The sequence below is a fragment of the Somniosus microcephalus genome, unplaced genomic scaffold, assembly GCF_052327205.1.
Source record: "Somniosus microcephalus isolate GS21.2 unplaced genomic scaffold, FLI_Smic_1.0 unresolved_chr1, whole genome shotgun sequence".
Classification (NCBI taxonomy): Eukaryota; Metazoa; Chordata; class Chondrichthyes; order Squaliformes; family Somniosidae; genus Somniosus; species Somniosus microcephalus.
This window is the reverse complement of record NW_028225179.1, coordinates 157,498,703-157,570,557: the sequence shown is the minus strand read 5'-3', so window position 1 is coordinate 157,570,557 and position 71,855 is coordinate 157,498,703. Positions and strand designations below refer to the sequence as shown.

The following is a 71,855-nucleotide window of genomic DNA, read 5'->3' as shown; positions in this document are numbered from 1 at the left end:
ATGCTGTAATTCTACGCTAACTCTGTAGTAGGGAGATGTGCAAAGCCCATTTCAAAAGCAGCTCTGTACAAATGTGAGGTGATGCATAGTACTGTATTTCTGTCCCGATTTCAGAAGGAACACGTGTCTTATTTTGAGCACTTTGCCAAGCAAGTTAAACCTGTATGTGAGCCTTTTTCTGCTCATGATTTTGTCTGGTATTAAATACTTACTCCAGTGTGGTGAGCTAAACCATGCCACTGAATCAATGCTCTACCACTTGCGCAGTCTTTTCCTCTTGCCCGAGCTCATTAAATCTCATTTAATTTGTATTGGGAAATTAGTTCTGTTCTGTCCGTGTATAATAAGACACAGACTGCAGGAGAACGGTACAACAGGTGTTTACTAAATGTGGCTCACACTGGAACTGCTCTGTACCGATTACTACTCAGTGCTATATACAGGTGTGGTCACTGCCGGTACTGCAGTATACATGAGCTGTAAAAGATAGTTCCCCCCTTAAAGGTATATACATTACATTCCTCCCCTTTTAGATTAACAGTACCATAACACTCATTTAGCAATTAAATATCAAACTAATTACAATTAACACTTAACATTCAACATTAGCTGAAAATAGTCTATTTATATATTCAGTCTTTGGGGAGGCTTCCTGATCCTTTCTGGATAGCGCCTTTCCTGAGTGTCTTGTTCTTGGTGCGGAGGCGATTCTGGCCCCCTGTCATCGGTTGGTTCATTCAGCTTCCGATGCTACTGTTTCTGGGGTAGATGCGACCTGTACGTCGGGTTCATCACCAGGTACGTATGGGCGAGGCATGGGGTTGACTTGTTCCTGTGACTCTAGGATCTGGTCAGCATGGCGTCTCACGATGCTCTCCCCAACGTCCACTGTGTACATTAGTGGGCCCTGCCGTGTGCATATCGTTCCTGGCTGCCATTCGGTAGTCGCGGACCAAGACTGGTTGCCCTACATTGAAGCTCCTTGTTGGCTTCTCATGGATGTGCTGGAATTGCTTACTCTCAACATCTCTTCGTACGTTTGGTCTGAGCAAATCCAGGCGAGATCTTAACCTTCGGTTAAAGAACATCATGGCTGGGGCCTGGTTGGTGACTGCATGTGTCGCGTTCCGGTAGGCGAACAGGAAATTGTCCACCTTGTGCTGCAGCGGAATGTTGTCATTGTACATAGCCTTTATTGCCTTCTTAAAGGTTTGTACGAACCTCTCAGCCAATCCATTTGTGGCTGGATGATACGGGGCGGATGTGTAATGCCTTACCCCATTCTTTTTCAAGAACCTCCGGAACTCTTCGGACACAAACTGTGGTCCGTTGTCGGAGCAAATCTGTTCTGGCAAGCCATTCCTGGCAAAAATGGTCCGTAGGACTGCAATAGTTTTCTCCGTGGTGGTGGAGGACATTTTGATGACCTCAGGCCATTTCGAGTGCGCATCCACGGCTATTAAAAACATTGAGTCCATGAATGGACCAGCAAAATCAATATGCACCTGTTGCCATGGAGATGAGGGCCACTCCCATGGGTGTAGAGGGGCCTGTGGTGGTGCATTTTGGACTTTCTGGCATCCTGGGCAGCTCTTGGTCAGGTCCTCGATTTGTTTATCGATTCCCGACCACCACACACAAGCCCTGGCTAGGCTTTTCATTTTTACCCCTCCCAGATGACCCTCATGAAGCTCATTGAGCACTCTATCCCTTAATTTGGGTGGAATTACCACTCGGGATCTACACATCAAGGTCCCCCGGCACACTGACAGCTGTTCTCTCCTTGTCGAGAATGCTGGCAACAGTGAGTCGCCATGTGCTGGCCATCCCTTCACCGTCAAATCATATACCCGAGACAGTGTCGGGTCATTTCGGGTTTCCTTTTCGATACAAGCGTTAGTTACCAGTAGGTATTCAACTATAGTCGAATGGAATATTTCGACAGGATCCATTGCTGGTGCTTCCTCCGCAGTAGGCAGTGGCAGGCGTGATAGCCCATCAGCATTTCCATGCTGTTTCGTGCCCTTATATTCAATCTCATAGTGGTGCACCCCTAGAAAAAGTGACCATCTTTGTAGTCGTTGCGCAGTCATCACCGGAACGCCCTTCTTCGGATTAAAAATGGGGACAAGAGGCTGGTGATCAGTCAGCAAGGTGAATTTCTGCCTGTGCAGATAGTGGTTGAACTTTTTCACTCCCCAAACTAGGCTGAGGGCCTCCCTGTCAATCTGGGCGTAGTTACGCTCGGCTGAGGTTAGTGATCGTGACGCAAAGGCTATTGGCCTTTCTGAGCCGTCCGAGAATTTGTGCGACAGCACCGCTCCAATGCCGTAGGGTGACGCATCACATGCCAACCGAATTGGTAATGCTGGGTTGTAATGGGCCAATACCTCTTTCGATGTGATTAGTGTTTTGATCTTCTGGAAAGCTCGTCTACATTCGTCACTCCACTTCCATGGCACCCCAGTTTGCAGTAAGCTCAATTGCTACTTGGCCCTAAACAGACAATACAACATAGCTGATTACCTGACCATGGTAAAGGATAACAAACTGAGAAGAACCTTGACAAGGTACAGACTTAGCGAACATAGCCTAGCGATCGAAAAAGGCAGACACAGGCAGACCAGGCTGCCAAGAGAAGACAGGATATGCTCTCACTGCAGTCAGGGAGTAGTTGAGACAGAGATGCACTTCCTCACAGCCTGTGGAAAATATCAGGGCATCAGAGAGAATTTCTATCAAAAATTCTCACAAATATGCCCTGAATTCAGAAATCTGACTGACAACCAAAAACTCCCATTCCTACTGGGGGAGGAGAGAAGCTGTGTAACACTGGCGGCACACTATGTTACAGCTTGCCATGAACAGAGGGACAACCAGTAAACTAAGACAAGAGTATATATAAACAAGGCGAAAATATATTTATAAACTCAGGGATATACCTGTTTATACACTGTATGAATGGAACCGCGTTTATGTGTTCAACCATAAATGTATTTTGATGCTTTGGCAACATAAGATGTACCTTATCATGCCAATAAAGCGATTTGTATTGTATTGTATTGTATTGTATTGTGTTCAGTGGGTGTAGTATTGTAGACAAATTTGGCAAGAACTTATGGTAGTAGTTTACCAGCCCGAGGAACGACCTCAGTTGTGACACATTTTCCGGTGCTGGAGCCTTGACTACTGCCTCAATCTTCTCTGGGGATTTATGTAACCCCTCTTTATCGATAACGTGGCCACAATACGAGATCTGTTTTCAAAAAAACTTGCATTTGGGGCGGTTAGCTCGGAGCCCATATTCCTGCAATCTAGTGAGCACCTGCTCCAGGTTGGCAAGGTGATCACTGTCATTTTCACCCGTGACCAGGATGTCGTCCAAATAACACTGGGTCCCTGGGATCCCTTGCAGGACTTGTTCCATTGCCCTCTGCCAAATAGCCGGAGCTGATGCTACCCCGAATACCAGCCGGTTGTATCGGTAGAGACCTTTATGGGTGTTGATTGAGGTACCTCCATTTGCAGATACGCCTGGGCCAGATCAATCTTAGTGAAGCGTTTCCCTCCAGATAGCGAGGTGAAAATATCTTCAATCCGCGGAAGTGGATATTGTACGGTGTGAAGGACCGGGTTCACTGTTAACTTAATGTCCCCACAGATGGGAACCTTCCTTGGTTCCCCAGGCGTGCTGCTCAACGACTTTTTCATCACAGGGATGATGGGTGTAGCCCACTCACTCCAGTCTACCTTAGACAGTACACCTGAACGTTCCAGACTCTCCAGCTCTGCTTCGACGGCTGGGCGGATCACATAAGGTACCGGTGTGGCCTTAAAAAATTTTGGGGTTGCGTTTTCTTCAATTTTAATCATCGCTGTCATGCCTTTTAGTGTTCCGAGTCCTTGCTGGAACACTTCTTTCGCGTCAGTTAGGATCTTTGACAGTCGCCCAGGTGTGACGTTGTCATCCTTTTTGTCAGCCAGTCAGTGCCTGTATGGAATGCCAATCCAGTTGTATTTTCCAGATCCATTCACGTCCCAGTAATGGTGGTCCTCCATCTTGCAATACATACAGGTCTAGTTTTGGTGTTTCCTTACCATTATATATAACGGTCACCCTTATTTTTCCTTTGGGGTAGACTTTTTGCCCCGTGTACGTCTTCAAAATAATTTTTGTGTCTCTCAAGGGTATGTGTGAGAATAGCCGCTCGTAGTCCCTTCGGTTTATGACTGTTAGGGCTGATCCTGTGTCCAATTCCATCTTTACCTGGACTCCTGCTATCTTGAGCGTGACCCAAATGGTTCGGTGATCCTCCGTTGTGATCACATTATGTAGTTTCAGACAACTCAGTTCCCTGCTTTCGGAGTCGTTATCACTCTTTTGTTCATCTGAACTATTCTCCATCATCTTATGTACCTTCTTGTACTTTCCTTTGGTAGGTTTCTTATTGCTGGTTTTCTTTCCCGACCTGCAGATTCGTGCTATGTGTCCTACTTTTCCACACTGTCTGCACACTTTGTCTTTGAACCAGCAATCATTCTGGTCGTGTGTTATTCTGCCGCAGCGATAGCACTTCTCTGTTCCATATGACATTTCGTTTGTGCCATATTCTTGCGGTCTCTGTTGTACCTCTGCAGCCCCGTGCTGCTGCTTCATATGATACCGCAATGCTGAAAGCCTTTTCCAGCGTAAGGTCCTTTTCAGATAAAAGATGTTTCTGGGTTCCTTCACTTTGAAGCCCACACACAAACTTGGCCCTTAAAGTATCTGCCAGTCCCGCTCCAAACTGGCAGTGTTTCGATAGTTTGCACAGTTCTGTTAAATAATCAGCATTGCTTTCATCCTTATGCTGGTTCTGTTTGTGAAACTTGAATCTTTCTGCTATCAGCAGCGGTGTGGGGTTTAAATGTTCCTGTAGTATCGTTACTATGTCTTCAAACTCTTTTCCATTGGCTTCGTTGGGGTTACTAGATTTCGTAATAAACCATACGTCTTTGCACCCATTAAATTTAACAATACCGACGCTTTCTTGTCATCTGACACCTCATTTGCCTTGCAGTATACCTCTATTCGTTCGACATATGTAGTCCAATCTTCGACTTCATTGTCAAATGCAGTGATACTGCCACTCTTTGGCATTTTGGGTGTGGTTTAAAATGGCGTCTCCCAATGGCTTAAAATGGCATCTCCCGCGCTTTCCTTCCTCCCCCGCTGCTGCCGACGCCGCTCCCGGCGGTTCTCGTGGCAATGGCGGCGCCCTGTAGGTTTCGCGCGCTTCTCCTGCGCTGCTGCCAATGCCGCTCTCAGCGGTCCTCGTGGCAATGGCGGCGCCTCACGGGTTTCTGTGCGTCTTTCTCTCCCTCTCTCCGACGCTGCTCGGCCCTTGAACACCAGCTGCGCCCTGTGCGCTCTGCCCTCTCTCTCTCTCCCCCGTTGACGCTGCTCGGCCCTTTGCTGTGCCGCTTGGTTGGGCTCTAGCCCGCCGCTGTCCGGGAAGGGTCTGCGCACGACCTGTTGCCAGCCCGTTTCGCTGGACCACCTCGACTGGAAAGCCAAGCCTGGCTCTCGACGGCCTCCCCCGCAATTCTCGAGTCTCTGCTGGATGACTGGGCAGTTGCTCGTGGTCAACGCCCGAGTCTCTGGCCTTGACCTCCAATCCACTGATCTCCAGGAACGAATCCCCGGGAGGTGATGCAGAGTTACAGGTAGGTTCGAACTTGCCTTGTCGCCAATGTTGTGTCCGTGTATAATAAGACACAGACTGCAGGAGAACGGTACAACAGGTGTTTACTAAACGTGGCTCACACTGGAACTGCTCTGTACAGATTACTACTCAGTGCTATATACAGGTGTGGTCACTGCCGGTAATGCAGTATACATGAGCTGTAAAAGATAGTTCCCCCTTTAAAGGTATATACATTACAATTTCAAGCTGGAATTTTTGCCTTGGTAGGCCCATTTCAAAGCCTGCAGCTTTATTTTAACCGAGCATGCTGGCTGCCGGGCAAAGATTACACCTGCAGCAGGCTTGACCTTTGTGTCTGCATCAATATTTTATAAAATGGTGAGTGTGGTCGTTTCACCGCACCGAGGAGTCATTTCCTCTGTATACGGTTTAAAAATAGTGCTCTGTCTTGCAAGAGCTTTTTTACCTTGGCAACACTGCGCAAAGCATAAAGTGGTGATGGGCCCTAATGAACATAAAGACTTACATTTATACAGCGCTTTTCACCACCACCAGACGTCCCAAAGTGCTTTACAACCAATGAAGTACTTTTGAAGTTCAGTCCCTGTTGTAATGTAGGAAATGCAGCAGCCACTTTGCGCACAGCAAGCTCCCACAAACAGCAATGTGATAATGACCGGATAATCTGTTTTATGTGATGTTGGTCGACAGATAAATATTGGCCAGGACACCGGGGATAACTCCCCTGCTCCTCTTCACAATAGTGCCATGGGATCTTTTACATCCACCTGAGAGCAGACGGGGCCTCAGTTTAAAGTCTCATCCAAAAGACGGCACCTCCGACAGTGCAGCACTCCCTCAGTACTGCACTGGGAGTGTCAGCCTAGATTTTGTGCTCAAGTCTCTGGAGTGGGACTTGAACCCACAACCTTCTGACTCGGAGGTGAGGGTGCTGCCCACTGAGCCACGGCTGACACAACATGCAGGACCCCACAAAAGCAGTTCTGCTGACTCTCTCTCCCGGGACTTTCGCTGTATGATTTTGAGCAGAGGCACGAGACCTGCAGTTTGGACCCTCTCTTGGAGATTTGGACTGTTTGACTGTGAGATCGGCCGAGAGTGAGGTGGTTTTGTTCACACAAATAAACCCATTCCACAGGGAGTGTGGATGTGATGGAAAGTTTAAATGTGATATTCTCTTGCCCCTCTGATACTCTCCTATATAATTGGCCTGGTTTTTTAAAATTTCATCTGTGTCTGGCAATGTTAGATTAATGTAAATATCCAGGCACTTTGTCCAGATTTGTTTTGAACTAACCGTTTACCAGAGGGAATATATTCTGCGTGTCTGCTGTGTTGAAGCCATGGCTCTTGTGCATATTATTGGTGCAGACTTGCTTCTGAGTTGAGAATCTACTAGACGGAATAATAAGAATATAACATAAGAATTAGGAGCAGGAGTCGGCCATACGGCCCTTGGAGCCTGCTCCGCCATTCAATAAGATCATGGCTGACCTTCAACCTCAACTCCACTTTCCCGCTCGATCCCCATATCTCTTGATCGCCCCAGAGTCCAAAAATCTCTCGCTCTCTGTCTTGAATATACTCACTGAGCATCCACAGCCCTCTGGGGGAGAGAATTCCAAAGATTCACAACCCTCTGAGAGACGAAAGCCCTCATCTCAGTCTTAAATGGCCGACCCCTTATCCTGAGACTGTGACCCCGAGTTCTAGACTCTCCAGCCAGGGGAAACAACCTCTCAGCATCGACCCTGTCAATCCCCCTCAGAGTCTTGTATGTTTCAGTGAGCTCACCTCTCATTCTTCTAAACTCCAGAGAGTATAGGCACAATCTACGGAGGAGGAGGGGATGGGTTGAGGAGGAGGAGGGGGTAATGGGGCTGATGAGGGGGGATCAGGAGTGTGGGGTTGAGGATGGGGGGTTGAGGAGATTGGGGTGAGGGGGATTGGGGGAAGGAGGAGTGAAGTTTCTCAAATCTTGTAATTCAGTATTTTTGTGTCTTTCTGCCTCTGACTTACCAGCGTGTTGTTTCTGTTGCTGTCTGCTGGTCAGTAACTTCTGCAATGAGGCCATTGTTTCCTTTGGGGAATTGACGCTGTGTTTTATAAGTTAGGACAAGGGCTCTCTATGTTTGGGCAGGGGGACGGGGGGAGGGTGGTGTGCCAGTGCTTACAGGGGCTCCCTGGGTGTGTGTCACAGGGGGTCCTCAGCAGGGAATAGTTTGGAAGCCTCTCCTGTTGGTAGTCTGACAGTTTCTAGCAGAGGGCAGGCCATGCTGCAATAATGGGGTGTATTAATCCTGTAGAAAGACAGACTTGCATTTATATAGCGCCTTTCACCAGCTCAGGACGTCCCAAAGCGCTTTACAGCCAATGAAGTACTTTTGAAGTGTAGTCACTGTTATAATGTAGGAAACGCGGCAGCCAATCTGCGTACAGCAAGCTCCCACAAACAACAATGTGACAATGACCAGCTCATCTGTTTTAGTGATGTTGGTTGAGGGATAAATATTGGCCCAGGACACCGGGGAGAACTCCCCTGCTCCTCTTCCAAATAGGAAACTTGGTGTCCCTGACTTTGCATTTTATTTAAATTTCAGGGTATCTTGTGAGCTGGAGGAGGGGGGAATCTTATTGTGAATCTGTAATGTTGTTGAAGTATAGAAAGCTCAGTACTTGTGTTTATAGTTCAGCTGATGCTGCATGTCTTAACTCAGTGTGTCCTGGCTCAGTGTGATTGGGACAGTCAGGCCACTTACTGTGTTGATGCAAAGCAGTTTGAGATTGATGGCGAGGGGAGATCTGCAGAGTAACTCTGAAGATCAATAGTTTCCATTGACCATGGGCCAGGAGAGAGTTTGACTCCACTTCAGCTTTGCACCAGCTGCAACCATTGTGAAGTGAAGTTAAAGTTGGTCCCACGAAGAATTTTTTAAAACATTCACATTTAATCCTTCTAATCTGACTCTATTGTCAGCACCTAGAATCCTAGAAGCTCTCAGCACAGAAGGAGGCCATTCGGCCCATCGTGCCTGTGCTGGCTCTTTGAAAGAGCGATCCCATTAGTCTCACTCCCCTGCTCTCTCCCCAGAGCCCTGGGACTGTCTCCTACTCAACTATTTCTCCAATTCCCTTTTGAAAGTTACCATTGAATCTGCTTCCACTGCCCTTTCAGGCAGTGCATTCCAGATCACCACAACTCGCTGCGTAAAAATCTTGCCCCTCATTTCCCGCCTGGATTTTTTGCCAATAATTTTCAGACCTCACTGAGTTTCAATTCCAGGAGAAAATGAACACAATCCCACATTCTCTGAAACAGAAGAAATCCTCTTTAAAATTTTGAGTTTAAGCAGCAAGAGAGCATCTGTGAAATGAAGGTGAATTCTCAGTGGGCCATTGTGGGCTGCGCCTGTACGGGTAGCGTGTGATGCACCCCATGCCCAGATAACAGAACTCTATCCCTGTGCATTTTCAGCAGCGTGGCTCAGCGTTTATTAAGCATGGTGATCAATGTGCTTGTGACCTGCGATAGTTTTGCTTCCTTCTTGACCAAACTCTCTCTGTCTTCACAGGAACAGTCGAATCAATCGCAGAACCTCATCGACTCTGAATTGTCTAAATTGTGCTATATTTTGGACGAGAGAGAATGGAACTTGGTCGAAGAACTGAATGAGGAAAAGGAAGATATTTTATTCAGAATGGAGACAAATCTGCAAGAAATCCAAGACAATTCACAAGAAGCTTTTCTTGTATATAAATGACCTGGACTTGGGTATAGAAAGTACAATTTCGAACGTTGCGGATGATACAAAACTTGGTAACATCATAAATAGTGAGGAGGATAGTGGCAGACTTCAGGAGGGTATAGACAGACTGCTGAAATTGGCAGATGCAATTTAAGTGTGAAGTGATGCACTTCAGGATGAACAACATGGAGAGGCAGTATAATCTAAATGGTCCTATTTTGAGGGGCTGCAAGAGCAGAAGGACCTGGGGGGCCTGTTCACAAATCTTTGAAGGTGGCGGGACAAGTTGATGAGGCAGTCAAGAAAGCTCGTGGGATACTTGGCTTCGAATTCAAAAAGAAGGAAGTGGTGCTAAAGCTTTTCAAATCACTGGTTAGGCCTCAGCTGGAGTACTGTGTTCAATTCTGGGCACCACACTTTAGGAAAGATGTCAAGGCCTTGGAGATGGTACAAAGGAGGTTCACCAGGTTGATACCAGGGATGAGATACTTCAGTTATGTGGAGAGATTGGAGAAGCTGGAATTGTTCAAATTAGAGCAGAGAAGGTTAAGGGGAGACCTAATTGAGGTTTTCACAATTATGTGCAGTTTTGATGGAGCAAATAAGGAAGAAACTGTTTCCTCTGGCGAGTGGGTCAGTAACCAGAGGTCATAGATTTAAAATAACTGGTAAAAGAACTAGAGGTGAAATGAGGAGAAATGTTTACAGACGGAGGGTTGTTAAGATCTGGGACACACGACCTGACAGGCTGGAGGAAGCAGATTCCATAGGAACTTTCAAAAGGCAATGGGACATGTACTTGAAGAGGACTCATTTTCAGGGTTATGGGGAAAAGCTGGGGTGTGGGAATAAATTGGACAGCTCTTTCAAAGAGCCGGCACAGGCATAACGGGCCAAATGGCCTCCTCCTGTGCTGTAAGATTCTATGATTCTAAGCTCAGCAAAGGTTACCGTACATAGAGATGGGATTTGTTGTGTATGTACCTTTAAGAGAATAACTGGTCTCAGACTGCAGTACCGGCAGTGACCACCCCTGTATAAAAGACGCTAGAGAGCCTCTGTTTAGTTTCGTTATTGCCTTCCACCAGTAAAGATCTGTTTGTTTTCACTCCTGTTAGTCCGTGTCTCAATCATTCACGGACTTAACACTGGCGACGAGTAAGAAACGTACTTACCTGCAACTCGGCAGCAGCTCCGACGACGTTGTTGAAGGACGGAGCCAGAAGAAAAAAAAAGAAAAAAATAAATAATAGATTCCATTGAAACTCGAGAAACGGGTGTCGACCGTCAATCATCGGGTTAAAAGCTTGCAGGAGCGACTTTCCAGAGCCAGGCTGGGTTCCTCGGTCCGTGGTTTCCCAGCTAATTGGGCTGGTGGCAGGTAGTGCTCTGATCCTTCCTGGGCTGCGGCGGGCTGAAGCTCGATCGGTTGGCTTTTCAACGGGGCCGGGCAGCGAGTCGGGAAGCAAAGAGAGAGAGAGAGGGTGGAGCACACAGGGCGCGCCAGTGCTTCGAAGCCGGGCAGCGTTCGGACCTAAGAAGAGGGAGGGAAGTGTCCCAGAGGGTCCGCTCCACGACGGGAAAATAATAAAAGAAAAAGAATCAATATTTAACGCGCAGGAAACCGTGGAAAGCAGCGCTAACAACAGCAGGGAAGAAGACAGCGCGGGAGGCGCCATTTTGTTAAATCGGGGAAGAAGGCAAAGCGCGGAAGGCGCCATTTTAGATTTGCAAGATGCCGAAGACTGGCTGTATCACTGCTTTTGATAATACATTAGAGGACTGGACCACGTATGTGGAAAGAGTCGAGGTATAGTTCAAGGCAAACGAAATAGCGGAGGGGAAAAAGGCATCGATATTGCTAAACTTAATGGGCGCTAGAATGTACGGCCTATTGCGGGATCTGATTACTCCAGCCAAACCGAAGGCGAAGAGTTTTAACGAAATTGTTGCTGTTCTACAGGAACACTTAAACCCTGCACCGCTGTTGATAGCAGAAAGATTTAAATTCCACAGGAGAACTCAGCACAAAGATGAGAGCAATGCTGAGTATCTTACGGAACTACGCAAGCTATCAAAGCACTGCCAGTTCGGAGCAGGACTGGCAGATACCCTATGGGACAAATTTGTCTGTGGACTCCTGAGTGAAGGAACACAAGAAGTTACACTCGGAAAAAGAGCTGACGCTAGATAAGGCTTTCAGCGTGGCAGTATCGTATGAAGCAGCAGCCAGGGGAGCTGCAGAAATTCAACAAAAACCACAGGAATACGGTACCCACGAAATGACACGGGGATTTGCAAAATGTTATCGCTGTGGCAGAACTAACCATGACCAGAAGGACTGCTGGTCCAAAGACAAAATATGCAGACAATGCGGGAAGATTGGACACATTGCACGAGTTTGTAGGTCTGGGAAGAAGACCAGCGACAACAAAAAGGCTACTAAGGAACCGTACAAGAAAGTACAAAAGATGACGGACAGTAGTTCCAAAGACCAGATGAGTGATAGTGAATCCAGAAACAGGAGACTAAGCTGTCTCAAACTTCACAATGTAATCGCAAAAAAGGATCACCGAACCATTTGGGTCACTCTCACGATAGCAGGGTCCCAAGTTAAAATGGAATTGGATACAGGATCAGCGCTAACCGTCATGAATCGACGAGACTACGAGCGGCTATTTTCACACATACCCTTGAGAGAGACATCCATCGTCTTGACTACGTATACGGGGCAAAAAGTATACCCCAGAGGAAAAATAAGGGTGCCTGTCGAATACAATGGCAAGAAAATACGGAAATTGTATCTCTGCATACTGCCAAATGGTGGACCACCATTATTGGGATGGGAATGGATCAGGAAGATAAACTTAGATTGGCATTCCATTCATGCAATGACGGTGGACGGTAAAAAAGATGAAGACGTCACTCCTGGACGATTGTCAACAATCTTAGCTAACGCCAAAGAGGTATTTCAACAAGAACTGGGCACACTTAAAGGCGTAACCGCCTCGATAAAAATAGAAGAGAATGTAGTTCCCAAGTTTTTCAAAGCGAGACCGGTACCATATGCAATTCGCCCAGCCGTCGAGGCAGAGCTGGAGAATCTGGAGAAGGCGGGCGTGTTGTCTAAGGTCGACTGGAGTGAGTGGGCGACACCCATCGTTCCTGTCATGAAGAAAACGTTAAGCAATAAGTCCGGAGAGCCAAGGAAGATTTGCATCTGTGGGGACTTCAAGGTGACGGTGAACCCTGTCCTTCGCACAGTACAATATCCTCTTCCAAGGATAGAAGACATCTTTGCCTCGCTGTCTGGAGGGAAGCGTTTTACAAAAATTGACCTAGCACAAGCATATTTGCAGATGGAGGTTGAAGAGTCCTCTAGGAAGTATCTCACGATAAACACTCACAAAGGTCTTTACCAGTATCATCGATTGGTATTCGGAGTAGCATCGGCTCCGGCGATATGGCAAAGAGCGATGGAACAAGTCCTGCAAGGGATTCCGGGGACTCAGTGTTACTTGGACGACATCCTTGTAACAGGTGAAGATGACAGTGAACACCTTAACAACCTAGAACAGGTGCTCACTAGACTACGGGAACATGAGCTGTGAGCCAACCGCCCCAAGTGCGAATTTTTTAAGAAACAGATATCGTATTGTGGCCACGTGATTGATGAAGAGGGGTTACATAAGTCCCCTGACAAAATTGAAGCGGTTGTTAAGGCCCCAGCGCCTGAAAATGTGTCGCAACTGAGGTCATTCCTCGGGTTGGTGAATTACTATCATAAGTTTTTGCTGAATTTGTCGACAATTCTGCACCCACTGAATGCCCTGCTACGAACGGGGGTAGCATGGAAATGGAGCGATGATTGTAAGCGTGCTTTTCAGAAAAGTAAGGACTTAATCACTTCAAAGGAAGTATTGGCTCACTACAACCCAGCACTGCCAATCGGGCTGGCGTGTGATGCGTCTCCCTACGGCATTGGGGCGGTACTGTCACATAGATTCCTTGATGGTTTGGAGAGGTCGATAGCTTTTGCGTCACGCTCGTTAACTTCTGCCGAGCGTAACTACACCCAGATTGACAGAGGCCCTCAGCCTAGTGTGGGGGGTGAAGAAGTTCAATCACTATCTGCACGGTCAAAAATTTACTCTACTAACCGATCATCAACCTCTTGTCTCCATTTTCAACCCTCAGAAGGGCGTGCCGATAATGACAGCACAACGGCTGCAGAGATGATCCCTTTTCCTAGGGGCACACCAATATGACATCGAGTACAAAGGAACTAAACAGCATGGAAATGCTGATGGATTGTCACGTCTACCGTTGCCGACGGTGGAAGAAGACGACCTTGCAGTGGATCCAATGGAGTTATTCCACTCGACCATAGTCGAGTGTCTCCCTGTGACGAATGCAAACATAGAAAAGGAAACACGGAATGACCCGACACTATCACGGGTCTATGATTTAACGGTGAAGGGATGGCCAGCACATGGCGAACCACTGCTGCCAGCATTCTCGCCGAGAAGAGAACAGCTGTCAGTGTGCAGAGGAACCTTGATGTGTGGATCCAGAGTAGTAATTCCACCTAAGTTGACGGATAGAGTGCTCAATGAGCTTCATGAGGGTCATCTAGGTGGGGTAAAAATGAAGAGCTTAGCCAGAGCGTTTGTGTGGTGGCCGGGAATCGATAGAGAAATCGAAGAGATGACCAAGAGCTGTGCAGGATGCCAGAAGGTCCAAAACGCCCCACCACAAGCTCCTCTGCATCTATGGGAGTGGCCCTCATCTCCATGGCAAAGGGTGCACATTGATTTTGCTGGTCCCTTCATGGACTCAATGTTTTTAATTGCGGTGGATGCACATTCAAAGTGGCCAGAGGTAATAAAAATGTCCTCAACCGCCACGGAAAAAACTATCACAGTTTTATGAACCATATTCGCCAGGAATGGGCTGCCTGAACAGATTTGCTCTGACAATGGACCACAGTTTGTGTCTGAAGAGTTCCGGAGGTTCTTAAAGAACAATGGCGTTAAGCATTACACATCTGCCCCATATCATCCAGCCACTAATGGATTGGCCGAGAGGTTTGTCCAAACATTCAAGAAGGCTATCAAGGCAATGTGTAATGAAGATATACCCCTACAACACAAGGTGGGCAACTTCTTGTTTGCCTACCGGAATGCGACACATGCGGTTACCAACCAAACTCCAGCCATGATGTTCTTCAATCGAAGACTACGATGCCGCTTGGATTTGGTTAAGCCAAACGTCCGAAGAGATGTGGAGAACAGGCAGTTTCAGAATATGAATGAAAGGCCGACCAGGAGTTTTAAGATAGGTCAACCAGTTTTGGCCCGGGACTACCGCACTGAGAAATGGCAGCCAGGAACGATTTGTACACGACAGGGACCTCTCATGTATACCGTGGACGTTGGGGAGAGCATTGTCAGACGCCATGCTGACCAGATTCTAGAGTCACTGGAAAACGTCAACTCCACACCACGATCTGATACACCTGGTAATGAAATCGATGTTCCAATTGCAGCTACCGCAGAACCGGTAATATTGGAAGCAGATGAACCAAACAACGACATTGATTCCGACTCAACATTGCCAGAAGAACCTGATACCCCAAAGAGGCGTTATCCAGACAGAATCAGGAAGCCTCCTCAAAGACTGAACTTATAATTGCTTAAACTTAACCAATGTATCTAGCAACAGTAATTGTGATTGTAATTCATTATCATTAGTTGTTAAATGCATGTTATGTACTGTTTATCTAAAAGGGGAGGAATTGTTGTGTATGTACCTTTAAGAGAATAACTGGTCTCAGACTGCAGTACCGGCAGTGACCACCCCTGTATAAAAGGCGCTAGAGAGCCTCTGTTGTTTAGTTTCGTTATTGCCTTCCACCAGTAAAGATCTGTTTGAGACATGGACTAGCAGGAGTGAAAACAATCATTCACGGACTTAACAGGATTGAATGAGCAGGACGCACTCACCTTGCTCACGGTAACACGGTTACTTTGGTCTCTTAAACTCCTCCCTCGTTGCATTTAAGTTTTTAAAAATTACTTCCATGGCTGCTGCTCCTGGGCATTTCACAATCCCAGATTATGTGAAACTGGCTCATTCTATGGTCACTGCTCCAAAGTCTCCTCAGTCACTAACCATCATCAAGTCAAAATGTACATTGCCTCCCGTGGCTTCGATAATGCAATGGGCCGTGAAGCAGTCATGCATTATATTTATCAAACTAGATTCAGAACCACTTTGGTATCCACTTGGTTGGTTGAAGGAGACATTAACATAACCTGCTTTCCCATTCCCTTCTCATCTCTTCACAGAGTAAAATGCCTGCTGCCTTATTCTGATCTGACAGTGTGTAGTTAATGGGGTAACTTTGCACTACCCACGGGATGAATATCTTTAATCTCCTGGGTGTCTTTGACATCCAGGGCCACATCACATCCTTCCTGTCTGCTATCCCCAAATACTTAATTCTTTATTCATTCACAGAAAGGGTTGTGGAAATCTGGAACTTTCTCCCTCAAAAGACTCTGGATGCCAGGATCAATCAATTCAAAATTTCCAAGACTGAGACGGGTCGATTTCTGTTGGTTAAGGGCATCGAGGGATATGGAGCAAAGGCGGGTAAATGCAGTTGAGGTACAGATCAGCCATGATCGAACTGAATGGTGGAACAGGCTCGAAGGGCTGAATGGCCTCCTCCTGTTCCTGTGCACCATCCTCTGCAGTCAGCCATGTTTATAATATTCCCACAATACTGTCGTTCCCGAGTGCTACAGTAGCCTCGTGTTTCAGAATTGCTTGTTCCTAATGCATTCAGCATTCACGTCTATACAGCTTACTGTAGATGTTCCCATCTTTTGGCCCCTAGTTTACCCTTGTTAATGTTACCTGGTTCTTGTATATCACCCACCTGCTGTCTAGATTCCACTCTTTAATCAATGTCATGTGGGATCACATTTCCTCCTGGCCTTCTCCCGCCTATCCAATGGAAATGCTTCTTGCAGCTACTTCAACGTTCCTGACCAGTTCCATTGTTTTTATTTGGCCATCTCGCTCCTTTTGTTATCACAAGGAGAACGACATTTACTTTTCAAAGTCACAGTATTATTTTCGCAGCAGATTGACAAACAGTTATTCATATTCGCGATTTTCTTTGCAAACATCTTTTTCACCATAAACAGGAAGTATAACAAAGGAAGTTGCCTTGATTTTCTAGGCCATCCTTACATGGGAGGGTTCAGAGCCCTTACATGATTTCTTACATTGTCATTTAGCCCTTCCTGCTCCTCCAGTACCATTTGTCATTTTTCTTCAATGTGCACAGACCTATCTCTAGGTAACCAACTCATCATTACCACACTCATCACTACCCACCTTCCGACAGCCAGAATCTCCCTGCACCTCACCAACTGCATCTTTGTCTTAACCATGTTCTCTGGCTTCTGAACTACTTCTTCCTCCATGACTTGGTCTTCTGCATTAGGAGTTAGTGCTTGATCTAATTGAATGGTGGAACAGGCTCGAGGGGCTGAATGGCCGACTGCTCCTCCTATGTTCCTGTATCTGCACATTGTTGTGCCTTTCTCAGTGTCTTTACAAGCATTCTTCCTGTCGTCAGTGCATCCTTTATTATCTTGTGTGCTCAGTTTCCTCCAGCACTTATTTCTGTTTCTTGCTGACCCTGTACCTGTTTGTAAAAATCCCAGTCACAGCTCCCCAGTGACTCGCCCTTAATATTGAGCACCAGCCCATCCACTTCACTAAATTTTGACTCAATTAGTCCAATACTGTGCACTCACCTTTGCTAATTATCTTTACAATCGTTTCCTTCCATTGGTTCTCGTCTGCTCCTCTCAAAGGCCCAAAGCTTTTCCTTCAGGTTTTTGGCAGCTGAGATCAGCGAGTTGCTCCACACTTTACTGTTGACTCTCGAGCTCTTTCATGCTGCAAAGTCGAGCCTTGTTTAGTCTGTTTGAGCTCTGCCAGCGGTCTGCTGTGTGTTAACATTTGTGTTTCTCTCTATTTCAGGAGAGTACGCCCGAGGAGCAGAGGTACGACACATTCTCCAAAAATAACTGAACATTATAAAGTAGGATATTGAAGAGCTTGTTTTATTTTCTGCTGTTAAATGTTTCATATTTACATTATTAGTGAAGACGACTATCAGCCAAACATAGCGGAAGGCAGCCTGTCTCTGGGAGCATTTAAAGGACCCACCCAGTATAGAGTGTGGAGACCTGTAATAGACATTCTCAGCCCTGGTACGGAGGGACTTTCCTGTTTTCTTACTTAACCCGTAAAATCTTCAATAATTGTGCTCATCTTAAGAATACAAGAATGTAAATATTATTCATACTGACTTCAAATAAGAAAATAAATGAAATGGCAGCGAGTGATGTCTGATTCATGACTTATAATGCAACTATCAAATAATCAGAACTATTTTAGAAGAAATCTATCAATCTAATCCATTCATTAGTAAGGAACACTGATCTAAATCATTAACCTGTTACAGCGGTTTATTTCATGTGTAAGATCTTAATCATCTGAGTTCTTGGACAAGATACCAACAGGCAGCAGCCAGTATGTTTCAGCAATAGATCAAGATTTATTAAGCTTACAGCGTAATTAATACTTAATATTAGGCGATAGTTTTAACGAGTAGCTCGCAGCCCTAGGTCTCTGGAAGCTCCCGGACACAGATGACGTCGTCTTAAGTCTGTTCCTTTGTTCTCGCAGTAAGTCTGTAAAGTTCTTTGAGTATCGAGGTTTTAACATTTTTCTTATCTAAAGTTGGTTTGGCCAGTGTCCATATGTGGTCTTAAACAAAATCACCTTTTTAATTGGTTGTAATGGTCAAAATACCATTGTCACTCAGGTTAAGGCTAGTAACCTGGCCACTCCTTTTCCAGTATATTTCCATTAACCCTGTTCTGCTGTCGTGTTATCTTGTTTATATTTTTTTCACCCCATTGGAATTTATCATATCTCTTTCATTTCATAGCCTCCCTGGTACAAGGCCTTTATTCCAAGGGCCCATATCAGCGCTGTCTCACTAGTCTTGAAGTATCCAGACTATCTCACTTTAATCTACCAGATAAATACCTTAACTTCCATGATCTCTCTCTCATTTTATGTCCTTATACTAATTATCCTTTAAATATTGTTGCAATTAGTTTTGTTAAGCAAATTCTAAGTTCTATTCAGCATTATAATGTCATTTAATGATTTGACCTTCACTTGCAGCCTGCAGCTGCTTGTTATCACAGCTTAGTCAAAACTGCGTTCAGCTGTCCCCGCAGCTGCATTCTGAACAAGTCTTAGCTTTTTAGTTACCCAGGAGTAATTATGGGTAATATTATTTGGTCAATGGCTGCACCTGAAGTTATACACATATGATTCTCGTCTACTAAATATCAGCCTTTCGTACAAGTGGCTTAAAACTGGAAAATTAATACACAAGTATATTCACAACTGATTTGGTCAAATCACTTTCGATCACCTCCTGACTCCCCAAAGTCTTTCCACCACCTACAAGGCACAAGTCAGGAGTGTGATGGAATACTCTCCACTTGCCTGGATGAGTGCAGCTGCAACAACACTCAAGAAGCTCGATACCATCCAGCATAAAGCAGCCCGCTTGATTGGCACCCCATCCACCACCTTAAACATTCACTCCCTCCACCACCAGCGCACCGTGGCTGCAGTGTGTACCATCTACAAGATACACTGCAGCAACTCCCAAACCCGCGAAGTCTACCACCTAGAAGGACAAGGGCAGCAGGCCCATGGGAACACCTTCACCTTCAAATTCCCCTCCAACTTACACACCATGACTTGGAAATATAGCCCCGAGTCTCTCAAATCAGGGAGTGATATTTGTCCTGCCATTGTTCCTCAATATGCAAGTCCCCACTTGATGTCTTCACCTAATAGATGTTCAAACTGGCTTCCTCAGATCATAAAGGGTTCTCTGAGGAGATATCAGGGTGTCTTCCATGTAATCAGGTTTTTGTATTTGTTCAATTATTTGCACATTAGAAAGCAAGTTTTCTGCAATTATAACAATGTTTTCTCTGGTTTGCCTGCGCTGTCTTTTGGGTATTGGAATATTGTGCTCCTGGAGTTTTAGTATCTGCATGAGGTTCCTATGAATATATTAATATTCTCAAGGAGCCCTCCATACAAGAAAGTTTTAAAACCATTGCCCAAGTAATATGTTGCCACAAAGAGCAGCAAGGACTGGATCAACAGGACACTTGGTGGGAAATGTAAGGGTTTCGTGGGGGAAGTGTGGATGCACACGAGGCATTTATTCATGGTATTCACCAATAAATGTTAATTGATCACTTGTAGCATGAAGATTTATCGTCATCTTAACAGGTACAGAAAAAAGGCGTGTTAATTGGAGGGAATTGGTGACACAGGTGACCATTTTATATGGGAAGTTAGGGTGTTGCAATTTAGAAAAAAAAAAAAAAAATCTTTTCTCGATGGATTCACAACAATTCCTGTCGCAAGAATGTAAGAGCCAGCAGTAGTCCAGACCCAGCACCCACCGGTAAGAAAGAAAGACTTGCATTTATATAGCGCCTTTCACGACCACCGGATGTCTCAAAGCGCTTTACAGCCAATGAAGTACTTTTTGAAGTGTGGTCGCTGTTGTGGTGCAGGAAGCGCGGCGGCCAATTTGCGCACAGCAAGCTCCCACAAACAGCAATGTGATAATGACCAGATGATCTGTTTTAGGGATGTTGATTGAGGGATAAATACTGGTCAGGACACTGCTCCTCTTCGAAATAGTGCCATGAGAGAGCAGACAGGGCCTTGGTTCAATGTCTCATCTGAAAGAAGGCACCTCCGACAGTGCAGCACTCCCTCAGTACTGCACTGGGAGTGTCAGTCTAGATTTTTGTGCTCAAATCCCTGGAGCGGGACTTGAACCTACAACCTTCTGACTCGGAGGTGAGGGTGCTGCCCACTGAGCCACAGCTGATGCAATTGCCAATAATAAACAGCCTCCTGAAGGAGATGAAAGGTTAGTTTCTCTGCATAGCGAAATGGAGAGCAGTGCGATCAATTTTCAGCAGTGTGCCTAATCTCAGCATTGCCACCTTTTAATGAAGTGCAACTTCTCTCATTTTGACCCACAATTGAACTTGTCCTTCATCAAAAGGTCACTGTCCTGTGACTCGCTGCTGTGTCAGATCCTGATGTTGGGACTGTTCAGTAAAATACTGCGGCTCGACCTGAAGCAGTGACGTTATTCACAAGACTGAGATTGGTTCCAAGGCACTCATTAACACTTCATCAGGTTACATTCCTGAAGTTGGCAGGCACGTTGGTGCTATATGTTCACGGAAAGCTTTTGATCCTGACTAAAATTGTACTTGGCTGTAATATATAGTACATGAAACAGATTGGTCTCGCAAAAAAAATCCAATCCTGTAACTGAGATGGAATAAAAGCTGTTTTTAAAAAAAAGCTCATTTACAGATAATTAGGTTTATAAAGTAAAGCCTTGGAAGCAGTAAACTAAACCATTGGACGTACAATGAACAATGAGGAGGATCGTGATAGACTTCAAGAGGACATCGGCAGGCTGGTGGAATGGGTGGATGTGTGACAGGTGAAATTTAACACAGAAAAGAGCGAAGTGATACATTTTGGTAGGAAGAATGAGGAGAGGTGGTAGGAAGAATGAGGAGAGGTAATATAAACTAAAGGGTAGAATTCTAAAAAGGGTGCATGAACAGAGACCTGGGGGTACATGTGCACAAATCGTAGAAGGTGGCAGGGCAGGTTGAGAAAGTGGTTTAAAAAGCTTACGGGATCCTGGGCTTTCTAAATAGAGGTATAGAGTACAAAAGAAAGGAAGTTATGATGAACCTTTATAAAGCACTGGTCCGACCTCAACTGGAGTATTGTGTCCAATTCTGGGCACCGCACTTTAGGAAGGATGTGAAGGCCTGCGAGAGGGTGCAGGAAAGATTTACGAGAATGGTTCCAGGGATGAGGGACTTCAGTTATATGGATAGACTGGAGAAGCTGGAGTTGTTCTCATTAGGACAGAGACGGTTGAGAGCAGATTTGACAGAGGTGTTCAAAATCATGAGGGGTCTAGACAGAGTAGAGAGAGAGAAACTGTTCCTGTTGGCGGAAGGGTCGAGAACCAGAGGACACAGATTTAAGGTGCTTGGCAGAAGAACCAAAGGCGACATGAGGAAAAAGTTTTTTACGCAGCGAGTGGTTAGGATCTGGAATGCATTGCCTGAGCGGGTGGTGGAGGCAGATTCAATTGTGGCTTTCAAAAGGGAATTGGATAACTACCTGAAGGAAAAAAATTGCATTGCTACAGGGAAAGGGCGGGGGAGTGGGACTAGCTGAAGTGCTCTTGCAGAGAGCCGGCACGGGCTCGACGGGCCGAATGGCCTCCATCTGTGCTGTAACCATTTCATGATTCTATTCTAAACACTCCACACGCTTGAATGGTCTGATCATTTCCACCCCCTGGGTTTTCCCATGTTTCTGACACTCCCTCCTGTTCCCTTTTGATTTCACTTCTATCTGGTGCCCCTTTTACTTTTTCCTTCCCTCGGGTATTATTTAATTTGCCGTGTCTCGGATGGTTCCTTTGTCATGTCCTTCCCACTGGTGTTCTATCTCACCCTAGTTCCTCTCCCCTGCCCCTCTTTACCTTTAACTTCCCAGCTGGAGTCTCTGGTTCCCTTGGTGTATTTCTGCCCGTGTTTTAATTCTCCTCTGTCTCTGGGCCCTGATGATTCTCGATGCTCTTGAGGTTTTTATTTAATTTTACAGGAGTCTCTGGAGCAGTTGTCACGAGTTTGCTCCCCTGCACCAATTACATAGAAACATAGAAGATAGGAGTAGGCCATTCGGCCCCTCGAGCCTGCTCCGCCGATCAATGCTGATCATCCAAATTCAGTACCCGGTCCCTGCTTTCTCCCCATACCCCTTGATCCCTTTAGCCTTAAGAAATATATCCAACTCCTTCTTGAATATATTTAATGAATTGGCCCCTACTGCCTTCTGTGGTAGAGAATTCCACTCTCTGGGTGAAGAAATTCCTCCTCATTTCTGTCCTAAATGGCTTACCTCTTATCCTTAGACTGTGACCCCTGGTTCTGGACTCCCCGACCATCGGGAACATCCTTCCTGCATCTAGTCTGTCCAGTCCTGTCAGAATTTTATAAGTTTCAATGAGATCCCCTCTCATTCTTCTAAACTCCAGCGAGTATAAGCCCAATCGACCCAATCTCTCCTCATACGTCATTCCTGCCATCCCAGGTATCAGCCTGGTGAATCTTCGCTGAACTCCTTCCATGGCAAGTACATCCTTCCTCAGATAAGGCGACCAAAACTGCACACAATACTCAAGATGTGGTCTCACCAAGGCCTTGTACAACTGCAGCAAGACATCCTTGTTCCTGTACTCAAACCCCCTCGCTATGAAGGCCAACATACCATTTGCCTTCTTAACTGCCTGCTGCATCTACATGCTTACCTTCAGCGACTGGTGCACAAGGACACCCAGGTCTCGTTGCACTTCCCCTTCTCCCAATCTATTGCCATTCAGATAATAATCTGCCTTCCTGTTTTTGCCACCAAAGTGGATAACCTCACATTTGTCCACGTTATATTGCATCTGCCATGCTTCTGCCCAATCACCCAACCTGTCCCAATCATCCTGCAGTTTCACGGCATCCTCCTCACAGCACACACGCCCACCCAGTTTGAGTCATCTGCAAATTTGGAGATATTCCATCTAGTTCCCTTGTCTAGATCATTAATATATATTGTGAATAACTTGGGTCCCTGCGGTACCCCACTAGTCACTGCCTGCCACTCAGAAAAAGACCCGTTTATTCCAACTCTTTGCTTTCTGTCTGCCAACTAGTTCTCTATCCAAGTCAATACCTTGCCCCCAATCCCATGTGCCTTAACTTTACACGTTAGTCTCTTATGCGGGACCTTATCGAAAGCCTTCTGAAAGTCCAAATACACCCCATCCACTGGTTCTCCCTTATCTATTTTACCAGTTACATCCTCAAAAAATTCCAGTAGATTAGTCAAGCACGATTTACCTTTTGTAAATCCATGTTGACTTTGTCCGATCCTGTCACTGTTTTCCAAGTGCTCTGCTATTACATCTTTTATAATGGACTCTAGCATTTTCCCCACTACTGATGTCAGGCTTACCGGTCTGTAATTCCCCGTTTTCTCTCTACCGCCTTTTTTGAATAGTGGGGTAACATTAGCTACCCTCCAATCCATGGGTACTGTTCCAGATTCCATCGAATGCTGGAAGATGACCAGCAATGCATCTATTATTTCTAGGGCCACTTCCTTAAGTACCCTAGGATGTAGATTATCAGGCCCTGGGGATTTATCGGCCTTCAATCCCATCAATTTCCTTAACACCATTTCCCTACAAATACTGATTTATTTCAGTTCCTCCCTTTCGTCAGACCCCATGTTCCCCGACATCTCTGGGAGGTTATTTGTGTCCTCCTTTGTGAAGACAGAATCAAAATATGTATTTAATTGGTTTGCCATTTCTTTGTTCCCCATTATAAATTCCCCTGATTCTGGCTGCAAGGGACCTACGCTTGACTTCACCAATCTTTTTCTCTTCACATATCTATAAAAGCTTTTAGTCAGTTTTTATGTTCCCTGAAAGCTTACTCTCATTCTATTTTCCCCTTCTATAATTAATCCCTTTGTGCTCCTTTGTAGAATCCTAAACTCCTCCCAATCCTCAGGTTTACTGCTTTTTCTGACCAATTTATATGTACTCTCCTTGGATCTTATGCTATCCCTAATTTCCCTTGTTAGCCATGGTTGAGTTGCCTTTTTTGTTTTATTTTTATGCCAAACTGGGATGAACAAATTTTGTACTTCATCCATGCGGTCTTTGAATGTTTGCCATTGCCTATCCACCGTCAACCCTTTGAGTGACATTCCCCAGTCAATCCTACCCAACCCGCGCCTCATACCATCGTAGTTTCCTTTATTTAAATTCAGGACCCTAGTCTCTGAGTCAACTACTTCATTCTCCATCTTAATGAAGAATTCTATCATATTATGATCACTCCGACACAAGGGGCCTCGTACAACAAGATTGCTAATTAATCATTTCTCGTTACATAATACCCAGTCTAAGATGGCCAAACATATCTCCCCAACATGACATTGTCACTGGGTTGTAGCCGCCCTGACCTCCGGTGACATTTGGACCATCCGCACCACCTGTGACTGAGACCGACGCCCATCAGTTTGCAGCTGGCAGGAGGCAGGGTGAAATTATGGGATGGACCTGCGGATCTGTAACCCCGCAGATTTTCAGCGGGGCCGAGTTTTTCCCGAAGACATTCCATCCCGGACTGAAGAAGGGAAAGATTCTCTCAGTAAAATTGTGGGTGAAAGTGTGGAGATGGGATATGTTGTCCGCATTGTAAAATGACACCTGTCCACCCTCATAGTCCAGGTACACCCCAAGCTTCCGGGAATTCACACTTGGGGTGAGGCGGGTCGGTGAGGGGGAGGTGTAGGCAAAATAGTCACTTCCGGGAGACAGCCACATCGTCCAGTATCCGGTCTCAGGTCTCGGGTCCATTTCCCCTTTCCTCCCGGCAGACTCTCGGGCCACTCCCAGACCCCACCATGTCTTGTCACCCACCTCCACCTCCCAGTAGTGTCTCCCTGATGTGAATCCCTCCGATCCCAGGACACAGGGCCAGAAATCAAACCTCTCCGGGGTGTCAGGGAGCGGCTGCCGTTTGTCTCCGAGTCTCACACTGGTCCGGTCCTCAGACAGGGTGAACTCGGAATTCGCTGTGTTTGGATCCAGAGTCAGAGAGGCTGGAGCTGGGGGAAAGTTAAAATAACAGAGTCAGTGATTTGGTTTCTTGCTGTGATTTATTCAAACTCTTTCCTTTTTAAAGTGACCACTCGGGCTCTGGGTTATGTTAATGGAATCTGCTGTCACTCGAGGGTTTATGCCCGGCAGGGGGAGAGAGAACGGGAGGTGGACGGGAGGGGAGAGTTAGGGGGAGGAGGGGAGAGGGAGAGGGGAGAGAGAGGGTGAGAGTGAGTGAAGAGAGAGTTGGAGGGGAGAGGCAGCTGGTGGGGAGGGAGGGGGGAAGCGGAGTTAGTTGCTGGTATTTGGAGCTTTCTTTCGCCTCTGACATCCTGCTCTGATCTTGAGCCACTGTGAGGAACTCTGCAGCCCCAGTCTCCCGCTATTCTCAGTGCCTGCAGAGTGCATCAAGGGCCTTTGAAAATTAACAAGGAATCGGTGACAGAAGCTCTAATGTGTCCTGGAGACACAGTGGGTGAAATTGGTCTTGGACTGTTTTAGGTGACAGTCAATCAGCAGCTCGTATCGCGCTCCCTCAATATTCGTTTCCATTAACTTCAATGGGAATTAATATTGGGCATGTTGTAGCTAATTTGGGGCTACGTGGACCAGGTGATATTCTAGGTCGACACGATCCCAACAGAAGCCTTTGGAGTCAAATAAAACTCTGACCACGAGTGAATGGCAAAGTAAAAGAATGCTTTATTGCAGAGCTCTGGGAGAAGCAGCTATACACCCGGTGTGCAATCGCCACACTTCTCATTTTACACACACAAAGCCCCTGCCTATATACAGGGGTCAAAACAAATTACCTCATATTACTAATCACCGCGATACCCCGTGACATCTATAATGGTTACCTATTTTAAGCAAGCGATGGACCCTAGGTCTAAAACCTTTTTCGGGACCTTTAACCGCAGACAGGAGAAGCAGAAGTCCAACCTATTTTTCGTTGTAAGGTGACCACAATCGTTCAATAACAAAACTGCAGCTGGCATTATCTCATCCCAGCCTACGTGCGAGCTCAGGGGGCCCCTTTGTCAACCAGTTTAATGTCAAGTATCCCGACAGCCTTTGCAAAAGTCCTTAATACTGAAATTCTCCTCAACAATCCCTCCTTTTGGTGCTGGACCACGATTTTCTTGGCCCAGCTGACCACCAATCCTCTTTCTTCACAGTGTTGTTCCTACAACCACTGCCTCTTCCCGGGGACGTCAGGCGGCTCGGATTCGTCCGTCTTGCCTTGTTCCATAAGCGATAGTTCGTCTGCCTGAATCGCACTGACTGGCATTGTCGCTGTCATCACCATTTTGCAGCAAACTCGCACTATAGTTAGCAAACAGCATATTGCAACACATATCGCAACGATGATAGCCAATGCATGCATTATCCAGGAACCCCATCCTGTTAGTCCTAGCCACTCCAACCATCCTTCTCCCGGATTGGTATGGACTCTCTTCACTTCATCCTTCATGTGGTTTACTAAGTTTGTGATCTTTTCTGAACTATCAGGGATATAAGTACAGCACTCACTTCCTATCAAGACACAGGTTCCTCCTTGTGCTGCAAGGAGGTAATCTAAGGCCATTCGATTTTGGAGGGTTACTGTTCTAATGGCTACCATTTCAGTACTCATTTCTGTTAAAGCTTCCCCAGTAACATTGGCAACTACCTCTATTAGCCTTGCCAACCTCCTTGTTTCATCCATTAAGTTCATTATTCCATAGGGAGGGTTTATTACACCAAAAAATCTCTGATAAGCTCCTAGCTCTCTTTTAATCCGGTGTTTCTTAAATTCGTGGTGTTTCCCAATCTACTGGTATTTGTTAGTACCAGATAAGGGGGGTTTACACTGGTATTATAGGATGTATAATACCATCCCTCAAACTCGGTCATTTCATAACCCGCCGTCCTGAGGGCGGAACAATTCATTCCAGTAAAAGGGTTCCGTCGGATTGCACCCCTGGTGGCAGTACGGTTTCCGACTGCCTCCTCACACGGTACGTTAGTTTGGTTCTGGTGGTGCATCCATATCAGCATTTGAGTAACATTAAAGGCCACCGGACGAAGGGGTATTCCACCCCTACTATGTATCGGGATGTGGATACAGACCCAACAGCTGGACTGCTCCCTTTTCTTAGCATACTCGTAGGACATATAAACAAAGGTATTTACGTGTAAATTACGCTTACACCGCGGTCTGCCCCGGGTTACCGTAACAATGCATATTATCGCAACTAAACATATTACGGTCTTCATTTTCAATTTTAAGTAAGGACTGCCTGTCTGAAACTGGCTTATGGTTTCTCTGGCCCTCCCGATAACACTCTTGTAACAACGCGTTAAGATAAAAGCACACAAGCACAACCGATGCAATAAGCCACAAAATAAATGCCCACACAGGCAAACAGATCAAAGTATCAGGCATTAATCAGCTGATGTTGACCTGGAAAATAATACAAGGGTGTATTATTAGTAACTTCTATGCACACCCCTTCTGAGGTAGATTAAAGCTTAAAACTTAAAATGGGTGTTGGATGTCAGCAGGTCAGAACGATCCAAACACCATAACAGATCTCGCATAATCGCAGTCACCTTTCCAAGGCCGAGTACGAGTTCTGTAACCCCGAAGCGTAATCCTTATGCCTTAACCAAACAGTATCAATTCTCAATCTGCGTTGTACGCCCCTACAGATTGAGTCCTTAACACAATACCTTAACAACTTTAATCTTAATTTTATGCTGGTTACATTCATTTAGTCAGTCTTTTCTTTCGTGGTTTCACTCTCCCCGGTAGTCTCCGTCTCAGGAGGCTCCAGGGATGACTTTGGCTCATATATCTTTAGCTGTGTCCAATGTTTCCACACTCCCTTTCCCCGTATGTCTAGACAGGCGCAAGTATCTCCGCTAATAATAACTTCGTAAGGCCCATTCCATCTGGGAGCAAAGCCTGATTTGGTTGGTAATACCTTTAGCATTACCCTAGTTCCCGCTGTAGGGACTTCTGGTAACGGGAAGGGGAATTCCTTCTCGTCCTGCTCCCTCTGGCGGTACCTTACCTGCGTCCGCATTTCTTTTAGTTGTTTACTCATTTCTTGGACATATCGCCGTAGCTTGTCCTTTAAGGGGCCTACATCCACCCCTCCCGTAATTATGCCTTCTGGCAATTGCATTGCTCGTCCTGTCATAAGTTCATACGGGGCAAGGCCTGTGGTACGATTACAGGTGGCTCGTAATTTCATCAGAATGATAGGTAACACTTCCACCCATGTTTTTCCCGATTCCTGCATGGCCTTAGCCAGCGCATTTTTTAGTGTTCGGTTCATTCTTTCTACCATCCCCGAGCTCTGGGGATGGTAGGGTATATGAAACTTTTGCTTAATTCCCATTAACTGGCACATATGTTTGACCACACCTCCTGTGAAGTGGGTCCCTTGATCCGAATCTATCTGGAGCGGCATTCCCCAACGTGGGATTACCTCCTCCGCCAAGATTCGAGCGACTGTAGTGGCCGTACAATTTCTGGTGGGAAAGGCCTCCACCCATCTTGTGAATTGATCAATGATTACCAAGCAATACGTCTTACCCTTTGACATGGGTAGGGGCCCCGTAAAATCAATTTGCAAGTGCTCCCATGGCCCTCGGGGCCTGGGTTGGTGTCCTAGTCTAATCTTAACCGGTCTTCCTGGGTTATGCTGAGCGCACACGATGCATCGTTGACAATACTTAGCAATGTCCCGCCCCATACCCTTCCACCACCACTCCTTACCTAAAGTCTGTTGCATTGCCTCCTTTCCAGAGTGGCTTAATCCATGGTGTATTTCGAGTAGGGTATTCTGTATACACTCGGGGGCCATTACCTTGTTATTTATTCGCCATACTCCGTCTGCTGTTGGTCTGGCTCCTTGTTCTTTCCATCTTTGCCTTTCACTAGGTAATATATCCTCGTGTAGCTCAGCGATACTAATTTCATTTCCTGGGCTATCTACACTGGCTACAGGTTCCTCGGGTTCCCATCCTAAGGCTAACTCCGCAGATTGTTTCGCTATCTGCTTTCCTTCCGTTCTAGGTTTGCTTCTTTCCGTTCCAAGATCAGGGCTGCCTGAGCTGCCCTGTCAGCTGCCTGGTTGCCCATATAACCCGTCCATTCTGGACTGTCTCTGGCTGGTTCTTTTTGGTGTGCTTTAATCTTTATTACTGCGACCTGTTTAGGCTTATTACTCGCTTCCAGGAGGGCTTTGATTCTTTCCTGATGTCTTATGGGGGTTCCTCCGGTAGTTACAAATCCCCGTCTGCCCCATGCAGTCATGTAGTCATGGACTACACCGAACGCATATCGGCTATCTGTATATATATTTACAATTTTATTCTCGGACTCTTCTAATGCTACTGTCAGAGCCACTAGTTCTGCTACTTGGGCTGACAAGCCTCCTTCAAGTCTCCCCGATCGTACAGTTCTCATCTGACTATTTACTACCGCCCAGCCCGTACGAGGCTGTCCGTCTATATATTTTCGGGACCCGTCCACGTACAGGGTCTCTTCAGCCCCTGGTAACGGAGTGTCTTTTATCTTGTCTCCCTCTAAGTCAGCATCTACATCTCCACAATCATGGGAAATACCCGACCCCAATACTCCTTCAACGGTTTTGGTTGCTTACAGTCTCTAATAAAGTGTCCTACCTTACCACAATTGTGGCAAGCGCCTTTCGGTTTTGTCCCTGACCCGACATTGTCGGATTGGACTGCACTTACTCTCTCCTTCTTCACTTGCACCTCTTCCTTCTCCCTAGTCTGTAATCCGTCAACGCCACATGCCCATTCAACTATCTCATCATATACTCTGGTAGTCAGTACTCCTAGTTTTAGGATTGCCTGATGGGGGGGGGGGGGGACAGCCCATCTTTAAATGCCTGGATAAAGGCTGGGTCTGTTCTCACCGCGTTTGGCTGTCCAGAGGATTCTCCGTAGACGGCGAACAATCGTTCCCCGTATTCTGAAGAGCCCTCTCCTTTCTTTTGTTTACACGCCGTTATTTTATTCCAATTTGTGGGGGCCTCTCCTAACACCCCTTGTACTGCTATTTTGTATAACTGGAAGGCGGGAGTCATTTCTTCCTTATTCATTTTTAGTGGGCATTGATTCACCCATCTTCCGTTGCGGTAGTCTGTGTTGGCATTGCCAGCGCCTTGGTTTTCAGGCACCAACCGCCATCTGTCCACGGGGCATGCTGCCTGCACTAATTGGTGTACGTCCCTAAGGTGGAGGGAATGACCCTGCCAAACTGAATCCAGCTCCGCCCAAAATTTAGTGTTAGAACTCCGGGTCTGTAGTTTTCCCAGACGGCTCATAACGGCTTCCTTTTCACCTGGGGTAAATGCTTTCCAATCTGCTCTTCCCCTATTAGCAACCACTAGGTCATTCAGTGGGTCTTGCCTTGTCACCGGTGCTACATTATAAACTGGGGGTGCGCTGGGGTTGGTATATGGGGGCAGAGCTTCTTCTCTCCCTGTCTCTCCCCAGGTTTGTCGGTTATATTCTCTCAGCCATTGTTGTTGTCCTTCATTAACTCCTTTGAGGACTTCTATTTGCTTTTTACATCCCTCACACTCTGTTCGGAGGTTATCTATCTGAAGTTGTTTTCCCTTAAGACTCACCGCTGCCTTTTCTGCCTGTTCTATCAATCCTGCCAATTGATGAACCAACAGTACTCCTGCTTTTTTAGTTCTTCCCTTTTTCTGTGTGTCCCACCATGACCGCTGTCGGTCCAAACCTTTGGATACGTCCCACCCGTCTTCCTGCATTCTTTCAATAAGGGTACATCTATCCGTCATAAAAGTATCGATGAGGGAGCCCGGGGGCCCCCGCTTCAGATCCTTACTCGACATTATGTCCCTTGGTCACTATCTTCGGCCCCCCGATTCTGAGAACACAAATACCTTTCTCTCGGGGTCCGTCACGTGTAGGTAAAGGTTGGTCCGGCTCCTTTACCTCTCCTCTCTTCCAGTTCTCCTCCTAGGCTATACCTGGTTTCCCTGGAATCTCCAGTTCTCCTCCCAGGCTATACCTAGTTTCCCTGGAATTACAAGAAATAATGCAGTCTTACGGTTGTTAGTATCCTAGCACAATTTTACATATGCCATCTCACCTCTCTTTTGTTCTTTTAGATCACTCGAGCGTGTGTCCGCTTGATCAGGGCGGCCAGTCACTCGGTGACCCTGCTCGCAGCGCCAATTGTTGTAGCTAATTTGGGGCTACGTGGACCAGGTGATATTCTAGGTCGACACGATCCCAACAGAAGCCTTTGGAGTCAAATAAAACTCTGACCACGAGTGAATGGCAAAGTAAAAGAATGCTTTATTGCAGAGCTCTGGGAGAAGCAGCTATACACCCGGTGTGCAATCGCCACACTTCTCATTTTACACACACAAAGCCCCTGCCTATATACAGGGGTCAAAACAAATTACCTCATATTACTAATCACCGCGATACCCCGTGACATCTATAATGGTTACCTATTTTAAGCAAGCGATGGACCCTAGGTCTAAAACCTTTTTCGGGACCTTTAACCGCAGACAGGAGAAGCAGAAGTCCAACCTATTTTTCGTTGTAAGGTGACCACAATCGTTCAATAACAAAACTGCAGCTGGCATTATCTCATCCCAGCCTACGTGCGAGCTCAGGGGGCCCCTTTGTCAACCAGTTTAATGTCAAGTATCCCGACAGCCTTTGCAAAAGTCCTTAATACTGAAATTCTCCTCAACAGGCACAATGTAAAATGGGCCACTGATTTACTATCGCCCATTTTGTGTTACCACCCAGACTAATTTTACCCGCAATCTCTCTCTGGAGGCGTGACCCACACACCACTAATCAGCGCTGTCGAGGTGTGGAGAGGGGGAAAGTACCGACAGCAGGATAATAGAGAGAAGAGAAGGAAAAAGGTAAAGAGAAAACAATGAGGAGGGAGCTGCTGCAGAAAGGAAGAGAGAACCAAAAACAACCGAGGGAAACTAAATTAAAAAGCTCAGCAGAGGAAATGGGAGAGACAGGATACACCATGTACTGGAGACAAAGTCCCAGACACTCTTAGATTGATCACAATCAGCAGTGCAATTCCAGATTGAATAGAACAGCAAGGGTCTGGTTCAGCCTGAGACAGTGGCCAAGGAGGGGGTGGAGTTGGTGGCCAGGATGCAGAGTTGTTGACAATTTCCAAACTGATGGCTTAAATCTTCTCAATGTTTCACTGGAAAAAATTCTGGTTTCTCCATTACTGGATTCCAGATAATCTGTTGCACAATTCACTGGCGGTGGCGGGGTCAAGAGACGCGGTGGAGAGGTAGAGCTGGGTACCATTGGTGTACATCTGGAAACTGAGCCTGTTTCTGTGGATGAGGTTGACAAGTGGCAACATGTAGATCAGTGAGAGAAGACGATCAAGAATTAATGCTCGAGAACCTCCTGGGGTGCCGTGCGGGGGCGGGAAGAGAAGCCATTGCTGGAGATACTCTGGCTACGATCAAATAGGTAAATGTGAACCAAGTAAAGGCAGTCCCACTGAGTAGGACAATTGAGGAGAGACATTGGAGGAGAATGGTCAATGTTTGCAGAGAGCTCCAGGAGGATGAGGAGGGAAAATGCGCTATACTCACTGTCACAGAGCATGTCATTTGTGACCTTTATTAGGGACACTTTGGGGCTATGAAGACAGGGATGGAAATCCGGTTTATGTGGTTCAAACATGCAGTTGCGGGAAAATGGCCAGGGATTTCAAAAGGGAAGTAAGGTCCCTAGTGTGTTTAATATTCTTTAATTTAAAGGAAGTACAATGGAGTAGTAAATTAAGGGTAGGACATGGCAGGGCAGCTCGGCAGCGTGGAGTGCTCCTCCGGTGCTATGTGGGAAGTCAGCGACACTTTGTGTCCAGGGTGAACACGTGCAGGAAGTGTCTCCAGCTGCAGCTACTCAAAATCCGCGTTTCGGAGCTGGAGCTGTGGCTGGAATCACTGTGGAGCATCCGAGAAGCTAAGATCTTCGTGGATAGCACATTTAACAATGTGGTCACACAGCAGGTAAAGTGTGCACAGGCAGACAGTGAATGGGTGACCGCCAGACAGAGTAATACAACTAGGAAGGTAGTGCAGGAGTCCCCTGGGTCCATCTCCCTCTCCAACAGATTTTCCATTTGGGATACTGCTGGGGCAGATGGTTTCTATGGGGAATGCAGCAAGAGCCAAGTCCATGGCACTACGAGTGGCTCAGCTGCACAGGAGGGGAGGAAAAAGACTGGGAGAGCAATAGTGATAGGGGATTCTATCATAAGGGGAACAGATAGACGTTTGTGTCCGCAGACGTGACTCCCTGGTGCCAGGGTCAAGGATGTCATTGAACGGCTGCAGGGCATTCTGAAGGGGAAGGGCGAACAGTCAGAGGTTGTGGTTCACATTGGTACCAACGACATAGGTAGAAAGATGGATGAGATCCTGCAACAAGAATTTAGGGAGCTAGGTAGCAGATTAAAAAGCAGGACATCAAAGGTTGTCATCTCTGGATTACTCTCGGTGCCACGTGCTAGTGAGTACAGGAATAGGAGGATAGAGCAGATGAATGCGTGGCTAAAAAATTGGTGCAGGAGGGAGGGCTTTAGTTTCCTGGATCACTGGGTCTGCTTCTGGGGAAGGTGGGACCCGTACAAGTCGGACGGGTTGCACCTGAACCGGAATGGGACCACCATCCTTGCGGGGAGGTTTGCTAGTACTGTTGTGGGGGGGGGGGGGGGGGGTTAAACTAACTTGGCAGGGGGATGGGTTACAGAGTGGAGCTATAGTAGGGGGTGATGCACGGCCAAATATAGAAGAAAAAACAAGTCAGACTGGAAGGCAGAGCAAATATATAAAGGCACAAGGGAGTAGGGCAAGGCTGGATGGCATTTATTTCAATGCAAGGAGTCTTGCGAGTAAGGCAGATGAATTGAAGGTGTTGATGAACACATGGGAGTATGATATTGTTGCTATCACAGAGACATGGTTGAGGGAGGGGCAGGACTGGCAGCTCAATATTCCAGGGTATAGAATCTTCAGGCAAGACAGAGAGGGGAGTAAAAGAGGAGGGGCTGTCGCAATATTAATCGAGGAGTCAATTACTGCTGTAAGGAGGGATGATATCTTAGCAGGTTCCTCTAATGAGGCCATATGGGTAGAACGTAAAAACAAAAAGGGGGCAAGCCCTTTGCTGGGAGCGTACTATAGGCCCCCAAAATAGTCAGGAGGAGATAGAGGAACAGATATGTAGGCAAATTTCAGAGAAGTGTAGAAATAACAGGGTAATAATAGTCGGGGATTTCAACTTCCCCAATATTAACTGGAATAGTCAGAGTGTGAAAGGCTTAGAGGGTGTGGAATTCTTAAAGTGCATCCAGGAGAGCTTTTTGAGCCAGCATGTAGAAAGTCCTACAAGAGAGGGGGCAGTACTGGACCTAATTCTAGGGAATGTAGCCGGGCAAGTGATAGAAGTATCAGTAGGAGAGCATTTTGGTGACAGTGACCATAATTCGGTGAGATTTAAGGTAGTCATGGAAAAGGACAAAGATGGGCTGGAAATAAAGGTTCTAAATTTGGGGGAAGGCCGATTTCAATATGATAAGGCAGGATCTGGCCAAAGTGGACTGGGATCAGCTACTTGTAGGAAAATCCACATCAGAGCAGTGGGAGTCTTTCAGAAAGAAAATAGAGAGAGTACAATGCCAACATGTTCCCATAAAGGTCAACGGTGGGACCCACAAGCCCAGGGAACCCTGGATGTCAAGGGATATACAAGAATGGGTTAGGGTAAAAAGGGAGGCTTTTGGCAGATACAAAGGACTAAAGACAGTGGAAGCCCTAGAGGAGTATAAAAATTGCAATGAACTATTTAAAAAAGAAATTAGGAGAGCGAAGAGGGGGCATGACAAAACACTGGCAGGCGAAATTAAGGAAAATCCCAAGGTGCGTTTTAAATATATTAAGGGCAAGGGGATAAAGAGGGAAAGAATAGGGCATATTAGGGACCAAAGCGGCAATCTGTGTGTAGAGCCGGAAGACGTAGTTGAGGTTTTAAATGAATATTTTGCATCTGTGTTCACTATGGAGAAGGATGATATAGGCATAGAAATCAGGCAGGGAGATTGTGATATACTTGAACAAATTAGTATTGAGAAGAAGGAGGTACTAGCGGTTTTAACAGTCTTAAAATTGGATAAATCCCCAGGCCCAGATGAGATGTATCCCAGGCTGCCCTGTGAGGCGAGGGAGGAGATTGCAGGGGCTCTGACACAAATTTTCAGATCCTCTCTGGCCACAGGGGAGGTGCCAGACGACTGGAGGACAACCATCGTAGTACCATTATTCAAGAAGGGTAGTAGGGATAAACCTGGGAATTACAGGCCAGTGTTTGGGAAATTATTGGAAACAATTCTGAGGGACAGAATTAGTCTCCACTTGGAGAGGCAATGATTAATCAAGGATAGTCAGCATGGCATTGTCAAGGGGAGATCATGTCTAACCAATTAGATTTAATTTTTCGAGGGGGTGACTAGTTTTGTGGATGAGGCTAGTGCACTGATGTAGTCTACATGTATTTCAGTATGGCTTTTGACAAAGTCCCGCATGGGAGACTGGTCAAGAAGGTAAGAGCCCATGGGATCCAGGGAAATTTGGCACATTGGATCCAAAATTGGCTTTGTGGCAGGAGGCAGAGGGTGATGGTCGAAAATTGCTCTTGTGACTGGAAGCCTGTGTCCAGTGGTGTACTGCATGGATCGGTGCTGGGTCCTATGCTGTTTGTAGTGTACATTAATGATTTAGATGCGAATGTAGGAGGTATGATCAGTAAGTTCACAGATGACACGAAAATTGGTGGAGTGGTAAATAGCGAGGAGGGAAGCCTCAGGCCACAGGACGGCATAGACAGGTTGGTCAGATGGGCAGAACAGCGGCAAATGGAATTTAACCCTGAAAAATGTGAGTTGATGCATTTTGGGAAGAGTAACAAGGTAAGGGAATACGCAATGAATGGTACGAGGATCAGAGGGACCTTGGTGTGCATGTGCATAGATCCCTGAAGGCAGCAGGACAGGTAGATAAGGTGGTTAAAAAGGCATATGGGATAATTGCCTTCATTAGCTGAGGCATAGAATATAAAGCAGGGAGGTTATGGTGGAGCTGTACAAAAAGCTAGTTAGGCCACAACTGGAATACTGTGTGCAGTTCTGGTCGCCATACCATAGGAAGGATGTGATTGCATTGGAGAGGGTGCAGAGGAGATTCACCAGGATGTTACCTGGGCTGGAGCGTTTCAGCTATAAAGAGAGACTGACCAGGCTGGGTTGTTTTCATTAGAGCAGAGAAGGCTGAGGGGGGACCTGATTGAGGTGCACATAATTATGAGGCGCATAGATAGGGTAGACAGATAGGAATTTTTCCCCTTAGTTGAGGGATCAATAACCAGGGGGCATAGTTTCAAGGTAAGGGGCAGGAGGTTTAGAGGGGATTTGGGGAAAATCTTTTTCACCCAGAGGGTGGTTGGAATCTGGAACTCACTGCATAAAAGGGTGGTAGAGGCAGGAGCCCTCACAACATTCAAGAAGCATTTAGATGAGCACTTGAAACGCCATAGCATACAAGGCAACGGACCAAGTGCTGGAAAATGGGATTAGAATAGACGGGGCTTGGTGGCCGGTGCAGACACGATGGGCCGGAGGGCCTCTTCCTGTGCTGTATAAATCTATGACTCTATGAGGTGATGACTTAGTTTGAGCAGCTGTAATTTTTTCAGGGGCTGTATTCGTTTGAGGTGCTGAATTAGTTCTAGGCATTTATTAGTTTCAGGTTCTGTGTAAGTTTGAGGTGTTGTATTCGTTTGAGAAGCTACATCCATTTGAGATGTTGCAATTTGTTGTGGTTATCCTTAAGAATTTATTGTTCCAATTAATGCTTGGAGCAGAACATCGCGTTGTGCGAAAGGAGCCTGTTTTTCGGACAAAGCTACATGTAAGGAAGGTGTGTGGTTAGGAGATAAGGGAAGTGATATTCTGGTAACAAGGTCGGGTAATAAGAAGAGAAAATGCTGGAAAGACTCAGCAGTTCAGGCAGCATTTGTGGAGAGAGAACCCGAGGTAACGGTTCTGTTCGATGGCCTTCCATCAGAAGTTGTGCAGTTGTGTTAGGTAACACTACTAAACGGGCAAATTATCCCGTAGAAGAGGTAAGGATAAGATATAAAAGTGACGTTTGGAACAGATACTTTAGAATCCGATAAAGGTTTGACGAATTTGTATATCGAACTCGGAACTATTACGTATTTGAGTTCTCCAGCTACAATTCGCAAGGATTTGTCTTAAATGCTGTTGTTAATGATATGACTATTTATTGCATAACTCTGACATTTAATGTTGGGAACCCTTTTAGTGCACTGCGCGTTTTCCAGCTTTGCTTGGAGCGCCGTTCCCTTAAATCCATCGCTCACAGGGACAATTCCATTCAGCATATATTTTGTCTGGCCCTTGGTGAAATTTCTAGATTGAACGCGACGCATCTCAACCCCAAGCTCGTCACCGTCTCGCTAACCGCTGCACAGCGACCACACTCTGCTCCCCTGAGATGGAGGTCCAGGTGCTGTTTTAAGCTCGAGTGCAGTTAGAGGCAGAGCTCATTCAAAGAAAGTCCAAGTCATTGAGGCGTCTGATTCTTTGCACCGAACTCCTTCACAGAGTTCAGATTCAGGTGGGGGCGATTTGGGCAAATCTTTCCCCACATTACAACACTTCAAAGTTACTTCAATGGTGGTAACGCGCTTTGGGATGCCCTGAGTTCGTGAAAAGCGCTTATTAATGCAAGTCTTTCTTTGCAACAGTTTCAACTACATTTCAAATTCCGCGGGCTAAATTAGGGCTGGTCCGGGATCTCTCACAAAATTCAAACAATAACCCCGAAACGAGAATCATACCCCTAGACCAACGAGCGGATTGGCTGGTATTAGTGGAGATAAGAGATAACCATTGTAGAACCATTTATTGTGTGTGGCTATTCTTGACGAGCAGAGTATTTGAGGCCGAGACAGTGTCTTTGCCTTTTCCACCTGTCTTCTGAAGCGCCGCCCGCTCCCACTCCTACAGTTACTGAGCTGTTTGGACCTTAATGTATCCGGGCTGCAGGAGGCCGCCCCAGGCGCAGCAGAGGAGTCTCGGCATTAGATCTGCGTGGGAAAAGTATCTTTCCCCTTCTCTCTTCCTCTTGTCTACATACCTGTTCATTTATTTCTCTATTTATTTCCCCTGTCTCAGTTTCCTGCATCATAACATGGTGGGGATATTTTTAGAGACGCGGTTTATTGTTACTTATTGAAAGGACACCCAGACGGACCGATTGAACTGCAATTTGAATCCTGTCGCTGGCCCTGTGTTTTTCTATTAATCTGTGTTGTTCTGCTTCCACATTCTCAGTCACAAAGTCCCGAGCCTCAATTTTTAAATAAAATAAGGCCCACCTCTTCAAGTAGCGAGACGCGAGGGGGTCATTCCCTAAATCAGCGCCAATTTCCCCAAATCCTCCTTACAGTACCGCAACCCAAACTGCGTCCTATATGGGAAATATCATTGAGAATGAATTACTTCACTCGCTGTAACTTTGCCATTTGAATGGCATAATTCGCCTCTCAATGCGTCTTTTATTTATACTTAAAAACATGTAAATTATCCCAGTTTTCATATTTACTAAATTTGAACGCAGAAAAAATGCCTTTCCCCACTTTCGAACCGTTGAGTTTTCGTGTGTCTCCCCACTACACACCGGAAACCCTCCAGCACTCGGGTGCTCTGCATTGTAACAACTCAATAGGAACAGGAGGAGGCCATTCAGCCCCTCGAGCCTGTTACATAGGAACAGGAGGAGGCCATTCAGCCCCTCGAGCCTGTTACATAGGAACAGGAGGAGGCTGTTCAGCCCCTCGAGACTGGTCCACCATTCAATCAGTCTGGTCTGTATCTTCACTCCATCTACCCGCTTTGCTTCCATAACCCTTAATACCCTTACCCAATAAAACTCGATCGACAGTAGCTGTAATCTTGAGCCTGAAACAAGCTCAACTCCCGGATCCAGACAGAAAAGTCTTCTTATTGACGGCCACCCTGCAGATCAATGATTTACATTTGTGAACTTCAGGGATTCGGAGATTCCAGTGTTTAAAATGGAACAAAAGATGAAATGGGCCTCAGTGTGGATCAGTTTTCTCTCACTCAAAGTTATCTGATTAGTGAAGTGAAATAAAGAGCAATTAAAGAATAAGGGAGAAGCCGATGTTGCACTTTTCCAGGAGATTAAACTCTCCTCTGACTGTTCGCCACAGCAAGTTTAACAATTTATGTCCCACCCGGGCTCGAACGTGATAACCGCCACATTGCGGGAACCGCCGGCTCTGTATTATTAGCAGAAGGAGAAACTGACCGAGTGAACTCCCTCTGAGCTGATCGGTAATGAGTTGCCTCACTTTAAACAACTTCTGTCCCACACTGAATGCTCTCAGTCCTTCTCCTCCGCTGCCCTTTACAAGAAATGTCACAGATTCCCCCTCACACCCCTAACGTGTTCTCTTCCACCCCCTCACAGTGGGGCCACTGAGTCTCCTCGTGTCTCCCCGCCATCAGCGGTCTCACCCAGTTTGTAAAATTAAACCGGGAACAAGTGTCCCTCAAAGAGAGTCTGTAAGCTCAATCTGTAACAGAAACTAATGGTTCATTAACTGTGGTTCAAGCAATTATTAGTCGGCTCTCAGACTTGAATTATTTTTTATGCAATGAACTGTCCCCAAATCTTTTGTCAAAACGAATTCCTTGATTGAGAATCGAAACGGGGCGAGAGCCAGTCGACCACCAGGGACCAGCTATGATACTTTATGTATATATATCAACCTGAATATGTGCAGAAAGCTGTCTAGACCTCGTGGCGCAACGGTAGCGCGTCTAGCTCCAAATTAGAAGGCTTCTTTTGCAATCACCAATGAAGAACCGATGACCATAATTTGCAGAATGAAAGAAAGGCGAAACACACTTCAATAACGCATTTTGCTCTTTCGCGTGTGAAGCGAAATAATTTTTCAGTGAAACGATTTGGAAGTATGTGTTACTGGTATTTGTGCCTTTAACTAAAGTTTGTGGCGTCTGACTCCCGTTCACGTCTGTTCTTCCTCTGTTGAATAAGAAAGGAGGGCTGTCGTTGACCAGACTGCACTGCGGCTGATTTTGTGAGCTCATCCTTTATATTGAGTGATGATGTTTAAGGTGAACCAATCAGCACAGAGGGAGTTCACGGGTCAGTTCCCCGGTGTTGAAGGCCGGCCTACAGCGGTTCCCGCAGTGTAGTGGTTATCACGATCGCTTTACACGTGAAAGGTTCCCGGTTGGTGTCCGGCCGGGAGCATTATGATTAAACTTGCTGTGGATGAACAACCAGCGGGTTTATTCCAAATGAAAAAAGAAAACTGCTGCAAATCTGAAATAGAAACGGAAAATGCTTGAAATTCTCAAGAGGTCAGGCAGTATCTGTGGATAAAAAAAGAGAGTGCTCGTTTCAGGTCGATTACCCTTCGTTAGAACTGGGAAACGAGGGAGATGTACGGCGAGTTTATTCTCCTGTCAATTGGGCTAAAGAGGCTTTTTAATTGTTCTTTATTTCACTTCACTAATCAGATACTTTTCAGTGAGAGTAAAGTGATCCACAGTGAGGCCCATTTCATCTTTTGTTCCCTTTTAATCCCTGGAATCTCTGAAGCCCTGAAGTTCAGAAATGTAATCCATTAATCTGCAGGGCGCCGTCAGTAAGAAACCTTTTCTGTCTGGATCCGGGAGTGCAGCTGGTTTCAGGCTCAAGATTGTCGCCACTGTCGATAGATTTTTGTTGGGTAAGGGTATTAAGGGTTACGGAAATAAAACGGGTAGATGGAGTGAAGATACAGACCAGTCCTGATCTAACTGAATGGCGCTACAGGCTCGAGGTGCTGAATGGCCTCCTCCTGTTCCTATGGAGTCGATGCAATGCACCCGAGTGCTGGAGAGTTTCCGGTGTGTAGTGGTTATCGCATTCTGCTAACACATGAAAACTCAACGGTTCGAAAGTGGGTAGAGGCAATTTAATGCCTATTCTCCATTCAAGTTTAGTATATATGAAACTGGAATCATTTGCATGTTTGGTTCAGTATAAATAAAATAGGCATTGACAGGCGAATTATGCTATTCAAATGGCAGCGTTACAGTGAGTGAAGTAATTCTCAATGATATTTCCCATATAGGACACAGTTTTGGTTGCGGTACTGTAAGGAGGATTTGGGGAATGTTGGCGTTGATTTAGGGAATCTCCCCTCGCGTGTTGCTAACATAAGATGTGGGTCTTATTTTATTTAAAAATTGAGGCTCGGAACTTTCTCATTGAGAATGTGGAAGCAGAACAACACAGATTAATAGGAAAACACAGGGTCAGTGACCGGATTCAAATTGCAGTTTCAATCGGTCCGTCTGTGTAATCCTGAGGGACAAAATTTGTCTCCACTTGGAGAGGCAAGGATTAATCAGGGATAGTCAACATGGCTTTGTCAAGGGAAGATCATGTCTGACTAATTTGATTGAATTTTTTGAGGGGGTGACTAGGTGTGTGGATGAGGGTAACGCAGTGGATGTGGTATACATGGATTTCAGTAAGGCCTTCGATAAAGTCCCGCACAGGAGACTGGTCAAGAAGGTAAGAGCCCATGGAATCCAGGGTGCCTTGGCACATTGGATACAAAACTGGCTTAGTGGCAGAAGGCAGAGGGTGATGGTCGAAGGTTGTTTTTGTGACTGGAAGCCTGTGGCCAGTGGGGTACCACAGGGATCGGTGCTGGGTCCCTTGCTGTTTGTGGTCTACATTAATGACTTGGATATGAATGTAAAGGGTATGATCAGTAAGTTCGCGGATGATACAAAAATTGGTAGGGTGGTAAATAGCGAGGAGGGTAGCCTCAGTCTGCAGGACGATATAGATGGGTTGGTCAGATGGGCGGAACAGTGGCAAATGGAATTTAACCTGGAAAAGTGCGAGGTGATGCACTTTGGGGGGACTAACAAGGCAAAGGAATACACAATGAATGGAAAGACCCTAGGCAAGGCGGAGGGTCAGAGGGATCTGGGTGTGCAAGTACACAGATCCCTGAAGGCGGCGGAACAGGTGGATAAGGTGGTAAAAAAGGCATATGGGATACTTGCCTTCATTAGCCGAGGCATTGAATATAAGAGCAAGGAGGTTATGATGGAGCTGTATAAAACACTGGTTAGGCCACAGCTGGAATACTGTGTGCAGTTCTGGTCGCCACACTACAGGAAGGATGTGATCGTGTTAGAGAGGGTGCAGAGGAGGTTCACCAGGATGTTACCGGGGCTGGTGCGCTTCAGCTATGAAGAGAGACTGGGCAGATTGGGTTTGTTTTCCTTGGAGCAGAGGAGGCTGAGGGGGGACATGATTGAGGTGTACAAAATTATGAGGGGCATAGATAGGATGGATGCTGAGGAGCTTTTTCCCTTAGTAGAGGGGTCAATAACTAGGGGGCATAGATTCAAGGTAAAAGGCGGGAGGTTTAGAGGGGATTTGAGAAAGAACTTTTTCACCCAGAGGGTGGTTGGAGTCTGGAACTCACTGCCTGAAAGGGTTGTGGAGGCAGAAACCCTCACAACATTTAAGAAGCATTTGGATATGCACTTGAAATGCCATAACATACAAGGCTACGGACCAAATGCTGGAATATGGGATTAGATTAGACAGGGCTTGATGGCCGGCGCGGACACGATGGGCCGAAGGGCCTCTATCCGTGCTGTATTACTCTATGACTCTATGACTCCTTTCAATAAGTAATAAAAAAGCGCGTCTCTAAAAATATCCCCGCCATGTTATGATTCGGGAAACTGAGACGGGGGTAGAAATAGAGAAACAAAAGCACATTGATATAGAGAAGAGGAAGATAGAAGGGGAAAATACTGTTTCCTCGCAGAACTAATGGCGAGACTCCTCTGCTTCGATGGGGTGTCCTCCTGCAGCCCGGATACATTAACGTCCTAACAGCTCATGAACTGTAGGACTGGGACCGGGCGGCGCTTCAGAAGACAGGTCGAAAAGGCAAAGGCACTGTCTCGGTCTCAGGTGCTCTGATCATGAAGAATAGCCAGACACACAAACTGGTTTTATCAGTGGTTAGATCCTCACTCGGCTAGGTTTGAACCAGCGTCCTCGGGGTCTGATTTTCGCTTCGGTGGTTGTTTAAATTTCCGAGAAGTCCGCGGTTCAAATCACAAACCAGCGCTGGTTTTGCCGCCACTATTGGACTTGCAGTTGAATCTTTTGTAATCACCATAAAATAACCGGTTACCTTAAATTACAGAATGAAAGAAAGGCGAAACACACTTCAATAACGCATTTTGCCCTTTGTAAGTAATGAACTGTTAACCATATTTCATTTTCCACATTGTATTTTAGGAACCTCGTTTAAAATATTCATTGCTTAAGGAAGCAGAAATCTGGGACTTTTAAAAAAAATTAACACGTTTGGTCGCTGCACAGCATAAAATGCTGGCAAATGTAACTTTTCCACCAGGGGTCGACCCGCGTACTTGTCGCGTCTGAGGCTAACGTGACAACCGCTACACTACGAAAACCTCTGCGGCATTTCTCGCAGAGAATAGAATCAATAGTGAACAAAATATCAAATTTTCAGATTCAATGCAGTCAACGTTTACATCAAGTGAAAGAATTTTTTAGTGAAATGATGTGGAAGTATGTGTTACTGGTATTTGTGCCTCTAATTAAATGTTGTGGCGTCTGACTCCCGTTCATGTCTGTTCTTCCTCTGTTGATAAAGAAAGGAGGGCTGTCGTTGACCAGACTGCACTGCGGCTGGTTTTGTGAGCTCATCCTTTATATTGAGTGATGCTGTTTAAGGTGAACCAATCAGCACAGAGGGAGTTCACGGGTCAGTTCCCCGGTGTTAAAGGCTGGCCTACAGCGGTTCCCGTAGTGTAGTGGTTATCATGTTCGCTTTACATGCGAAAGGACCGCGGTTCGAGCCCGGGCGGGAGCATTATGTTTAATACTTGCTAAACCAGCGGGTTTATTCCAAATGAGATGAGAGAAGAAAATTACTGTAAATCTGAAATGAAAAACGGAAAATGCTGGAAATTATCAAGATGTGAGGCAGTATCTGTGGATAAAGATACAGAGTGAACCTTTCAGGTCAATTACCCATCGTTCGAACTGGGAAGCGGGAGAGATGTTTGGTGAGATTATTCTCTTGTCAATAGGGCTACAGCGGCTTCTCTCTTACTCTTTAATTGTTCTTTATTTCACTTCATTAATCAGATACCTTTGAGTGAGAGAAAACTGACCCACAGCGAGGCCCATTTCATCTTGTGTTCCCTTTTAATCCCTGGAATCTCTGAAGCCCTGAAGTTCAGAAATGTAACCCTTAAATTACTAGGGCTGTAGAGAGGGCTTTAAACTAATTAGTGGGGGGAGGTTTTAAGAGAGCATCCGTCCTAAAGCGGAGTGCCCGAATTACACACAATGCTCCAAAGGTTTGGTATAACTTCCTTCCTTTTACCCTCTATGTCTCTGTTTATAAAGCCCAGGATCCCGTTTGCTTTTCTAACACAAGACAAAATGCTGCGGATGCTGGAAGTTTGAAATAGAAACAGAATTTGCTGGAAATACTCAGCAGCTGTGAATGGTAGGTGAGTTTGAGAAAAGCGAATTGACTTCCAAACTGTGTTGAATGTTTCCATGGTGCAATGGTGAGCACTCTGGAATTTGAATCCAGTGACCTGAGGTCAAATCTCGATGAAGCCTGGTTCCCTCTTGTCCCAGCTGTTGTAAAATTTGGCAAAAGTAATGTTGTTGGCAGCTGTGTGATTGGCTGAGCAGCAGCTGGGATGTGTGGACGCTGAAGGTGTGGATGAGAAAAGGCCGGGCCAAAATGGAATGGTGGAGTTAAAATTGTCCAGTTCTTCCAATGTTGCTGCTGGGCGAGGTTTACAAGTAGCCTTGAGGGGGCAGCGATGTATCGCCATTGCAGTGCTGGTCCCCGCCACAACCTCCGTTCCCGAGTCACCGACTTCATCCCAATCCCTGGCCACTGAGGCTGAACCAGACAGCTTGCAACCTTGACTCCCTGTTTGAGCCCGAGATAAGCTTCCGCCCAAGATGGTCTACTTCCACCTCTGTAACATCGCCCGACTCCGCCTCTGCCGCAGCTGATCTGCTGCTGAAACCCTCATCCTTGCCTTTGTCACCTCCAGACTTGACGATTCTAATGTGCCCCTGGAAGGCCCCCCATCTTCCTCCCTCTGTAAACTTCAGCTCATCCAATCCTCTGCTGCCCGTATCCTAACTCGCACCATGTCCCCTTCACCCATCACCCCGGTTCTCACTCACCTACATTGGCTCCCAATCAGGCGACAAATCAATTTTCAAATTCTCTTCCGTGTTTTCAAATCCCTCCATGGACTCGCCCCTCCCGATCTCTGTAACATTCTCCAGCCCAACACCTTCTGTGATCTCTGTGCTCCTCCAATTCTGGGCTCTTACACATCCCTGATTTTAAACCTTGCACCATCTGCCGTGGTGGGATTGTGAACTCAGGTCTCCAGATCATCATGAAGTCGGTGGTTGAGGAACAGAGTTTGTGACGGGGACCAGCACTGCAATGGCAATTCATCGCTGCCCCTTCAAGGCAAACCTCTCCCACCAGCGAGCACTGGACAATTTTCTCCGCACCATTCCACTTTTCCTCTGGATTACTGGTCGAGTAACAGAATCACTGTGCCGCCATGCCCCATAATTAATTGATAGAAGAATCGTTAATGAGCAGCGCAGAGTCTGAACCAGGAAGAGTCAGTTAGAACAGTGAATTCAATGTCCAATCAGGCAGAAAGATAAATAAAAAGAGGAAAAGAAAGGTTGGTTTAAGAGAGAGAAAAAATAAAGAGAAAAATGTTAAAACATTTTTATTATATAAAAAATCTTCTAAAATTTATATCTGAAGTAATGAGATTACACTCTTATAAAAGTTAATTTTCAGTGCCAGAGAGGGTATTTGGCAGTAATTAAGACTTATTAAGACAGTTAAAAAGGGGACTTCGACTGAAATGGACGGGTTTGCTGCGGTGTGTGAAATATGGTGACGATCTATGGTTATTATCCGAGGCGACGCTGCAGGATCCTTTAAAGATCTCCCGCGGATCCACGGAAACCAGTCGAATGTGCAGCTTTGAGAGGGGCTTTCTGCACCGTCAGGGCAGGATACGGGAGTGAGGAAGGGACACTGTCGGTATCTGTGCTGAGTTTGAGTCTGTGCAGACTGGTACAGGCTCAGATAATATGAGACATTTTATTTTATTCACATTTAATTGCAAGATGAATTCTTCCATTATTCGTATTTGTTCAATTTTATTGGGAAGGTTTCTTTCCAGTTTCGAACCGGGGACCATTTCTCCAACATAATATTTCTGCCCGGGAACGAACCGGGGCCTTGTCGCCTATGAGGCGAACATGATAAACCGCTATAATACGGAAACCTCTGCTTAACTACACATCCAGAAAGAACTGTTCAGCGAGAAGGTGAAATGCTGAATCCCAGATTCTGGATTAATTTCCTTTCACTAACATTTCTCTGACCTAAACTGCACAAGTCAAAAATGTTCCTTTCAAAGTCATTAAACTCTCGAATTTCCACGTCGCCCCCGAATCTCCTGAATCAGATGCCTCCAGTTTTGCCACTCAATCAATGTCCCTTTGCAAACTTCTGCTCCCATCCCCACTAATTACTGTGACACCGTCAAACTTGGTTTACAGTTATCGATCGCAGGATCTGCAATGCACTGCCTGAAAGGGTGCTGGAGGCAGATTCAATCGTGGTTTTCAAAAGGCAGTTGCATAAGTCGCTGTATGATTGTATGATTCAATGAGGTCACCTCTCATTCTTCTAAACTCCAGAGACTAGAGGCCCAATCTACTCAATGGTTCCTCATAGGACAGCCCTCTCATTGCAGGAATCAGTCTAGTGAACCTTCGTCACACCCCATCTAAGGCAAGTATATCCTTCAACAGGTAAGGTGACCAAAACTAAAATACGGTTTGATCTGCTGGTAGTAAGCGAGCAAGAAACTGCCAGATATTGCAGTTTGTACAAGTGTTCCCTGGTGGTCTAGTGGTTAGGATTCGGCGCTCTCAGCACCGCGGCCCGTGGTTCTTACAACACTGTTTAATAAAATAATTCCAGTCTGTGAGACACTTAATAATTCTCTTAATCAACCCACTGCTTTTTGTTGCCCACTGAAGGAAATGCTAACATGTTTGCCGGGTGACAGTCAAAATGTAATAACTATTTTGTAGAATCAGACAGCACAGAATGAGCCCATTAAGCCCCATCCTGCCTGTGCCGGCTGGTTGAAAGAACGATTCAATTAGTCCCACTGCCCTGCTCTTTCCCCAGAGCCCTGCGGATCCAGCAGCTACATTTCCCTTTTGAAAGTTAATATTGAATCTATGATTTTATGACATATTTTATATTTTTACACGGCCTTGTTTGCAGTTCTGAATATTGTCCACCCGCCGGAAGTTGAATTGTTTTTCAGAAGCTGCTCGACCTGTTGTGTATTTGGAGCAGTTTCCCAGTTGATTTCCCTGTGATTGTGGGGGCTCGGCGTGTGTCATTGGATTGGCTGCAGCCCGCCGGCAGCAGGCGGTGAAAGCGGGCGTGAGACGGTGAGTGACAGGTGAGCGCTGCTTCTGATGTTGTCTGACACCCGGTGGACTCGAGTGGGCCGGGATTTTAAAGACCTTTTATTGCTGCAAGGCAGGAGAAATAGAACAGTGTTTGTGCAAAGTGCATATATACAAACATAATGTACGGCCGGTGTGGACTTTGTGGCACAACGATAGCGCGTCTGACTCCAAATCAAAAGGCTGCGTGTTTAAATCACGTCCTTCTGAATAATTTCGGAAATAGTATTTTCTTAGCTGTTTCTCAATTACCAGCCCCTTGCTCCAAAGACTGTGTCTGGGAGAGAAGCGCCACAATTCCTCATTTATTTAATGTCACAAGACACAAACACAGGTGTTGCTTCAAAATCAACCTGTAGGTGGCCACACACAGATTAAACAGAGACAAAGAACCAGACAGAACCGGGAAACACCTGGGAATAGACCAGAGATATGGACAAGGACTAAAACCGCTTTGCGATCAGAAAATTGCCTGAAGTCCTGTGGTTAATGAAAGGACGCTTGATGCTTGATTTCCTTACACACCTTGGAATTCAGGAGAACCTGGTTCGTGGTTTGCAGAACAAGTTAAACCCCTGGAGCCGAGCCACCAGGCGCCTGGCTGCAATCAGCGACAAAGACACTGAAAGTTATTGGACCCGGCGAGCTCAGTCGATGGAGCAGTGGTTCTCAACCTGTGGTCCGCAGACCACCAGTGGGCCGCGAGGGTACTGCAGGTGGTCCGTGAAAAAATGGTCCAAACCCCTAAAATAAACGTGCCTGTTGTCTCCACAGATGTTGAATGACCCGCCGTGTGGTTCCAGTGTTTTTATTGCTGTTTAAAGCTGGGTTTTGGGGATGAGCTGATGGAAGTGAAAACCTGCCGGGGATGGAGGGCGGGTTGGTTTTCTGCAAGGAGCAAATCAACTGGGCCGAAAAATCAGCTCCAGATAAATTCACCAAAATATACCCCACCTCGCTACTGCACAACGGCAAGTACTGCTCCACTCTATCATATAAAGCCAACTAGTGCCCCCTCAATTCAACAATCTTCACCAGTGTCCCCACTATTGTACAACCTCGGGTGTGCCTGTACAGAGTGTGGGTCTTTGACAGTAGGTTTTATACAACAATCTTCACCAGTGTCCCCACTATTGTACAACCTCAGGTGTGCCTGTACAGAGTGCGGGTATTTGACAGTAGGTTTTATACAACAATCTTCACCAGTGTCCCCACTATTGTACAACCTCGGGTGTGCCTGTACAGAGTGTGGGTCTTTGACAGTGGGTTTTATAAAACAACCTTCACCAGTGCCCCCACTATTGTACAACCTCAGGTGTGCCTGTACAGAGTGCGGGTCTTTGACAGTAGGTTTTATACAACAATCTTCACCAGTGTCCCCACTATTGTACAACCTCAGGTGTGCCTGTACAGAGTGCGGGTCTTTGACAGTAGGTTTTATAGAACAACCTTCACCAGTGCCCCCACTATTGTACAACCTCGGGTGTGCCTGTACAGAGTGCGGGTCTTTGACAGTAGGTTTTATACAACAGCAGCCACCAGTCGTCTTGTGTCACACTAAGTAAAACTAGATGTCATAAATATAAGATCCTCAATATTAAATCCAGTCGGGAATTCAGGAAAAACTTGTTTATGCAAAGAGTGGTTGGAATGTGGATCGCGATACCACAGGTCCCAGATATCAGTGAGGGGGGAGAAACATTCCAGCCGCGAGTTGGCTCCGTAACTTAGCTGGTTTAGTAAACAGGAGAGCCTGGGGTTCGAATCCCAGCGGGATTTTTTTTTAAGAACAAAATATTCTCTTATGATCCCACAGAGGTTGGCTGCTTCTCGTTTGAAAGTGCTGCAATCCTTTGGGATGGGAACGGATAAAGGCACATCACACTCACATCACAAATACATCTTAAAGTCTGACTGTCATTCGGCCAACATGTTAACATTTCCTCCAGTCTGCAACAGAAAGTTATCGGTTTATTAATGGCGATTAAAACAGTTATTCATCGTGACACTGCCTTTAATTACATGTTCGTGTCATTGATTTAATAAACTGCACAACTGTTTTATAAAAATCAAACCGGAAATCAACCCCGTGTTCTGGGTGCTCCGAATTCCAGCCCCTGGCCCACCAGGGAACGCTCCACCCAGCAGCTGTGAGAGCTGTAAATATAGTGGGTGCACCCCCGCCAGATACACATGTATTCCTGACTGGTGCTCGATGTAAATGTTTATTATCTCTGCAAGTTACAAGTGTCTGTGGATATATCTGAATTAATTCTTCATTTATTGGGTCTCATCTGTTTAATTGTGAATCGAGGCAGTGAATTCCAGATCCCAACAACTCGGTGTGAAAACAATGGTTCATAAAGTCGCCTCGATCTTTCTGTCAATCACCTTCAATCTGTGTCCTCTGGTCACCGACTCTTTAACCTCTGGAAACATGTTTCTCCTCATTTACGATATCAAACCCGTTCATGAATTTACACACCTCTGTCAAAACCTCTGCTCTAAGGAGAACAACCCCAGCTTCTCCAGTCCCCCACATACTGAAGTCCCTCATCCCTGGCACCATTCCAGTAAATCACTTCCGTTCATTTCTTCCATCTAATAAATAAAATGAAACGCTTATAAGAAAAAGCACGAACAGAATAAAAAAGAGAAATAAATACTGAGCAAAATGGATATTAATGTTTAAGAACATAAGAAAGAGGAGCAGGAGTAGGCCATTCGGCCCTTCGAGCCTGCACCGCCATTCAGTGAGATCATGGCTGATCTTAGCAGGTGAAATAACAGAAGATCTGAGCTTTATGATCGGTCAGTGAGAGGAATCCATCTTTCAATCGGGCTTTGGCCGTTCGATTTACTGATAAAGACAGACAGGGAGCACTGCCGCAGGCAGGCCCGACTAGCTCAGTCGGTAGAGCATGAGACTCTTAATCTCAGGGTCGTGGGTTCGAGCCCCACGTTGGGCGGTTGTTTTTGCTGCTGATTTTACAGGCGGTCCCCAGCTCTGAATTCCGCGCCAGAGAGTTTGACGTAAATGAGACTGAACAACAATATCAGAAAATCTCTCCATGATTCTGGACTCTTATCTCTCTCTCGTTGAACATCATATCATTTCACCGTCAGTGCGGCTCAGTGGGACTTCGGGCCAGTCTCTCCCTTCACAACCCATCAGTGCCGGGAAAACAACGGGGAATTTTACACACATGTTGTGCTCTGTAACTTCTTATAAAAACTTCAGTATACTTCACTCCGTGTCCAACCCTGTGAGGTCTCCCCTGGTGGGTCAGCTTTAGATGTTTATAAACAGGTCAGCGGAACATTAACATAACCTGAGCTCCGAGATCTGGGCGGGTCCCATTCCCCCGGAGTGATTAATCAGCAGGAGGGATTCGAGTTTCTTTAAAAGAATGACGCGAAAATCACTTTGATGTGAGGCAGAAATAGGTCAGTTGGGATTCGGCGGCTATTAGATATGTTGTGTCTCTTTCTTTGGGTCCTTTTCTCGAACTTACCAATTTAACCTTAAGTCTCTTTTCTGCCACTGAAGGGTTGGGTTTGAATAGACAGACATCAAGGATGGGAACTATTTCTATTGTCTGTATTTAGCTTTTATTTTTCTGCCTCCTTCTGCCCTTTTCTCTGGTTTATTCTCTCTCGGTGCTGGGTAAGCATTTGTCCTAAACTGATGCCTTTTACACATCTCGGGGCGGCCAGACACGCTCTGTCTGTCTGTTACTGCTTGTGACCATTAACGGGAACAGGCCGCCAGTTAAACGTATATCAGCAAACCGAAGAAAGACAAATAAACTGAAAGATGTGTTACTCCGCCCCAGGGCAAAGGTGAAATGGATGTTACTCAAAATAACTTCCCCCTGACAGTTTGTGTAGATTTTTTGTAAAGTCTGGAATTTCAATGTCAGGAGACACCTAAAAAGTAAGAAATAAATTGCTGATGACCCGTACAGGAATTAAACCCGTCCCCTAGGGTACTTAAGGAAGTGGCCCTAGAAATAGTAGATGCATTGCTGGTCATCTTCCAGAATTCTATAGACTCTGGAATAGTTCCCATGGATTGGAGGGTAGCTAATGTAACCCCACTATTTAAACGGGGAATTATAGACCGGTAAGCCTGACATCGGTAGTGGGGGAAATGCTAGAGTCCATTACAAAAGATGTAATAGCAGAGCACTTGGGAAACAGTGACAGGGTCGGACAAAGTCAACATGGATTTACAAAAGGTAAATAATGCTTGACTAATCTACTGGAAATTTTTGAGGATGTAACTGGTAGAATAGATAAGGGAGAACTAGTGGATGTGGTGTATTTGGACTTTCAGAAGGCTTTCAATAAGGTCCCGCATAAGAGATTGGCGTGCAATGTTAAAGCACATGGGATTGGGGGTAAGGTACTGACTTGGATAGAGAACTGGTTGGCAGACAGGAAGCAAAAAGTTGGAATAAACGGGTCTTTTTCCGAGTGGCAGGCAGTGATTAGTGGGGTACCACAGGGATCGGTGCTAGGAACCCAGCTATTCACAATATATATTAATGATCTAGACGAGGGAACTAGATGTAATATCTCCAAGTTTGCAGACGACACACAGCTGGGTGGGCGTGTGTGCTGTGAGGAGGATGCAGAGAAACTCCAGTATGATTTGGACAGGTTGGGTGATTGGGCAGATGCATGGCAGATGCAGTACAATGTGGATAAATGCGAGGTTATCCACTTTGGTGGCAAAAACAGGAAGGCAGATTATTATCTGAATGGCAATAGATTGGGAAAAGGGGAAGTGCAACGAGACCTGGGTGTCCTTGTGCACCAGTTACTGAAGGTAAGCATGCAGGTGCAGCAGGTGGTTAAGAAGGCAAATGGTATGTTGGCCTTCAGAGCGAGAGGATTCGAGTACAGGAGCAAGGATGTCTTGCTGCAGTTGTACAGGGCCTTGGTGAGACCACATCTTGAGTATTGTGTGCAGTTTTGGTCGCCTTATCTGAGGAAGGATGTTCTTGCCATGGAGGGAGTGCAGCAAAGATTCACCAGACTGATACCTGGCATGGCAGGAATGACGTATGAAGAGAGATTGAGTCGATTCATTTAGAAGAATGAGAGGGGACCTCATTGAAACTTATAAAATTCTAACAGGACTAGATAGACTAGATGCAGGAAGGATGTTCCCGATGGTGGGGGAATCCAGAACCAGGGGTCACAGTCTAAGGATAAGGGGTAAGCCATTTAGGACTGGGATGAGGAGGAATTTCTTCAGCCAGAGAGTGGTGAACCTGTGGTATTCTCTACCACAGAAGGCAGTGGAGGCCAATTCATTAAATATATTCAAGAAGGAGTTAGATATATTTCTTAAGGCTAAAGGGATCAAGGGGTATGGGGAGAAAGCAGGGACCAGGTACTGAATTTGGATGTTTAAACTAGATGTGGGGGTTGTTGCTGTAGTTGTGCTGTGGAGTTCCTTCAAGGAGGTGATTCTGAATGCAATGGATCAACGTGTACCCATGGAAAGCAAAGTTACTGAGCGTCATTACAGTCCAGCCTGGTTCAACGGAACTAAAAAACAATTCATCCAGAAGAGAAAAAGGCAAATTACGGTAAATGACACAGAATTCAGATGGCTTCAAAACCAGAAGGCAAACCAAGAGTGTAAAAATTGCAACAGAATGGGGAAGAAAATATTCACATTGAACATAGCAAGTGAAGAGAAGGGCAATAATAGTGCCAGAGGTAAGTTGTGTCACTATTCACATTCCGCCTTGATCTGAATAGGTCTGTTAAAGGGGGCGATTGAGAAGAATAGAGGAGAAATGAAAACGAAGGAGGAATGAGCGAAAGGTCTTTTGATTGCCCGGAGTGCAGGACGCTGTGCTTGGAACTGGCAGACTTTAAAGTGCATGTGTAGGAAAGTAAAGAGCGACCTTGTGTGTGAGAAGCTCACAAGAAGGTTGTGCTCGGAGCTGCGCCCTTGAGGCAAGTTGCATGTTGTCAGGAAAACTGCTGTAGTTAAAGCACAAAATTAAAACCAGAAACTGCTGGCAACACTCAGCAGGTCAGGCAGCATCTGTGGGAGAGATACTCGCTTTACCAGGTCATCATTATGCACTTTGACCGATACTTCACACAGCTCACAGTTCACAATCTCAGCAATTTGCTGATTTGAGCAAACAGCGGTGAGCCAGCAATGCAAAACCATCCAATGGAAATTCCGAATGGACTCAAACTCAGGGCTTGTGGGTGTATTGAATAAAGGACACAATACGTCAAATCTTAAATGCAATAACTGCGAGAATGTAACATAAGAACATAAGAAGTAACAGCAGGAGTAGGCCGTATGGCCCCTCGAGCCTGCTCCGCCATTTAATAAGATCATGGTTGATCATCGACCTCAACTCCACTTTCCCACCCGATCCCCATATCCCTTGATACCCCATGAGTCTAAAAATCTATCTATCTCATCCTTGAATATACTCAAAGATTCAGCATCCACAGCCCTCTGGGGCAGAGAATTCCAAAGGTTCACAACCCTCTGAGTGAAGAAATTCCTCCTCATCTCGGTCTTAAATGGCCGACCCCTTATCCTGAGACTATGCCCCCTAGTTCTAGACACTCCAGCCAGGGGGAAAAACCTCTCAGCATCTACCCTGTCAATCCCCTTCAGAATCTTATATGTTTCAATGAGATCACCTCTCATTCTTCTAAACTCCAGAGAGTATAGGCCCATTCTACACAATCTCTCATCATAGGACAGCCCTCTCATCCCAGGAATCAATCTAGTGAACCTTCGTTGCACCGCCTCCAAGGCAAGTATATCCTTCCTTAGAGAAGGAAACCAGAACTGTGCACAGTACTCCAGGTGTGGTCTCACCAAGGCCCTGTACAATTGTAGCCAGACTTCCTTACTCTTATTAGCCAACCCCCTTGCAAAAAAGGCCAACATGTCATTTGCCTTCCTTATTGCTTGCTAGCTTTCTGTGTTTCTTGCACGAGGACACCCAAATCTCTCTGAACACCAACATTTGAAAGTTTCTCACCATTTAAAAATTATTCTGTTTTTCTATTCTTCCTACCAAAGTGAATAACCTCACATTTCCCTACTTTATACTCCATATATGCACGCAGAGCCCAATGGATTAGCAATCCAATAATGTAACCACTCGGCCAGCTGGTTGCATAAATGGTGCTTAAAAATTCCTTTTGTTTCCGTCTTTCAACGCACAACCCTCGATTCAGAGGGCAATCAACAAGAAAGGCAACTTTCAATCAGCACTAAAGATTTTTAAAACTGAAAGCTGCTGAAAGTGTGACCGAGCAGTCTAAGGCGCTTGATTAAGGCTCCAGTCTCTGTGGGGGCGAGGGATGAATCCCACCACGGCCAGAATTTGAAATAACAACAGAAAATGCTGGAAAAACTCAGCAGGCCAGGCAACATCTGTGGAGAGAAATCAGAGCTGATGTTTCGGGTCAAAACCCTTTTTCAAAACTGGAAAGGAAATAAAATAGATCGAAGGCAGGGCTGCGATAGAACAAAAGAAGTAAAAAAAGACATTAAGAGGTATTCAAAACCAGACGAGATGGTAATAGGACAAGTGGAGGCAAAAGATGGCTGAGATTAGGTGTGAAGTGTACTGGCAGGATGAGAAACAGCTGCCATGTGGGAGAGAGAAAAAAAAAGGAAAGGGGCGGGGGCGGGGGGGAAGGGAAGACCCAAAACAAAGGGGTGGAAAAAAATATAAGTAAAAATGTAATAGGGGCCGAGGTTATGATCTGAAATTGTTGAACTCGATATTGAGTCCGGAAGGCTGCAAAGTGCCTAATCGGAAGATGAGGTGCTGTTCCTCGAGTTTACGTTGAGCTTCCGTGGAACAATGCAAGAGGCCAAGGATGGTGAGGTCCGAGTGGGAATGGAACGGTGAATTAAAATGACAGGCGGCCGGAAGCTCGGGGTCACCCTTACGGACTGAACGGAGGTGTTGAATCTGTTCATCTTTTGGCCGCTTCACCAAAAATCCTTCTCTCGCAGTAATGCTGCTCACGACACAGGCATCGAGATATCAATCCTTACCACGTGAATAAAAAATGTTGGTCATGAAAACCTGTTCACTTCTTGAAATCCGTTGAGGTGGTTCGTAAGGGGATGAAGCTCAGGCCTTTGCTGAGGACTGATCGTTCAGGGTCAGAGAGTGGAAGGTCAGAGGGGATAGTGAAAACACTGCAAGGGGTGAGATTGCAAGAAGGGGTGGGGGTCAGAGGAAAGTGAAGGGGACGAAGCATCCCCAGGGGCATTGGTGTCTAAGAGTTGTTGAAGCTCGCGATCCTCGACACCTGAAAGGAAGATAAAATGTTTTCTTGTTAAAGCTGCGGATGAGGCAAAGGATGAAGTGGGACTGTGGACCAGGCCAGCTCTGAGATAGAGTGAGTCGGTGCTGCTGAAAGGGAGAAGCGGAGAGCGTGCATGTGGTGGTGCCTGGCGTGGAGTGTGGATCTCAGGCTGCGGTTTTCATTTAATTTTACAGGAATCTCTGGAGCAGTTGCCACGAGTTTGTTCCCCTGCACCGATTAAACAAACAAATCTCACCAACAAGACATTGTCACTCGGTTGTAGCCGCCCTGACCTCAGGTGACATTTGGACCATCCGCACCACCTGTGACTGAGACCGACGCCCATCAGTTTGCAGCTGGCAGGAGGCAGGGTGAAATTATGGGATGGACCTGTTAGTGTCCTTTAACCCCGCAGATTGTCAGCGGGGCGGAGTTTTTCCCGCCGTCATTCCGTCCCGAATTGAAGATGGGAAAAATTCTCTCAGTGAAAGTGTGGGTGAAAGTGTGGAGATGGGACATGTTGTCTGCATTGTAAAATGTCACCTGTCCGCCCTCATAGTCCAGGTACACCCCGATCTTCCGGGGCTTCACACTCGGGGTGAGGTGTGACCGTGAGCGGGAGGTGAGGGCAACATAGTCACTTCAGAGAAACAGCCCCACAGTCCAGTATCCGGTCTCAGGTCTCAGGTCGATTTCCCCTTTCCTCCCGGCAGACTCTCGGGCCACTCCCACAACCCACAGTCTCGTCCCCCACCTCCACCTCCCAGTAGTGTCTCCCTGATGTGAATCCCTCCGATCCCAGGACACAGGGCCAGAGATCAAACCTCTCCGGGGTGTCAGGGAGCGGCTGCCGTTTGTCTCCGAGTCTCACACTGGTCCAGTCCCCAGACAGGATGAGCCGGGGATTCGCTGTGTTCGGATCCAGAGTCAGAGAGGCTGGAGCTGGGGGAAAGTTAAAATAACACAGTCAGTGATTTCGTTTCTCGCTGTGATTTATTCAAACACTTTCCTTTTTAAAGTGACCACCCGGGCTCTGGGTTGTGTTCACGGAATCTGCTGCCACTCCAGGGTTTATGACCTAGGGGTCGATTTACGTCGTTTTCGGCCCCAAATCAGCGCTGTAGCGGAGATAAAGACCAGAGAACCACAGGAGACAGCGGGGGAGGGGAGAAACAGTGTGGGGTGGGGAGAGACAGCATGGAGGTGGGGAGAGAGACAGCGGGGGGAGGGGAGAGACAGCGGGGGGCGGGGGGAAGAGATAGCGAGGTGAGGGGGAAGAGAGAGCAGCGGGCTGGGGAGAGAGAGCGGGGGTAGGGGAGAGGGACATCGGGGGGAGGGGAGAGAGAGCGAGAGGGGAGAGAGAGGGGGAGAGAGATCGGGGGGAGAGCGGGAGCAGGGGGGAGAGAGGGAGGGAGAGAGAGTGGAGGGGGAGAGAGCGCGGCAGGGGGAGAGAGTGGGCTGAGGAGAGAGAGGGGGTGGGGGAGAGAAACAGCATGGGGTGGGGAGAGACAGCATGCAGGTGGGGAGAGAGACAGCGGGGGGAGAGGAGTGAGAGCGGGCAGGGAAGAGATAGCGAGGTGAGGGGGAAGAGAGAGCAGCGGGCTAGTGAGAGAGAGCGGGGGTAGGGGGAGAGAGGCAGCAGGGGGAGGGGAGAGAGAGCGAGAGGGGAGACAGAGGGGGGGAAGAGATAGCAAGGTGAGGGGGAAGAGACAGCAGCGGGCTGGGGAGAGAGAGCTGGGGTAGGAGGAGAGAGAGAGCGGGGTGTAGGGGGTTTTTCTCTCTTGCCCGTTCTGGTCTCCTGCCAGGCTTCGAGCAATAATTACCCTTGAGTGGTTCGACCCACTCCCCCTACGGTTCTAGACCTTGGACTTAGATGCAGAGAACAGTAGTGCAGAGAAAGGACTCAATAGACCAGGTTGAATAGCACGAAATGGATGCTTTTATTTTTAAACAGTTTGAAGCATTATAAAATACATGTCATAGGCACAGATTAAAGTAACTACAATCATGCACAAATTTATGAACTTAACTTTATGGAAATGGGGAACACACGGCACATCGAAAAAGGGAAAACACATTACGATAACCCTTAACTCCCTCCCCTATACCTAAACTAAGTTTCGACCTGGGGAACCTGGGACCATGCTCACCACTCTCGAAATCACGAAAAAAGGGGGGGTTCGCAGCCTTTTTGGCACCGCTTCCCATCGTCACATGGATTTGGAAGCTTCTGGCGCAGTCGATATTCTCTATCTCTTGAAGCGGCGGAGTAGACACAGCCTCGATGAGCGCTCGTCAAGGTTGAGATCCACTAAGTCGATTTGGGTTCATGGAGCAGACCCAGATGCAGGCTATGCACATGGGAGAATCTTGTGGCATGGATCGCCAGTCCTCCAGAGGGTTTCTTCTCCATCGGCCTGGGTCGTCGATGATCTCCCGACCCCAGTACCCGGGCCACCCTTGTCGTCTTCTTGCCGTGGCCGAGCCTTGTTTGGCTGAACACCGGCCACGTTGTCCTTTTTCCGAAACCGTCCGTCTTTAAAAAGACGAAAACGTTTTCATCGATGCTGCATCTGCCGAAGTGGAAGAGACGCCGATCCTGGCACCATCCGTCCTTCGTTCGTTCCTCGTGGAAGAAGTTCTCGACAAAAATGGAAGTCTGAAGTCGCCCAAGAAGAAGCCGTAGCAGTGAAGAAGTAAAGAGTGCTCTCCTAGATGGACTTTCAATCCCTAGTTATACTCTTTTGGGACAGTCTTATCTCCCGCCAAATCATAGTCCTGTCTTTGTATTAATTTTGGCGGGCAGAAATCTCTGCAGGGGTGCTTTGTCTTGTAACGGAGCCGGTGATAGCTTAAACTGGCCTTCCTGGCCGATAATGTCTTTTAATGTCCTTTGCATTGTCACCGCGGCTCGGTTCGCATATTGATCGGTCCGGAGATTTTCCTTGATGGCTGCTAAACGGTTTTTCCTTTGTACAATAAATGGGTATAAGTGTTTTTGCATTGTCCGCCCATATCTTGATGGGCCCCATCCTGTACTTATATCCATTGAATATGTATGCTGTTTCTCTGAGTTTCGGTTCCCAGATACTGGCTTTCACGGGCTTACTGTCTTCAATCCACAAGCCTGTCTGGCTCGCAGTAACAGAAATAAAATGGTTCAGAAACTGATCACGGGGCCCGGCGGCCATTTTGTATGCCCTTTTATCAAAGGTTTTTCTGTGCAAGCTTACTTTGGTCAATAAACAGTCTTATTTTACCCAGTTTTCTTGCGTGATTTTTGCTGAAAATTGCGAATCTTACAGGGGGAGGGGAGAGAGAGCGAGAGGGGAGAGAGAGCGGGGGAGAGAGGGAGCGGGCTGGGGAGAGAGAGGGCTGGGGAGTGAGAGCGGGGGTAGGGGGAGAGAGACAGTGGAGGGAGAGGAGAGAGAGCGAGAGGGGAGAGAGAGTGGGCTGGGGAGAGAGAGCGGGCTGGGGAGAGAGAGCAGGGGTAGGGGGAGAGAGACAGCGTGGGGAGGGGAGAGAGAGCGAGAGGGGAGACAGAGCGGGCTGGGGAGAGAGAGCGGGCTGGGGAGAGAGAGCGGGGGTAGGGGGAGAGAGACAGTGTGGGGAGGGGTGAGAGAACAGGAGAGGAGAGAGAGTGGGAGAGGAGAGAGAGAGTGGGAGAGGAGAGAGAGTGGGGGCGGAGAGGGATAGCGGGGTCGGGGAGAGAGAGCGTGGGAGGGGAGAGATAGCTGGGGAGGGGAGAGAGAGCGGGGGGAGGGGGAGTGAGCGGGGGGGAGGGGGAGAGTGAGCGGGGGGAGTGGGTGCAGGAAGACTTTCCCGGACACGAGAGAAATGACCCAATCCAATTACCGGTTGGACCAGAACCATGGAATCTTACATCACAGAAGGAGCCCGTTCCACCCATTGTGCCTCTGCCGGCTCTTTGAAAGCTCTGTCCCATTCAGTCCCACACCCCAGCTTTTAGTTCTCTTCAATGACATGTCCAATTGCCTGATGAATGTTTCTGTGGAATCTGCTTCCTCCACCCTGTCCGTTAGTGCATTCCAGATGATAACAACCCTTTAGATCTTTTGCCAATTACATTGAATCTGTGTCCGCTTGTTACTGACCCACGTGCGAGAGGAGACAGTTCCTCCTTATCCACTCCATCAAAACCCCTCATGATTTTAAATACCTCTATTAAATTTCTATGCCAGAAAGGTCCCGGCAGATTGGAAAACTGCTAATGTAACACCCTTATTTAAGAAGGGAAGTAGACAAAAAGCTGGAAACTATAGACCAGTTAGCCTAACATCTGTGGTTGGCAAAATGTTGGAGTCCATTATTAAGGAAACAGTAACAGAGCATTTGGATAAACATAATTTAATAGGACAGAGTCAGCATGGTTTTATGAAGGGGAAGTCATGTTTGACAAATTTGCTCGAATTCTTCGAGGACGTAACATACAGGGTGGATAAAGGGGAACCAGTGGATGTAGTGTATTTGGACTTCCAAAAGGCATTTGACAAGGTTACACAAAAAATTACTGATCAAGACAAAAAATCACGGGATTGGGGGTAATATACTGGCATGGGTGGAAGATTGACTATCTAACAGAAAACAAAGAGTTGGGATAAATGGTTCGTTCTCGGGCTGGCAATCAGTAACTAGTGGTGTTCCACAGGGGTCAGTGCTGGGACCCCAACTCTTTACAATCTATATTAACGATTTGGAGGAAGGGACCGAGTGCAACATATCCAAGTTTGCCGACGATACAAAGATGGGAGGGAAAGCAATGAGTGAGGAGGACATAAAAAACCAGCAAAAGGACATAGACAGGCTAAGTGAGTGGGCAGAGATTTGGCAGATGAAATATAATATTGGAAAGTGTGAGGTTGTGCATTTTGGCAGAAAAAATCAAAGAACAAGTTATTATCTAAATGGAGAGAAACTGCAAAGTGCTACAGTACAAAGGGATCTGGGGGTCCTGGTGCATGAAACACAAAAAGTTAGTATGCAGGTGCAGCAGGTGATCAGGAAGGCCAATGGAATCTTGGCTTTTATTGCAAGGGGGATGGAGTATAAAAACAGGGAAGTCTTGCTGCAGTTATACAAGGTATTGGTGAGGCCACACCTGGAATACTGCGTGCAGTTTTGGTTTCCATATTTAAGAAAAGATATACTTGCTCTCGAGGCGGTTCAGAGAAGGTTCACTCGGTTGATTCCGGAGATGAGGGGGTTGACGTATGAGGAAAGGTTGAGTAGATTGGGACTCTACTCATTGGAGTTCAGAAGTATGAGAGGTGATCTTATCGAAACATATAAGATTGTGAGGGGGCTTGATCGGGTGGATGCAGTGAGGATGTTTCCACTGATGGGTGAGACTAGAACTAGGGGGCATAATCTTAGAATAAGGGGCTGCCCTTTCAAAACTGAGATGAGGAGACACTTCTTCACTCAGAGAGTAGTAAATCTATGGAATTTGCTACCCCAGAGAGCTGTGGAAGCTGCAACATTAAATAAATTTAAATCGGAGATAGACAGTTTCCTAGCTGATAAGGGAATTAGGGGTTACGGGGAGAGGGCAGGGAAGTGGACGTGAGTCTAGATTCGGATCAACCATGATCCTATTGAATGGCGGAGCAGGCCCGAGGGGCCGTATGGCCTACTCCTGCTCCTACTTCTTATGTTCTTATAATGAGAACAATCCCGGCTTTGCCAGTCTCTCCACATAACTGAAGTCGATTGTCCCTGGTTTTATCCTGTTAAACCTCTTCTTTACCCTTTCCAAGAAAGGTCCAGGAGAATGAGGAGGGGTAATACGCTATACTCGCTGTCATAGAGCAAGACTTTGTGACTTTTATTAGGGCCACTTTGGTGACAGGGATGAAAATCTGGTTAGTGTGGTTCAAACATGCAGTTGCGGGAAAATGGCCAGGGATTTCAGAAGTGATCACACGTTCAAGGACTTTGTAGAAGAAAGTAAGGTTGGAGATCAAGTGCAAGGACAGAGGGATAGAGGGTGGGTAATTTTGAGGAAGGGTGTGATGACATTGGATTTGAAAAGGAGCTGGATAGGACGTGAGGAGAGGGAACCATTTACAATGTGAGCTAACAGGAAACCAGGAAGAGAAGTTGGGTGGGCAGCAGTTTAGTGGGAATGGGGTCAATGGAGCAGGAGGTGGGTCCAGCAGAGAATACAATCTCAGTAAGACAGGCAGCCTGGCTTCTGATTGGTTACTTGCACCATGGATATGTAAAATAAAGAGAATAATGCAGCGAGAGAATAAAAATAAAAATACCAAACATTGAACCGAATGTTGATGTTTTATCCGGTAGGAATATTGGTATAAAATATCAGAACATACATTGATGTGAATTTAAGAACTGAAGTAAGAACTGTGAATAACTCAAAGCAGATCAGAGAAAGTGGGTGAGAGTCTAGGTGGAAGTGAGTGATGATGGGATTAGTGTCACTGTGTGAAGCTGCTTTCAAAGGTGATGCGATGACTTTCTAGCGTGGTTCTAAACTCGGCTTTAAGCAGCTGTTTTCAAAGGCCACAAGGAAAGTACTGTTGTGAGTAAAATATTTCACAGGTAAGACAGAGTCCAGCATAAGGGATGCGTTGGAAATAAATACACTGCAATTACATCTGAAGGAGAAACTAACATTTCTAATGTTCCTGACAAATGTCTCAAAGCACTTCACACAATGTATTACTTTTGAAGTGTATTTTCTGCTGTGATATAGGGCAGGGTGTCCAATAGGGCAGGGGGTCCAAATTAGACCTCCCCTCTCCTCAGCCCTCACAATTCCACTCTCCAAGCCCAGGCAGCTCAGTCCTATTTGGGTTCACAGTTTTTTGCCAGCTTCTTATCAAACTCTCTCTTGAAGCTGCTGATACCCTCAGACAACTCTGCCTCCCTTACTTTGCATACCCTCCGCATAAAGTATTTGGGAGTGATTTACGTCTCACTATCGCCCGGATTTAAAGCGTAAACGGAGCAGTAATGAGAGAAAAATCACACGCAGTGCTTCCCACCTGGTTCCCACCAATGCCCGCCGGGATATTGTGTCGTAGCCGCGAAATAGGAATCCAGCGCTCCCGCACTAAACATGGGGGAAGCCTCATTAGTCCATGCAAACCGGATCCCATAATGTACATGGGACCCCAATGCAATCTTGGTCTTCCGTGGGATGGTGCGTGAGTTTCACAAAACAGCTTCAGTTCTTCCTGATGTTCCTCACAGTGAAGTTTACTTTCCTTCTCTTTCCCATTCAGGTTTAATTTTCGCGCTTTCTGGGCCAGACTCGCTCAGGCCCGATTGACCCGGAGGTTTCTGTCTGCAAATTCCCCTCTACATTCCGGCCAGGAGTTTGTCGCCTCCTGGTGTTCGCGAGGCCGGGTGACACAGGCGCGGCACAAGTTGTGCCCGCACTCCAGTATAACCGGATCGGTGAAGAAATCAAGACAAACGGGACAATTTCAATCCTCAGTGAAACTCTCCGCCTGGTGTCTGGAAGCCAGGATGAGTTTCAGCGCTTCCTGATTCAAACTGCTGGGCTGATATTTCTGTGGGTGGATCAGCCCCGGTTCGCCCATCAAATCCTCCTTCAGTTCCCTGCGGTGTTACCGTATTTACTCTGACAGTGATACAAAGTTATATAGTCACACAATAAAAGACAATTCCCAACTCCCTGTCATGAACTAACACTAAATTGTCACTAAATTGGCATCTTCAGTTCCCTGCTCTGTTACCGTATTTACTCTTACACTGTTACAACGTTATATATCGCACATTAATATTCCTAATCCCTAATAAAAACAGAAAATGCTGGAAACACTCAGCAGATCAGGCAGCGTCAGTGGAGGGAAAAACAGAACGTCTCAGGTCGGTGACCTTTGGTCAGAACTGAAAAGTGTTGGAGATTTAACAATCTGTAAACAAGTACAAAGCCAGGGGAAGGGGAGAGGGGCGGGCGCGCTGGGAAATAACAACAGGGAGGGTCTGTGATAGGGTGGGGGGCAGGAGTGAATAAATATCAAAAGGGATGATGGTGCAAAGCAAAAGAGGGTGGTAATGGGACAAGTAAAGAGACAAAAGGTGGGTCCAGAGGAGGTGTGAATGGTCCCAGCAGAATGGTGACGGTGGTTATGATCTGAAGTTCTTGAACTCAGTGTTGAGGCCGGAAGCTGTAAAGTGCCTAATGGCAAGATTCCTAATCCCTGTCATGATGAACTAACGCTACATTATCAGATGCTGCCTGACCTGCTGAGTGTTTCCAGCATTTTCTGTTGTTATTTCAGATTTCCAGCATCCGCAGTATTTTGCTGTTGTATTAGTGTTTGGTTCACTGCCACTTCTCTCCTCGGAATGCCCACCTTGAAGAAGTTCTGCTCTTCTCTCCGACGGGATTTCCGTTTGTCTCTTCAACCTTGTTCACCTTCATTGCTTTCGGTTTCCCTTCCCGTGTTTGATCAGGTATCTGCCAAGACTCGTTTTCACAGCCACATCTCTTTCCTCAGCATCTGTCTCCGGTTCCGACTTATTCCACGTGGATTCCGACTGAAATTCCACCCTTGGTGTTTCGGATCCCCCCAGGATTACAGATATCTCCGAGATATTCAGCGTTCCTCGAACTACTGCTCTCCACACATCCTGAGATCCAGGCTCAACGCCATGTGTCGCCACATCAACACTCTCGCCCTCTCCCTTCAGCAGCACCGACGCACTCTATCTCAAAGCTGTCCTGGTCCACAGTTCCATTTCATCCTTCGCCTCATCCGGCGCTTCAACAAAAAACTTGTTTTCTTCCTTTCGGATGTCAAGGATCGCGAGCTTCAAGAACTCTTGGACACCAGCGCCCCTCCGGAACCTTCTTCCCCTTCACTTTCCTCTGACCCCATCCCTTCTTCCAATCTCACCCCCTGCTGTGTTTTCACTCTCCCCTCTGACCTTCCCCTCTCTGACCCCGAGCGAGGGAGGCTGCCTGGCCTGCTGAGTGTTTCCACCATTTCCTGTTGTTACTACATTATCAGAGCTGCTCATAAGCGGCCGTTTGGAAGAGACAGGCGAGTAGATGTCATTTTAGAGACAAAGGCGGGAGTTAACAGTGAACTCAGGAAACGGGAGTGTGAAATATATAAGGACACATTTGAGATGGAAAGTCCGGCTCTCACAAGCGATCTTACAGAGCTCCGTGACCCTATGAGCCTCTGTCCAGTCTAACCAGTTCCGCAGAGAGAGTTGAGCGACACACATTCTGCCCGCAGAGTGAATGCCATCGCGATATTCACCAGAAGAACCGACACACCAGGAGTGCAGCAGACTGGAGGTGACTTGCCCAAGACAGAGTCTTGAGACCAAGACTGACAGCGATCCTGTTCAGTTCCCGAGTTCTCCAATCACTTGTTCTCCACCATTACTCGACTGAACTCGCTCTGTGGGCACAACAATGCCCTGGTGTCAATCATATTGGTTTATGTCGGGCAATTCAAAGCTCGTTAAATACTGCAGCATATATCAAACCCTACACATTAATGGCGAATCCTAATGTGTGTATATTTCCCACATGATTGTGGATATTAATGTGGCATTTTCTAGCTAATCTTTCCCAATGAGGGCCCTGGAACGTGTAATCAAACAATGGGATTGAATGAAATCAATTTTGAGAAGGTGGATTTGATCAGATCCAAGTGTAAGAATACATAAGAATCAGAGGATGATACAGCACAGAAGGAGGCCATTCGGCCCACCGTGCCTGTGAACCTTCAGAGACAGTCACCGCTTCTTGGGCCGTTTTTAATGGGGATTCTTTCCTGCAGCACTGATATCCTGCCAGCAGGTGGCAGTAATGCACTTTGTAACAATGACAGACTTGCGATCAAACAGCGTCTCAGGGACTGGGAGGGCAGCACTGCCTGAGATGTGAATCCACAGACCCAAAATACCCGACACACAGTTTGAGTAACTCGAGAATCTTTTCTATTTCCGAAAACAAACTTCATTTACTCAAACATATACGAAACAAGCTCCAAATACATTCTGTACAGTATAAAGTCATCTTGGATTTCAAGCCTCACTTTCAATGCATCAATGCTCTCAACTTCAACCACCCAATGAGGCAGCGAGTTCCACATTCTCACCAATCTCCATGTAAAGAAATTCCTCCTAATATTGGGGGAAAGTTGACACTTCAAGGCCTTCCAACATCAGTTGATGTTTTTTTCTGGCCCAGTGTCCCTGGGAAGGATCCATTGAGCACAGGGGCCTGTGTTATGGAGTTTCCCGGGAGGACCCGGCCTCGACAGAAAATCCACTGCATCTTCACATAAGAACATAAGAAATAGGAGCAGGAGTCGGCCATTTGGCCCTTCGAGCCTGCTCCGCCATTCAATAAGATCATGGCTGATCTTCTACATCATCTCCACTTTCCTGCACTATCCCCATATCCCTTGATTCCCTTAATATTCAAAAATCTATCGATCTCTGTCTTGAATATACGCAATGACTGAGCCTCCACAGCCCTCTGGGGTAGAGAATTCCAAAGATTCACCACCCTCTGAGTGAAGAAATTTCTCCTCATCTCAGTCCTAAATGGCCGACCCCTTATTCTGAGACTGTGACCCCTGGTTCTAGACTCCCCAGCCAGGGGAAACACCCTCCCTGCATCTACCCTGTCAAGCCCTGTAAGAATTGTGTATGTTTCAATGAGATCACCTCTCATTCTTCTAAACTCGAGAGAATATAGGCCTGGTCTAATCAATCTCTCCTCATAGGACAATCCCCCATCCCAGGAACCAGTCTGGTGAACCTTCGTTTATTCCCTCTATGACAAATATATCCTTCCTTAGTTAAGGCAACCAAAACTGCGTACTCCAGGTGTGGTCTCACCAGGGCCCTATATAATTACAGTAAGACGTCTTTACTCTTATACTCAAATCCTCTTGTAATAAAGGCCAACATACCATTTTCTTTCCTAATTGCTTGCTGTACCTGCATGTTAACTTTCAGTGATTCGTGTACAAGGACACCCAGGTCCCTCTGAACACCAACATTTCCCAATCTTTCACCATTTAAAAAATACTCTGCTTTTCTATTTTTCCAACCAAAGTGGATTACTTCACATTTCTCCACATTATATTCCATTTGCCATGTTTTTCCCACTCACTAAGACTGCCTGTATCCCCTTGAAGCCTCCTTGCATCCTCCTCACAACTTACATTCCCACCCAGCTTTGTATCATCAGCAAACTTGGATATGTTACATTTGGTCCCCTCATCCAAATCATTGATGTAGATTGTGAATAGCTGGGGCCCAAGCACTGATCCTTGCGGTACCCCACTAGTTACAGCCTGCCAACCCAAAAATTACCCGTTTATTCCTACACTCTGTTTTCTGCCCGTTAACCAATCCTCAATCCATGCTAGTATATTATCCCAAATCCCATGTTTAATAACTTCGTCTGTGTCACTTTATCGAATGCCTTCTGAAAGTCCAAATACACCACATCCACTGGTTCACCCTTTTCTATTCTGCTAGTTATAACTCAAAAAACTCGAACAGATTTGTTAAACACGATTTCCTTGTCATTAATCCCTGTTGACTCTGCCCAATCCTATCATTATTTTCTAAGTGCCCCGTTACCACGTCCTCAATAATAGATTCCAGCATTGTCCCCGCTACTGATGTCAGGCTAACTGGTCTGTAGTTCCCCGTTTTCTCTCTCCCTCCTTTCCTAAATAGTGGGGTTACATTTGCTACCTTCCAAGGCGCTATATAAATGCAAGTCTTTCTTTCTAGCAGATAAAATCGATCCTCAATGCTTCAATCCCTCTAAAGATACTCTCTGTGCCTGTCATCTAAAATCACTCCTTGACATTTGTGGCACTTTGTGTTTTAGGGTGAGCGGCTGCAATCATTAACACAATTCAGTTTATGGATCTCTATCTCACACCGTGTGTCACCAGAGGGTTTGTAGTCGGCAGTGAGTTCAGTCTGGAGCAAAGTGCCCTGGAATCTCGATCCCCGCCCATCTCCGCCTCCTCCCTCCCTCTCTCTCCCTCCCCCCACTGCCGACACTCCAGGAACCTTCACCCTCCCGGCCAGGGTTCAATTATTCCCCTCCGTGCTCTGATAGGCTGAAATCGCTGAACTGAGGCAGTTCGGCAGCAGAAAAACATCGAAACTGAAAGCGGTTTGAATCAGGAAGTGCTGAGGGTGAACATGGCTTCCAGACAGCAGGCCGAGAGTTTGACCGAGGAGGCAATTTGTCCCATTTGTCTTGATTTCTTCACCGACCCGGTTTCACTGGAGTGTGGGCACAACTTCTGCCGCTCCTGTATCACAGAGTGTTGGGAAAAGGAGACAAACTCCTGCCCGGAATGTAGAGAGGAGTTTCCGGAAATAAACCTCAGAGCCAGTCGGGCCTTAGCGAATCTGGCCGAGAAAGCGCGAAAATTAAAGCTAAATCCGAAAGAGAAGGAAAGTAAACTTCACTGTGAGGAACATCAGGAAGAACTGAAGCTGTTTTGTGAAACTGACAAGAAATTGATCTGTCTGATTTGTAGAGATGCGCGGGAACACAGAGAGCACCGCTTCAAGCCCATTAAAGAAGCTGTTGGAATCTACAAGGTAAAAGGGAACAGATTTCATCACCTGATTATTTTATCACATTTTCATGGTCTAACACTTTTATTCTGTGATTTTCTCTCCCAATCCCAGGATCAGCTGAAATCTTCCTTAGATTCTCTCACAGAGAAGAAATCGGCGGTTCTAGAAACGGAATTAAAACAGAAACAACAGATTTCCGCAGTTAGGGTAAGGTCTCCCTGTGCTGATTTTCTGGGATCTCGGTTAGTTTTGTTCCCTTTATCGCGGTACATTAATTATGCTTCACATTTCATTTGGTAGGAACAGTCGAGCAGTCTGCAGACCCGCATCACATCGGAGTTCGCTAAAATGCACCAGATTCTCGGTGAGAAAGAGCAGCGTTTAATCAGAGATCTCAGGGAACAAGAGGGGGAGATTCTAGAAACAATGGAGAAAAACCTCAGAGAAATTCAAGATAATTTAAATTCTATTCAGGAGAAACTCTCAAAGTTGCAGAAACAGTTGGAGCAAAAAGACGGGCTGACATTTCTAAAGGTGAGGATTATATTGCGGGTCAGTTCAGTGAAACTTCACACAGTCAAAAATAACTGAAATAAATGCAGCATTTGCTGAATAATTCGAAACTGATTTAAACCGATTGTTTTGTCTATTCCGGGGCAGTTCTGTTGTTGTCACCGAACTAACCGGCTCCCGCACTGTCTGCAGATTCCCGGGAATACCTGCAACTTCCCAGGAATGGGTTGTCCTGATCTTGATATTTTGCTTGTAATTATTTCCGTGTTGCTCCAGTTTAATATTTTCCTGGCACTCAGATTGCAATCCAGTTACAGTTCCATGTTGTGAGTGTGTGGGTGTGTCTGGTGCGGTGGGTGTGAGAGTCACTGTGTCTGTGAGTGACACTGATGTTGAGTTCCAGTATCTGACACACAAATCAGGCTTTTCAACTACTTACAATCATAGAATCCCACAGCACAAGAGGCCCATTGTGCCTGTGCCGGCTCTTTGAAAGAGCTGTGCAATTAGACCCACTCCCCCCGCTCTTTCCCATAGCCGGGCAATTTTCCCTTTCCAAGTGTATCTCCAATTCCCGTTTGTAAATCACTATGGAATCTGCTTCCTCCACCCTGTCAGTCAGTGCATTCCAGATCATCACAAGTCATTGTTAAAAAATCCCCGCTTTCTTATTTTGCCAATTATCTTTAAGATTTGTGAATGTGATCCCCCAGGTCTCTCTGTTCCTGCACCACATTTAAAATTGTACCATTTAGTTTATTTTGCCTCTCCTCATTCTTCCTTCTAAAATGCATCACTTCACACTTCTCTGTGTTAAATTCTACCTGCCCTGTGTCTGCTCATTTCACCAGCCTGTCTGTGTCCTCCTGAAGTCTTTTACTATCCTGCTCACTGTTTGTGTTTTATTTATTTCAGGAGGAAGCTTGTCGGAAGAGGAGGTAGGACATGCTCTTTACTGAAACTCTGCACAGTTTGGTAAAATAACTCAGAAAAGTGTTAAATGTCGATTTATAACATCAACTGTTCAATATTTACAGGATTAGTGAGGACTATCAAGTACTGTCAGTAGCAGATGGCGCCCTGTCTATCGGAAAGTTCATCGGCCCTTTACAGTACACAGCGTGGAAAGAAATGATAGACGCCATTAACCCCGGTAAAACTCTTATATTCCTTTCCCGGATTTATAAATCCAGCTGAGAAGAGACAGAACGGGCTCCCGGACTCCAGATTAAATGTTCACTGATGTCCGTGTCTAGTCTGGAAGTCAGGAGTCTTTGCTCTGGATAAGGGAGGGCTTGGGGTGATCTTATTGAACTATTCAAGATCCTAAACCGCAGAGAGAAGATAAACATCCACAGGTTTAACACAGTCACAGAGTCTACAACAAAGTAGGGATAGTCTCAAACTGAGAAAAGGGAGGGTGAAAAGGCAGTTTGGATTGAGCGAGGCTGGGTTTTTGAGTGACCCCATTGATCGGGCAGGCAGTGAGTCAGTGAGCCCACTGCTCGCTCCATGAAATTGGTCAGAGGCCCAATCCATTCTCAGGGTTGGGCTTCAGGACAATATTGCTGGCGAGTTGCCCATGGATTTGAAGCATGGGAAGGTGCTCGGTGATCCTTGAGGATGGAGGCGGGAGACAGGAAATCCGCCAAATCCTCCCTGGAGGCAAGTGAGCAGGAGCTGTTTAAAGGTGGGCGGAGTGGGTTGGGACGGTGGGGGAGGTTACAGGAAAATACGGTGGGCGGCTGGAAAACCAAGGATCGACCAGCAGCAGGCAGGATAATTCATGCACCTCCTGACCACAGAGAAACTGTTACGAAAGAGGGAAAAAAGAACGTGTTTTGATTTCGTGCCTTTCACGACCTCGGGACGTCCCAAAGCGCTTTACAGCCAATGAAGAGTTTTTAAAGTGTAGTCACTGTTGTAATGTAGGAAACGCCGCAACCAATTTCTGCACAGCAAGCTCCCACAAACAGCAATGTGATAATGACCAGATGACCAGTTTTGGTGATGTTGGTTGAGGGACAAATATTGTCCAGGACACCGGAGAGAACGAACTCCTTGCGCTGGATTCCTATTTCGCGGCTGCGACACCATATCCCGGCGGGCATTGGTGGGAACCAGGTGGGAAGCACTGCGTGTGATTTTTGCCTCATTACTGCTCCGTTTACACTTTAACTCTGGGCGATAGTGAGACGTAAATCACTCCCAAATACTT

The 71,855-nt window shown here is 46.4% G+C and overlaps 1 long non-coding RNA gene, 2 other non-coding genes and 2 pseudogenes across 5 annotated transcripts in view; 3 read left to right on the top strand and 2 right to left on the bottom strand.

The window, feature by feature from the left end:
- Positions 1-26,048: 26,048 nt before the first annotated feature.
- Positions 26,049-32,126, bottom strand: LOC147096340 (uncharacterized). Its single transcript, XR_015074604.1, has 2 exons — positions 31,435-32,126; positions 26,049-31,393 (listed from the first exon to the last, which is right to left on the bottom strand). It is a non-coding gene; the product is annotated as an uncharacterized LOC147096340 (long non-coding RNA).
- Positions 32,127-44,425: 12,299 nt separating this feature from the next.
- trnav-uac (transfer RNA valine (anticodon UAC)) lies at positions 44,426-44,498 on the top strand. Its single transcript has one exon. It is a non-coding gene; the product is annotated as a tRNA-Val (tRNA).
- Positions 44,499-51,092: 6,594 nt separating this feature from the next.
- Positions 51,093-51,165, top strand: trnak-cuu (transfer RNA lysine (anticodon CUU)). The gene has a single exon. It is a non-coding gene; the product is annotated as a tRNA-Lys (tRNA).
- A 5,752-nt stretch (positions 51,166-56,917) lies between these two features.
- The window catches only part of LOC147096336 (zinc-binding protein A33-like), a 34,167-nt pseudogene continuing 19,229 nt past the window's right edge, over positions 56,918-71,855 (bottom strand). The window contains exon 6 of the transcript XR_015074595.1: positions 56,918-57,466. The product of XR_015074595.1 is annotated as a zinc-binding protein A33-like (transcript). The remainder of the gene's footprint in view (positions 57,467-71,855) is intronic.
- On the top strand, positions 68,722-70,785 carry LOC147096337 (zinc-binding protein A33-like; annotated as a pseudogene). Its single transcript, XR_015074594.1, has 5 exons — positions 68,722-69,145; positions 69,236-69,331; positions 69,425-69,658; positions 70,553-70,575; positions 70,675-70,785. The product of XR_015074594.1 is annotated as a zinc-binding protein A33-like (transcript).